Source organism: Anguilla anguilla, chromosome 1, assembly GCF_013347855.1.
Source record: "Anguilla anguilla isolate fAngAng1 chromosome 1, fAngAng1.pri, whole genome shotgun sequence".
NCBI lineage: Eukaryota > Metazoa > Chordata > Actinopteri > Anguilliformes > Anguillidae > Anguilla > Anguilla anguilla.
The window spans coordinates 47279639-47350904 of record NC_049201.1 but is presented as its reverse complement, the minus strand read 5'-3'; the positions used below and the strand labels follow the sequence as shown (position 1 = coordinate 47350904).

General features: G+C 41.0%; 4 protein-coding genes across 12 annotated transcripts in view; 2 read left to right on the top strand and 2 right to left on the bottom strand.

Moving 5' to 3' along the window:
- The first annotated feature begins 26971 nt into the window (after positions 1-26971).
- On the top strand, positions 26972-43620 carry kiaa0319 (KIAA0319 ortholog). Of its 2 annotated transcripts, XM_035412858.1 has the most exons (21): positions 26974-27278; positions 28751-28864; positions 29511-30250; positions 30967-31135; positions 31217-31315; positions 31662-31759; positions 31974-32061; positions 32160-32252; positions 32605-32737; positions 33894-34122; positions 35219-35342; positions 35764-35896; positions 36504-36652; positions 37095-37246; positions 37334-37472; positions 37860-38019; positions 38289-38425; positions 38690-38812; positions 40964-41054; positions 41461-41561; positions 41787-43620. In XM_035412858.1, exons 2-21 carry the CDS (start codon positions 28813-28815, stop codon positions 41957-41959), a joined length of 3183 nt encoding a protein of 1060 aa, XP_035268749.1. In that variant the 5' UTR covers positions 26974-27278; positions 28751-28812; the 3' UTR covers positions 41960-43620. The 2 variants fall into 2 exon arrangements, 1 of the variants encoding a protein (XP_035268749.1); XR_004764733.1 differs by lacking the exons at positions 40964-41054; positions 41461-41561; positions 41787-43620 and having other exon boundaries at positions 26972-27278; positions 37334-37462; positions 38690-38701.
- A 253-nt stretch (positions 43621-43873) lies between these two features.
- aldh5a1 (aldehyde dehydrogenase 5 family, member A1 (succinate-semialdehyde dehydrogenase)) lies at positions 43874-51192 on the bottom strand. Of its 3 annotated transcripts, none has more exons than XM_035412876.1 (11): positions 51045-51192; positions 50277-50519; positions 49967-50050; positions 49107-49277; positions 48889-49005; positions 48304-48447; positions 47317-47460; positions 46960-47118; positions 46218-46381; positions 45941-45999; positions 43874-45452 (listed from the first exon to the last, which is right to left on the bottom strand). In XM_035412876.1, the coding sequence occupies exons 1-11, from the start codon at positions 51186-51188 to the stop codon at positions 45241-45243; spliced, it is 1641 nt and encodes a 546-aa protein (XP_035268767.1). In that variant the 5' UTR covers positions 51189-51192; the 3' UTR covers positions 43874-45240. The 3 variants fall into 3 exon arrangements, with proteins under 3 accessions (XP_035268767.1, XP_035268784.1, XP_035268774.1); XM_035412893.1 differs by having other exon boundaries at positions 51062-51105; XM_035412883.1 differs by lacking the exon at positions 51045-51192 and adding an exon at positions 50906-51028.
- A 276-nt stretch (positions 51193-51468) lies between these two features.
- dek (DEK proto-oncogene) lies at positions 51469-60978 on the bottom strand. 4 transcript variants are annotated; one of them, XM_035412920.1, is made up of 11 exons: positions 60924-60978; positions 60184-60358; positions 59898-59996; positions 59148-59257; positions 58376-58470; positions 57471-57591; positions 56862-57140; positions 55602-55731; positions 55311-55459; positions 54078-54146; positions 51469-53545 (listed from the first exon to the last, which is right to left on the bottom strand). In XM_035412920.1, exons 2-11 carry the CDS (start codon positions 60329-60331, stop codon positions 53534-53536), a joined length of 1212 nt encoding a protein of 403 aa, XP_035268811.1. In that variant the 5' UTR covers positions 60332-60358; positions 60924-60978; the 3' UTR covers positions 51469-53533. The 4 variants fall into 4 exon arrangements, with proteins under 4 accessions (XP_035268811.1, XP_035268803.1, XP_035268822.1 ...); XM_035412912.1 differs by having other exon boundaries at positions 60184-60361; positions 60924-60977; XM_035412931.1 differs by having other exon boundaries at positions 60184-60361; positions 60770-60932.
- Positions 60979-66154: 5176 nt separating this feature from the next.
- kcnv1 (potassium voltage-gated channel modifier subfamily V member 1) overlaps positions 66155-71266 on the top strand; it is a 10841-nt gene continuing 5729 nt past the window's right edge. Inside the window, exons 1-2 of one of the 3 annotated variants that reach the window (XM_035411877.1) lie at positions 66155-66705; positions 69006-69973. In XM_035411877.1, the coding sequence (XP_035267768.1) occupies positions 69028-69973 (946 nt within the window). In that variant the 5' untranslated portion in view covers positions 66155-66705; positions 69006-69027. The other 2 variants (XM_035411887.1, XM_035411869.1) reach the window with 2 other exon arrangements.

Here is a 71266-nt window from a genome sequence, read left to right as displayed (position 1 = left end):
AGGCTTGCGCTGCTCTTCTGTGCTTTACCCCATTGGTTTCAGCACAAAGCTGGACATCGCTTTAGAGAAATCCCTATGTGAGCCATTATCTGGAGGGAGATGGTGCTATTTCAAAAATATCAAAGCACTGCTTTTGACAAGCAATCAATATGAAATCCAATGACTTGGCAAGCAAAATGGGGTCTGCCAGTTTGCCTGACTTTGAATGCTCTTGAAATAGTTTGTGGCAGCAATACACAACCCACACAAATGTTTTTGGATGCCGTGTTGGGGGATCCCATTTATCAAAACCCCAGAAATGAAACTGTTACAAAAAGGTGCAGATTTGAGGGACACATTACAGTGAAATGTTGTTGAGGAATGCACAGAGCATTCCACGTGCTGTGAATGATTGACACTTCCCCCACCTCTGTGCTGTCTCTTGTGGCGTTCATTTAAATCCCACTGCTGGTGATTCATCGAGTGACTTCAGTAGGAAAAGCTCTGGTTCAAACAGGTTCAAGAGAAACTTTATCTTATCTTGTCCAGGTATGTTGTTTTATAAGGCACTGCCAGTGCTGTCAATATTGTTCCATCAGCACAGGGCATTCTGCTCTCAGAAAAATAAAATTAATTGTTTGCACCACAAATCTCTCATACACATTAAAAAACTATTCATGTACAGCTTACTACAACTAGACTGAGGCATAAAAGATGGAATAGATCAACTTTCCTCAAAAAGGTTCTAGTGGCATTTCACAAATATGGAGATTAAATATGAAATTTGAGAATTAAAAAGAGCAGAGCCTTTGAACAAATGTGTTGAGAAAATTTGGTGCAGTCTGTTGATCTGGAAGAAACATAAGAGGGGGACATGTTACTCCAGGAGCATCTTCCCCCATCTTACCATATACATTATATAGACCGTATGTGGTATATTTGTTTTAGTCTAGTTGAATGACAAGAGAAACCATGTTTTTAAACATGGTTTCTCTTGTGTTAATGCTAATGAGAATAATTTTGTTGGCTACACCAAGAGGAAGGGTCGCACTGCAGGCACGGACTAGGCTACTGTTGACATGCCTGAACTACGGCTATTTAAGATTGGTAATTTCACTCCCACACTCGGGTCAAAATGTTAATCAATGTCGCCCCAATCAGAAACTCCAGCCTACTTATTTAATCAAGGGAAACCCCAGTGAAGGTCATCCCACAGGAAACGACTCCCCCCCCCTCCCCCAAAAGAAGCCTAACCTGCATGTCCTTGGATTGTGGGAAGAAACCCCCCCCGAACGAAACCCACGCAGACACGGGGAAACACCACACAGAAAGGCTCCATTCCGGATATTTGCTGGGATGTTATTAGACAATGTTCTTTCATCTGAATTATACATGTTTCTGTTCTTTACCTTAAAATTTCATTTCATTTAAATGGGAAACTCTTTAATTGGGACTTAATTTACTACTTTTTTAAAATCCTTTGACAACCCTAAGATTCGGGGCAAACAGCATTGTGATATCCGAAATGGATACCCTTGAATTATAATGGCGGTCGCTTCCTCTTCAGGTCCTGCCCTCATATTCAGATTAAGTTTAAATGAAAGACACAAAGTCAAATTGATTTCTGACCTGCACGCACAGCAGGGGTGAATGTTCTGATGTGTGCTGTATACCGGCAGGGTGTTTAAGAGAAGTTTTCATCCTGTCAGCAGTGTGCCTTAATTGAGCTCTCTGTGGTGTTAAAACCCACTTCCTATAATTTTATGCAGGGCCAATTATGAATCCTGCATGCCATTTTACTGATCCATCTCTGTGCATAGTGGGGGTTGCCAAGGTAGGAGCATGTGTTAAGGAGAGGTTGTTGTGTGATTAAAAAGTCTTCAATGCATACAATGCTGGATTTTCTACTTGAAAATATAATAAAATAACTATACTAAGGCATGATGCACTGGCAATCTCAGTCTTTACACACTTTAGCCAAATTTGTGCACCTTTTAGCTGTATTTGTTATTCTAAAATGTGTTCGGGATGTTTCAGGGAGTGGCGCTCTTTTGTGTGGCGAAGGTGGGCATGGTTTGGGATCAGATTCCAGCAAAATGTTTGTTGCTAGTCAGCTGCTGCAATGGCAGATGCTAAGACGGCTAGATACAGCAAAGCAAAAGGACAAGTCGACAGGGCTCCTTCAATACCTAGAATTGGAACTGCATTTCTTCCGTGGCATCAGCTGTCAGGATTTCGGGAGAATGGACCCAGATGCAGAGTGGGGAAAAAACTCATGAGGCGTCAGAAGGAAAATTCAAACAAAGACTTTACTTAAAAAACAAACAGGGAACAATCAAAAGGCCACGAGGGGCAAAATCACAAAATCACAACAATTCTTAAGAACAGAAAACACAAAGACCTCAAATCGCCAGGAAAAAAAAAAACAAGAAACACGCAGAACAGAACACGGGCGGGGCTGATCACGAGCAGGAACGCACACACAAACACAGGCAGAAACACAAGGAACCAGCACCCGAGTCAGGGAGACAGAGAACTTAAGGTAGGAGTTAGGGGTTAGGTGTCTTGCTCAAGGACACTTCGACATGCCCAGGGCGGGGTTTGAACCGGCAACCCTCCGACTGCCAGACAATCGGTCTTACCTCCTGAGCTATGTCGCCCCATAACTGAAGTGCCGCCATCTGGCAGTGCATAAAGGAAAGACAGAAACAGGGCCGAATCCTGACATCAGCTGAAGTTTGAAAAGTGAAACGGAGTTGGCCTGTTTTCTGTTGGACCTGTAGTAAAGTTTAATTTATGTTGTCTAAAAGATATAAATTCTAAAAACAAAACATAAGGAATATTTTTGTACGTTTTAAAATATATGTTATGTAAATATATGAATATATAAGAATATGAATATGTAGAGGCATATTAATTACTGTTACTATACAAATATATAAAATGGAGTAATAAAGAAATATATGCACAATAACATATTGTCATCTGTACTGCACATATTGGAAAATGTACTTGTTTTCCTTATTTTAAAAATACAATATTATAACTTTGGGTTTTTAAAATGTGCATTCTCACTTTTGAAGAAATTCTAGTTTTTTATGCACATCCAAGAGAAACAATAAAGAAAGTGATGCCATTTTCCTGTTTGCTTTTGGTGCAATAGAAAGACAGCAGCTGAAAATGAAGAATTGCAGTGCAATAAAATGGCCCCATCTTCATGGTATTTGCACAGTATCCCATAACAACAGAGAACTGTAAGACCAGTGACCATAAAAGAAACTATTGGATTTGTTCCAAAAGATAACTACTGTTGGTCAGTGCTGCAAAGCGTGCAACATTGACCTTTGTTTCATATGGGATTTCCACAGACAGCAAGCAGCCACACGTACAAACTGTCAGGAATGGCGAGGGAATGGACCCAAAAGCAGAGTAAAAACCCAAGAACTCCAAAAGGAAAATTCACACAAAGATTTTAATAACAGAAACCCAGGAACAAATGCAGGAAACCGAAAAATGCCTCACCGGGCAAGTCCCAAAAACTCAAAAGTTCTTCAAAAAAAAAAAAAAAAAAACAGAAAACAGAAAATCCAAAAATCCAAAAAGCCAAACAGAGGCAGGGCAGAAACAGGCGGACAAAAACAGGCTCGGTGAAACACAGGCAAACTCTCAGGCAGAAAACACAGATGCAGGGACACAGGCAGACATTCAGTGAGAACCACAAGCAGGAACACAAGGATCCAGCACCCAAGTCAGGGAAGAAAATAACTTAAATAGACAAGACACTAACGAGACACAGGAGGGCACAATGCACAATCAGGCCACAGAGCGGGAAGGGAAAACGAGACATAACCAAAAAACAATAATAGATACAACCATGACACAAACAAGCTGGTTTTGCGGCGCCAATTGCATTTAAGTTAAACACTGCTGCTAAACACTGCTGTGAGTCTAATGGGAGTATTTTATCTAAATAATATTGTATGTAGGCCATAGATATGATCAACTCTGTTTAAATTATCTCCAGTGACAAAAAGGTTGGTATTTATTATACTCGAGAATCATTACTGTAGGCGTTGATGATTTGTCATGGTGGAACAAAATTCAGTACCATGACAAAATAGGGCTTGTTCAAATAAAACACACAGCAATGCAAGATAGAAGTACAGTATTGTCAAGACATTTTTAAAACTGAAGGTTTTGTTCATGTCAGGTCAACCAGTTTTTTCCCCTTTTAAATTGAATGCCATTAATTCACAGATGTTCACTTTTTGAATACGCTTAAATAACCTTAATGTCTGTGTGGATTTTTCCACATTGTGGACATAATGTCCGAGGGAGTATTGGCAGAAATCTTTACTCTGTTAAATTTTGAGCATGATGTGAACATGTACTTGGGCATATGGACTGTACCATAACTCATTGAATAGGTTCAAGAGATCAGCAGGGGACTGAAAGGTTTCTATGTTTCATCATGATAGAATGTTGCTTTTTAACCTGCAGTTTAGACATCAACATGTCTTGTGCTTGCAGTGGGCCAAAATTGACCTAATTTACAAATGCATCATTGGATAGATACATTTGTAAGCACATGAATAAATATGAGAACAAATTAACATATTTCAGGAAAGTTGATGAATTGATAAATAGAGGCATAAATGCAAGAATAAATAAATCTTGAATAAATGCATCAAGCAATTAACAAAGGGGAAATAAATGGATTTTATCTATTTACCAATTAATTAAATTTATATTTTTTCCCATGTATTACATTTTTCATTTAGTTTGACTCCTACGTGTATTGCAATGTGTTTCTGCTGATTGTTTTTATTTGTGCTCTGCTACTGTGCAAATGAGTTTCTTCGATCAATACCCCAGTGGGTGGCACTTAACACCATTATCTCAAAACCAAGAACTCTTAATGCATTTGTATCTCATTTGGTTATCCTTGTGGAAAAAGTATAATTTGCATTCTTATTCTTTTAGTGTTGGCTCAGTTGCCTCAGTCCCTCCTATTTTTTTCAATAATAGCAACCATTTGACTGCAACAACTCTCATGTTTTATCACAAAAATGTACCTCTGATATTCTCACCTCCTGAGTCATGCTATGGCTTCCCTTGTAGTTGTAGTTGACTGATTAAATAAACACAGTAAATATATCCACAGTATAGACTGAGATTTGCCCTTCCCAAACTTGTGCTGATATGCACCTGGTTACGTATACCTCAAAGATGACATTGCTTGAAGGCTAACTGATAATCAGCTGAAATTTCCAATTCTCTCATGGTGGGTAGCAGTAAAAATCATGCACTGCCATGAATATAAATATCTCCACTGCTGCGATTTTTGTGACCAGGGTGAGCACTGCAGTTACCTATTTTCCTCAAGTGTGGAGTCAAACTGTTTAACCCAGTTAAATTTGAAATGCATTAGAGTAATGAAGTGTAATAGTGCTAACAGAAAGGATTGTATACTGGCAGACATTTTACTTCTGCTGTTTGCATTGCTCAATTCTAGTTACCAGTTAGTGTTCTATTATCCATTTTTTATATTGCAGTCACTGTTTGTGAATATTCATGACAAAAGAGTCATATTTAAGAAAAAACAGATATAAGAGGAACCGAATCACTCTGGATAAGAGCCTGCTAAAATAATTCTGCTAAATGCCTGCAACATAATGCAAGCAGTGTGATATTTCTGCCGGCAACAGTAACTGATGAGATGAAAGAAACTTAATTTCTAGAGTAAACACAGCTATGAGTGATTGCTTTCATTTGATGTAATTCCATAATGTTACCATTCTCAGTTGCGATGTGGTATGAATATCCAGAAAGTCCTTTCTATGTGATATGGTGGCCTTGACTCTTGGTGAGTTATGACCTTTCAGTATTTGGCACTGCGGTAAAATCTGTAAAATCCTTTACAGCGAGGAGCAGATGACAGGTTTGTTTCTGTGACCTCTGCTGCCGCATAATCCAGCTATAGCTGGAACTGTGGAAGCCGTGGGAGTTTCATTCCCAATGTCAGAGCGGATTATCGTCCCGTGAATGTCAACATGCCGGGAACTCTGTGTCAGCGAATCAAATGAAAGAGCCATGGCTGTCGGTTACACCCCCGCCATTATATGTGCCATTGTGTGCGCAGATACGCACACTGTAAAACCATGGAGGTGGTTCTCAGAGGCAATCATGTGCTTTGTGCCCTCCTGGGGAAAATGTTCCAGCATTGAACAGTAAATGACTATGGCGAACGTGAAGCGGAAGCCGGTTGGAAGAAAAATGAGTCAGTAATTACCTCCCCCCCCCCCCCCCCCCCTCCCCCCGGAACCAGCGGGAACCCTTTGGAGAGACGCAAATTATTTCAGCTCAACTTATACTTTCTTTAACCATTCATTGTTAAAGGTGTAACATGCCACACAATGTGGAATTTAATGAATATTGCAGAATCCTAACTGAATTCACAGAGAATTGGGCATTCACTGGGACCATTTATAATGGTGGAAATTAACTAATTTGGCAGGAATAGCTCTCTTAGTTGGACAATATGCAGCCCATACTCCATAAATGTTGGTATTTTTGGAACTTATGAATCAAGGTTAAACATTTATGAACTCGTAATTGCAGTTCTTATCATTGCTGTTTTGTACGGTCTGGGGGATATCTGTGTTTTGGCAGCCCACAGGGCCCGATGAGAGACATTATGTGCAGGCTGGATGACCGCACCCCTGGCACCAGTCTGCAGAAAGTGTGGAGTGGGAGCGGCGTGATTGGGGATTTTACTGGAGGATTTGCACGTCTCGTGGAAATGCCTGCCTCACCCCTACCACCTTGTCTGCGAGTTCAAACTCAAGGACCTGCTCAAACATGGAATTTTCATCAGGAAAAATGCAGGGTTAGGGTGGATGTGTAATTTTTGTTTAGTTTTGTTTTTCTTTAGTGGCCCACCCCCTAAAATATTCGGTGCTGCCTTCAGGCTGCTGAAGTGGTCTGCCCGTTTCCATTAGGCAGTACTTATTTCATATCTGATTTTGAGGATATGACTGTGATATCTGATTATCATCAAGGCTCGGATGATTGTGATTATTGAAGAGGTGCTCCACAACAGTGGCTAAACTGAATACTAAATCACAGAGCAAGAGCTCATTGCTTGTTTCAATACTTTTTTCAAACATTTTGTACTTTCCAGTTTCGTCTTGTCCAAAGACAAACCCCCTCCTTGCGGTTTGTTTTGGAATTCAAGGTTGTGACTGTAGACCCGTACCATTGCACCAGTGTCCTCCATCATTTTTGGGGTGGGCACGCACTTTCGCCTCCTGCTCTCATGCGTGGACCCATTCTCATGCATCTCACACATCCCTTTGCCTAGCAGTCAGTCCATTAACTGGCCTGTGGAGTTAATATGCCAGAGGACTCCCCCTGCTGCAGGTAGTGTGTGGATCAATTAACGCCTGTAATGAATGGAATTTTAAGCAGAAACTCATGGCAAAACTGAACTGAATGTTCTGTACAAAGAACTGAAAAAAACCCGGCCGATTTGGATCTTCTGTATCCAATATTCATGCATTATATAGACATAGAAATCAATCCAGTCAGTGGATACAGACTTTATCTTTTGCATTGCTATACCTCCATAAATTGCTGAATAAATGAATCAGTGGGATATTTTTTTTTTGTCTCATTTCAGCCCCCACCCTTCCCCCCGCATTTTACAACACCCAGAAAAATAGCCACGTCAGGAAACATAAATCTAGATCAGAGACAACCTGCGATTCTCAGTGTACACCCAACTCTTTACCTCTGTGGCTTTTGAATGGCTCAGACGGGGAGTGCGTCCCACTGAATTCATAAACAGAGCAGACCATGCATTTCCATTTTCTGCACAAAGGATCTCTATCAACAACAATGGACAACTCTAACATGCAACAGTATAATTATCAAAGCCATCAATAGAACAGCATCCATCATTAAACAACATGTTTTTGTCAGTTTGCATTTCATTTATAGAGAGCCACAAAAATTGGGCTGGATGGATAACAGCTGTCCAGAGGTAGCAGAATGAAGATGTCTGGCTGGTGAGTAAGATTTGATTATCTTCTGAAGATAAAACGTTTTCCCTTTAGCTTGCTAATAGGCTAGCGGCAAGGTTTTTAATTTGTTGCAAGCCAATATACTCTACATGGCCAAAAGTATGAAGACACCAGACATCCAACATCTTATCCAAAATTATGGGCATTAATATGGTCTACCATTTGCTGTTAAAACAACTTCCACTGTTCTGGGAATGCTTTAAACTAGATGTCAAAGCATTGCTGCAGGGATTTGCTTTCATTCAGCCAGAAGAGCAATAGTGAGATCAGGCACTGATTGGGCGATTAGTTGGCTTTTCCAATTGAGCCCAAAGATGTTGGATGGGTGCAGTATGCTTGGAGGCATTGTCATGCTGAAACAGGAAAGGGCCTTCCCCAAACTGTTGGAGAAGTACAAAATCATCTAGAATGGCATTGTATGCTGTAGCATTAAGATTTACCTTCCCTGAACTAAGGGGCCTAGCCCTAACCATGAAAAACAGCCCCAGACCAAGGGGTATCCAGATACTTTTGGTCATATAGTGTAGATAGCCAGTGGAGGCACATCTGAATGGGTGTTCTTTAAAGTTATTGTAAGCACTGTCACAGGAAGGAAACAGGGTTAAATGTTAGATGGCCTGTTCTTATGAATTTCGAAATTGTTTTTTTTCCCTTATATTTTTATGTATTGTTGTGTTGCTACAGTGTTTTGAACTGAAGCTTTATGCATGTATCTTGGGCAAGCTCCTCCTGAAAAAAAAGATTTTGATCCCAATAAGACTTTCTGTTTAAACCAGGAATAAATAAAAATAGCTGGCAACTTCACAGAAGAATATTTTCATTGTGAAAAATGAGTATGCACTTTATCTAAATAATGATTGATAGGCCCAAAATTCAGTTATGACGCAAGGGTTTTGAAACAATAGCCGGGTCATGTATTTAGCTGTAACCACTGATGTTATTCTTACTGAACACTTGCATTCACATCCTTACAGCATAAAGGCAGCAGTGTGTCATTTTGCACATTGTCAACGAACGTGTACCCTTTTCTTGAACCATAATTTTGTAAGATACCCAGGCTGTCGATGCTTAATGAATATAAATGCGTTTGTCATTGTCTGTAAAGAGTCATTTCGCAATGTGTGATTCTCAGTGGCGGTGAGTCTTATGTTTTTGTTTTTTTTCGGAGCCCTTGGGAACTGTTGTTACTTCTATTCTCTCCCTGTGTTAGGGCAGGTCCAGAGAGCCTCCTGCCTGCAGCATTCAAATGTCACTGGGACCGACCGCAGGAAAATCTATTACAGTGCTCTCAGCTCCTTTCCAGTGTCAAGGTCTGCATTTTGAATATAAATTACCGAGAGAATTTAAGGCTAAAGGGCAGAAGACATTTGTGTTCTGGCATTAGCGGAAAACAGAAATTGAGAGGGCCGTGGATGGGTAAGGGAATTCAATGGAGCAGAGAGAGTACAGTATAGCTCTGAGAGGAAGAAGAGGTTTCTGATTACATGCAGCAGCACACTGCCTATGGGCACAGAGCTAGTGATGTTCAGACAACGGCTGCATTTTAAGCTTTTCCAATAGCTCCAAAAATGCTAAGTCATTTAATAAGCAAATGGAGAATTGCAGGGAGAGTGCGGTTTCTCTGGCAATGATACAGAAAAAAACTAAATATGCCTTATTTCAGAAGGGTCTGGCATGCTTCCTCTAGCTGATTATTCAATATTTCACAAACAAAAGCAACTTTGCAAGTGATAAGTAATATGCACAAATCTGATATTGGTGGCTGAGTAGAGGTTCATAGTTAGACTGATCTGCATGCAGAAAATTGCCACTCTTCTATGTAAGTTGCAGGCGTTTTTTTGGCTATTTAGGTCATATTTAATGATATCAGGAAAGCAGATGGACAGGTGGGCATGCTGATGAAGAAAATGACAAAATTGAGAACTTAAATTTCAACAAATGAATTTAAACAGTATATGAAAGTCTAAATGTTATGGGGATTTAAAGGATTAATAATGATGGAGAAGTCCATGTGCATTCATTAATCAATGAACCTGCTAACTTATTATCTCAGGTTGTCAAAGGGGACTCACCACATCAATTATTTATCTGACAATACTAAAGATATTACGATGGTAGAAATAAGCTAGGTTGTGTTAAGTAACATTAGACAAATTCAAGAAATGAATGAACGATTTTTTGAACGAATTAACGATTCTTCATTTTCTTCTATCAATATATTTTTTAGCCAACAAGGTGGACAAGAATATTCTCCGAATCGCAGCACACCACAGCTCAAACAATAGACTCAATAGCCCCATCTTCATCTTGCATATTGTTCATGTGAGGACTGAAGCTGTTGATATCATTGTCAGGGCTGTCACATCACCCAAGGGCCCATGACAGGGTCCTGGGCCCAGCGGGTTATTGACAGTCGGGGACAGTCTTTCCCACACATGACGGGGCCTCGGGCGTCGTGCTTTATCTGAGGCTCTGTCATGAGTCACCTGACTATTGACAGGGGCTGAAGAGACCGTGAGAGGGAGGGGATCAATGGTGAGATTAAAGTGTAATCGCCCTCCCCCGAGACTCGAATGCTCTTCGCGCGTGTGCCGATTTACTCAGTGAAAGGGTCGTTGGAATCGCTGCCTCGCTCAGGAGAGATTGATCCGGAGAGAGAGAGAGAGAGAGAGAGAGAGAGAGCCCTTTCTCCATTGTTCCTTTGCGCTCGATATCTGTAATTGTGTGGCCCTGTTGTGTGAGAAGGATTATCACATCTCCCTGCTTCACTGATCCCTGAAACCTCCACTGTGGGGTTTAGGCAACACAATCTATACTATATGAAACAGGTGTTGGGAATTGTACAGTAGTCCTTTTCGATTCAGAAAATTACACATCTCTGTCGCTTCTTTTGAGTTACTGCAAACATGCAGACTTAGATTTTCTTCATGTGAAAACTTAATATTAATAAAATAATGCAACTGTTATAGTAATGTATCTAGAAGTACATACATACTAGGACAGTTGTTGTTACTCAGAGTCATACTGTAGCAACTAGCTGTATTAGCAGGATGAATGAACGAGGCTAGTAGTACTAATAATTCATATTATAGATCCTGTTCAGTCATTGTATTTCTGAAGTACAGCTAAATCATTTGCACTTATTTTCCAGGAAGTAGTAAACTATAGGTGGTCCTTCAAAAAGCCCAATAATCAAATCAATGTAATGTCTCTTCAGGGGTGTAATCACTGACACACGTCATCTAAATGCAATTTAACAGAGTTCTGGGGGTAGACGATTATAGACTGTGAGAAAAGATTGTGATAATGATGATAATAATAAAAAGGGAATGCATTCCACAGCTGGTTTCCAGAACTGCAGCAATGCCTGTTTTAATCTACCTTTCATTCTTGGTGCATGGGTCATAAATCACACTATTTTATTACCTTGGGAAAGAACGATTTTGAATCCACCAGTGAGGCTGTAGATGCATAAAAAGAGAGGATTGTGTGTGACTCTTCAAAAGGCTGTTATGGTTAAGTGATGACAATTCGTCTTGGAATATCAGTTATTCAAGAACCCCACACGTGGATTGAGGATAAATAGGGTGTAGCCCATATGTATATGCATTGGGTTGGAAATCCAATAGTAGCAACAGTATATTATTAATGTTTACAATTCTATAAATATCCCATTAATAAATAATGGGAAGCAGATGTGACGGTTAGCTTTCAGCTAAAAGCATTACATTTCAGTGCCATTGGCTTACAATTTGATATGTGTAACTAATACCCGTGTTTCTATTGTGATTTAAGCTACACAATCAATCAGGGAGGATTGTTATGTTTGTAAATATTCTTTGCATCGACAACCATTGATGCTTTTGCAAGCTGCATGTTCTTTTCAGGCTCTGACACTGCCAGTCTACCCCCTGCACTATGGAGAGGGCATCTGGTAAAGGCTCCGGTGAAACTGGCAGCCGGTGAAAGAGTCAACAGCCTTCCTAGGACTCCCGCTAAGGTTGCCAGGTATGTCAGACACCATGGAGATGGTGCTCATGGCAACCGAGACCAACGGAGACGGCTGCTGCCGAAGAATGTACTGCGTTTTGGACCCAGCAAATGAGGCATCACTACACAAACAGGGATTCTGTTTTATTAGAAATGAAATATACTCCACTATATATTTATACAAAGTGGCAATTTTCCTGTTGAAAGAAAACCTGTTTGTTCTCAGTCCTTTGATAATGATTTTTTTACATTTTGAAAACAATTTTAATTTAACATTTTTTGTCAAATAAATGGTATAGAAAATATACGGAACTGAACCAAACCAAAACTGTGAGTTCTGTGACCCATTGCACCTCTAATAATGTTCCCACAAGTATGAGTGGCATAAATAATGGAAATATGCAATTAAATATGCAATATTTATACAATGAGCCACTCTTCTCAATCAGGAGCCCACTTATCTGACTGTGTAACTTATAAAACACCATAAAATTCTAGTCTTCACTATGAAATTGATTAAATTAATTGGATGACTGGTCCTGAAACAGTAAATGCAGAGCCATTCTTTCTCACTCCTGCAAAAACAACCTTCAAAAGCAACCTTTAATGAAAAGCTGGCAGTAGTCATGTGACTGGTAATGGTCCAAGACAAACCATCCTATAAAGACCAATCCATGAAATGTATTTCCTTTCAGTAACCAGTACATTATTTGTTGAAAAAAACAAAAAACATTCAAATGCATAGAAATAAGGAACCTACAGGTGTTTGTGTATTTCCCAGCTCTGCATTACAGAGAGAAATTGAAGCCATACCTCGCTGGCCACTGGCATGCTTGTGGTGGACACAGTGTTGAGAAGCATCTTGGGGGCTCAGCCACTCACGTAAGGGCCCCAGGCCTGTGAGATTCTATGTGTGTGTTTGTGTGTGTGAGTGTATGTGTGCGTGTGTGCGCGCTTACGTGCAACGGCAATTTGACTGCTCTGGACTAATCATTCCATGGCCACACACTGGTGCAGTCATAAACATCACAGGCTGTGGAAGGCAGCTGGAAAGACAATATAAAGGCCACAGCGATCTTCAGGCTGTGGTACAGTCACTTGACCCTTTCACCCCAACAACACCTTGGAGGCATGAGAAACAGATGGCCAGGACTCAGGCCTGGTTGTCCAATACCCATGCTATGAACTGAAAGAGAGCATTGCATGTACAGTACATGTAAATAACTTGGGATGATATAATAAATGTGGTGGCCTGTGAATAATACCAACTGAAATGCAGGACTGAGCTTTTATGCGAAGGTATAGGGAGGTTATGATCCCAAATATGTATGGATGGGAAAGCAAACCCATATTCACACAGACATCCACATTACGGGCTTTGAAGTTAATGGAGTCAGATGAACTTGTTTTCCTCCCTGACATCAAATTTAAATCCTTAAACATGTGTACATACATACATACATTTCAAAGTTGCATAAACAAAATTAAAATAAAAAGTTAGATTCAAAATAAAAACGTTGGATTAAAAATACAAACCTCCCCCTTTGGCTACAGTTCAAATCCTCACTACGACACTTGATCCATGCTGTGATCCCATCTCTTTCTGCATTCCTCCTCTCAGAAGATAGTGGGAAAATACACAAGGAAGGAAGACTGTCCACTCTCCTTAACAAAAATAATTTTTTCATTTTAGCACGGGAGCTCAGTGTTTTTTTTTTCTTTCTTTCTTTTTGACATTACATTACAGGGTAACCCCCTACTTGTGTTCAACACTGGCAATTTGCATATATTCAATCTTCGGTACATTTGCATTCATTCTGACCTTGAATAGCTGCAAATTATGGCTTTAGGTACAGAGTGAAGTGGTTATCAATGCCTCCTGTACTTTGAATCAACTGATTGCTTTTTAAACATTACCAGTCAAAGGGTTTCCATTACCTCCACGTGACTGGACTGGTTATTTCTGAATGTAATTGCGTAGCTAATGTGTGGCTTGTCCTTTGTTCCATCTTTGTGGCAAATGTCTGATTAGTTCTGTCTCAGTGTGATGATCAAAATGTCAAGATCAAGGACAGACCTCATTCTCTGGCATACATTACATAAAAGAGGCAACAGGTGATGATGCTTTTAGGCAAATGCACTATGTTTATGCAAATCTGCGAGATGACTGCGGGCTGTTTATTTAAAACAGGGACACTGGTTGAGTCATGTCTCCCCCCAAAGATGAATCGCATGCAAGATGCTGCTCAGCTCCTCGTACAGTAGGTCATTCTGAGAAACTGTGTTCCTCGTCTCCTCTGTCCATGGTTCTGAAGCAGCTCCTCTGTTCTCTCAAATCTGCTTCATTGTACTTAATATCACCAGAAAGCACAACTGCCAGACTCCCTGTCCCTGTAGCTCAAATGAGTACAAGATAACATTTCAACACATTTTGCCTTAATATATCCTCGATTTACCACCCAATCCTGCAGTCTGTCCATTGAATGACTGCGGGTGTGTGGAGAAAATCAGGCTGCGCATTTAAAACTCAGACTGCAGTAAGTTAATGGAAAGGGAAAGTCTGGTAAGAGATTAACACATTTATTTATTCATTTATTTATCTATTTATTTATAGTTAGAAATGAAGCTTTCCCTAATACAAATATGAATGATAATTATGTACAGTGAGCTCCATAATGTTTGCAAGACTATTTTTATACATGCTGACGTGTACAGAAGCATCTTATCTGCTCAAGTTCAAGTTCAATGCCTCCAAACTCATTGGACAGTGAACAGCAGGACAATAATCCCAAACATATTGCCAAGTCATTCACCTGATCTGAATCCATCTGAACATGCATCTCATATGCTGAAGAGAAAACTTATGGCAGCTAGCCCCTGAAGCAAGCAGGAGCTGAAGATGGCTGCAGTAGAGGCCTGGCAGAGCATCATCAAAGAAGATGGTCAGTACCTGATGTTGTCTATGTGCCACCAGTTTCAGTTCTAAACGTGACTACTTTCATTTACATAACATTCAAAAGCTCAAAAGTCCCCAAATCTGCTATCTTGATCACATTTTATAGTGGATACTGCTGCAAGCCAGCCTAACTTGCTCACACCAAACTTCATCAAATACAGTATTTATGCTGAACTAAATCCTCCATATCTCAAAATTGAAATTTTCACATTGCCTTTATTAGTGAAAAGGTGAGTGTGGATCTTTTCTGAATTTCTTAAACCTATGCACCGCTTTCCATTTCAATTTATATAATATATATAATATATATGTCATTTTATACAGTAATTACCAACTTGAAAACACAGGCTCTGGTTGAAGTAACTGTCTAATTCGCTTCTACATCTGTGGTGACACTTGTTACAGCAATTTATAGAATCAACTGCCATCAACACATAATATCCTTTCATTCATTAAGACAATATTCTGAAACATATGAATATTTCAGCCACTAAGCACCAGGTTTTTAATTAATCCACAATTAATTGGAGATGTAACATTATCTCATAGCTGTATAATTATCAATTGCATACTTGAGTGTTGGAGTAGGAAATTGTTTTCCATTATTACCACTTATATACAGATATGTACTTCCTTTCAAATGACAAAAGTAATGCATACAGGTAGTCATCTAATGAAACCTCAGTTTAATGGATGCACAGCTTATTGCGTAAGCTTTCATTAAAGCTGATTACCATAATTTAAATTAAAAACCTATAGTGGCAACCTTTGCTTTCTCTTTATATTGTCAAATGTCTAACAGCTGAACCTAAAATGATTTAAAAGGAGATGCTTCTTGAAAACAAATAAAAAGCTCTCTTGATATTCAGGTGAAAGCTGAAATTACAGGTGTTTCAGCACATGCTCTTCTGTGATAGATGCCATTTTATTTTCCTTCGGTCGCTTATGTTTGGAAATATGTGGAATCAGAGTCATTTGTGTGTTTATCTGTGACTGAAAAGCCAGAATCAATATTTCAAATACAAACTTGGTGTTGGCTTTTTTGTTGGACTATAGAAATCCATAATCTGCTGCGTAAACAAAAAAAGTCACTCTGGGGGAAAGACCTGAACAGGAATGGATTGAGGCACATCCACAGCAGAACTGCTGCATACAGAAGGCTCGTAATGCACATTCAAACTGCAAAGTATAGTTCCCGCCTTCCCTCAAGACTAAAACAACAAATGCAAAACAATAAATTATGGAAGTGCATTTAGTTTCCATTGGTGCAGTGTACCTATTCAGACCTTGACAAACTGCCACTATTTGAATGACTGCTGACAGATAAATCATATCCAACAGCCTCAGATGGCCAGCACCACCTGTAAAAGGATCCCAGATAATTGTTTCCTGTGTCTGTCACAAGAAGTTGAAACTCGCTCATCGAATAATGCTGCCAAATTCATTCCCTAAATTTGCATCCGCCTGTCCAAATGTTCCATGATGAAAATTCTTTCAAATTGGAAATACATTTTTTTAACTGAACGATAAATGGGTTGAAACACTCTGGTGTTTTCCCCTGCTTTATTTTTAACCACATAAACATTTAAATGTTTCCTCACGTTTTAACAATAAAAAGGCTAGAGCCAATGCAATCAGGCATTTGGACTTTACAATGCATTTGGTTAAGCTCTGAATAGACTACAGGATGGCAAAATCACACAAGTGATTTGTTTTGTAACATAACGTTTCATGATCTCTATGAAATTAGGCCACTGTGGGTGCTGAAATCAATTCAATGCTGAATGATGGTTGGCGCTTGGCAGTTTAAGGTAGTAAAAAAAGCGACCCTTCTAATGTTAAACTTCCTCCATCTCTTGTTCTGACCTTACCCCTTTCTCAAATGTTATCTTGGTACCTCAGGCTTATACATATTGGCAGCTCCTACCTTATCAAATTCCAAATATGTCCACTGGAGGATAATAACCTGCTTTCAACAGCAGGGGTAATTATCTGCTGTGTTAATCTGCGTTTTGCCCAGGTGGGCCGGGTTGTGCCGTGCCATCAGTTAATCACCATGACAACAGGAAAGCAGACAGGCACACAACCGAGTGCACTGTGCGCTCGCGGGTGGTACTGACTGCCATCCTGTGCAGCCTCATCCCTGCACAATCTCAGAAAAAGCAGCATGACCCCATCCAGCACAACGTACAAGATGAAGACCTTCAATAAGGCGTTTATCAGTGAGATGATTGCAGAAACATTCCTCTCGGGGGAAAGCCACTGAGAGTTTAATGTGGCCTGCCATCCACACAACATCCATAACTAAGGGTGCAAGACTGAGATGCATTAAGACAAAGGACTAGAAATCAAATAAAGCTGAGCGTGTTGAAAAATGACATTGTTTTCCAGCACATCACTAAATTCACTGTGGCTTACTGACTTAATGTCCCAGAAAATCCATTCTCATTTCCAGCAGGTCTGTGTGTGTGTCTGTATCTGGCCAAGCAAAGGCAGGAAAAGACTTGGATACCCTCACAAAAAGATCACAGATGTGAATTTAACATTTGCACACATGAATGAAAATATTCACATGTGAAAATAATGTCCCATGAACCTGACATTTTCACATGTAATTGGCCTTTTCACGTGAGAATGAAAACTTCTACATGTGAAAAGAAAAGAAAAAATTGAAAAATTAGCATTTTCACATTTTCACAAAATTGTGAACTACAATTTCCACATAAAAACAAAACAGGTGACTTGAAATAGCATAAGTTACTGTTATGGTTGTGACCTACAAACTATCACATTCAACCTTACGGCCTTAGGTGGTCAAAGACACACAGCAGAGATGTGTTGCTTTGTTCGAAGCCATGCTTAGACTGATTTTATTGCAGCATGTACAACTGTACAACCATAAGAAACCCTAGCACCTACTAGTGTTCTAGTAGGCAATAGCAAAGATTGCACATGCATTAAGGTTTCCTTTTTCCACTCTCATCTTATAAGTGTTATTATTTCTATAGGTCACATGCCTACTCTTGTTGGGTGTTCACATATTTGAAAAAAATATGTTTTAGTATGGGTAATAAGAGAGGCAGAACCTTTTTAGTCATTCCAAGGAGAGAATTTTCTGGAACCCAGCTCAAACAGTGAGCCTGCACATGGTTTTGAGAGAAATTCAACACAAGGGTGTATATTTTCCATCATAGAGCATTGTCCAGTCATCTCAGCTATGAGTGCGGTCAACCACCGAAATCTCTGTGGGCTAGTCTCTATGTTTCTCCATTTCTTTTTTCCAAGGGGAAGATTTTTATCTCTGTTTGCTTTCAGCAAATGAGAGAGTTAGTCAGTATTCCCACCAGGATTACCACAAGAGACAAATATGGATGACCCTTGTTACATCAATGTTGCATCACATCACAGCTGGGATACTAAACAAACACAACCTCATGAAAATGTGACAAGATCATGCTGAAGGAGCTGAAGTACAGGTTGACAGATATGGATTTTTCAAGGCCAATATTAATGCTGATGTTTAACCCCTTCTGTGTTGTCCCCTTTTAAAACACAAGCCTGAAAATGACATTCCCCCCAAAAACATAGTTACTTTCCTTGAAGCCTTTTGACTACAGGCCTGGATTCTTCTGAAATGTAACAGGTGGGAATTTGTTTTCCTGAATTACTCTAAATATTTCTGAAATAATATAACTCAAACTCAAAGCTCAAACACAGTTTTTTCTCAGGTAAAACATAATATTTTTTTAAAGGAAATAGATAATTGTAGGAGTGCCTGGTGGGTTGGAGTCACAGCCACAACACTGGACAAATCTTGGCTCAAGTTTGATGACAATACCACCAAAAATCCCAACACCTTTGGGATCAACTGGAAAGTCAACTATGAGCCAGGCGTAATTGCTGAGTCTGTGCCAGACCTCACTAATGCTCTTCTGCCTGAATGGAAGGAAATACCTGCAGCAATGCTCCAACATCTAATATAAAGCCATCCCAGTAGAGCGTAGATTGCTATTGCAGTGAAAGGTGGACCAACTCCATATTAATGCCCATAATTTTGAATGAAATGTTGGATGCCAGGTGCCAACATACTTTTGGCCACGTAGTATGTTTAGGTGGGTTTCTAAAAAGGCCATTTGGAGACTCCAAAAGGACACTAAGTAGCCAAATGATATTTGTGGATGTCTAGGGGTGTAAAATACTATATTGTATACGACATACTAGCTGAAGATGTTTGCAGAAATTAGCTTGTTTCCCCCTGCCTGTTGCTCTCCCTATCCCCCCATCCCCACCTCCCTCTCCCCCCTTGCCACCTCTCACATTCGGTTTTGGTTTAATTTTCTATGCCAGAAAAGATGACATCAGTGAACATTAAAAGGAGAGAGCGTGTTGAGAGCTGTGTTAAACACTTGATTTTTGTAGCCTACAATAGAAAGTACTGTTGTTTTTGCTATTGTTTAATTACATGTATCACTTCTTCATTAATGTAATGACAAAGGATTTTTTTAAAATTGTGAAATAACCTGCTTTCAAAGTCTGCTTGCCTATTTCTAGTTCCCTTTTCTGCTGAGCAGTCAGTCCATGAGGCTCATATCCCTATTGTACTTGAGAAAACTGTGTCTTACAGCATAGTTAGATGAACATCGGTATAGGTACCGAACTGAAAACTCAGCTAAAACAAAATGTTATGGTAGGAATTGTAGTAAAGCATATAATAAATACAGAATGAAAAGTGTGAGGTGACCAGGTCTGTGGTCAAAAGTGGTGTCCCATTGTCGTATGGAAAGGTGCCTTGATTTAGAGAGCAGCCTCAACTCGAGACAGTCTTTCTCTAGATCAGGAGTATGCAACCATATTCCTGGTGTACCACTGATGTTTCTGGGTTTTGCTTCATACAAGTTTGGTTGCAAAAATTTTATGGATTAATATGAGCCTGAGGCTGAATATTCAGAGCCAAAATGGCGAAACTCTGCATACCCCCAGCACATGGCCACCTGCATTCATTAAGCCTGATAAATATTCAAATCATGCAGTTTTATGGAACAAACAGCTGGGACATATCTGGCCCTCCAGGGCCAGGGTTGCTTATCTGCTGCTCTAGATGTCAGGGGTCAAGACTGGAAGCACAAGACAATGAGGTTGCATCCAGCGCTATGCAAATTACATTATGAATATATCCATAAAAGCCCTTGGATTCCATAAGTCACAATGGCAATTACTGTAGCATAGCGATCCAGGGTGACATAGGTTTTGGTTTGGCATTATTCTTCTGAGTCACCCCGTTGCAGAAGTTCACCCGAGGGATGGAGAGCGTAACCTCTTCTTCGCCTTAATTTTCTAATTTCCACAGATCTAAGCACCCTGGAACAGGAGAGGGGGATTTCAAGATGGGGAAAAAAGTGCTTATGTTGTTGCAGAAAACTCCCCTCTGAAATAATCCACCCTGACGGGCTTGCCCTCACCTTTTCTGGAGGTTGCACCACAGAGGTGACCATTAAGCTGAAACTGCTGAGTCAGGGGCTTTATAAATAAACAGTGTTTGATGTGAATGTTTAGGAACTGCATTTACTGTAAGCCAAGAGATCGATTATGCAGCTGAAGCCAAAGAGAAAGACAACATTTAAATGAGAAGGATGGCAATGAAAAAGGATTTGGCCCCTCTGCCCAGTCTTACCACAATGTGCTTTGTTCTTATCAAGAAACTTTGATTATATCAAGAAAGCACTGCCAGACTTTTTTTTTTCTCCTGGGCCTTTCCCCCCTTACTGATATATCTTCCTTCACTGATTATTGTAATCCATAATGCTATGAAAGTAACTAAATAAGCAATGTATATAACATTTATTTATTTCATTCAGAAATGTAGCCTATTAACACAATTAAGGTTTACCTGTTCTGGATAACTTCTGAGACCAACGAAGACCAAGACTGCATCACAATTCCTTGTCCTGTATTTTGATGATAAGATTCACTTGTGTTGCTATAAATATTGCAAATTGCAATGCGCTCCTGAACACCATTACAAAATGACCTCGAATCATGTGAATATTTAAATAATGAAGCCTAATTGCACTTTATAGATTTTAATGTAATCAATTAAAACAAGAGTGCATGATAATTGATCTTTGTTTTAATTAGATTCACTGTTATATTTTGAAGAAGCTGAATCTAAGTGAGACTGAACTCTGATCCAATTGTTTAATTGCGTGTCATAAGGTATGATATATGGCAGTGTCATAACTGTTTTATTCAGTGATTACCAAATGCCCATTGTGTGTTGTTATATTTGCATGGTGCACACATTTAACCTTGAAAATGAATTTCACAGTAAACTGTAAACTTTCCTTAATTAGCTTTAATGATATTTGTTTAGAAAGTATTGTCACGTGCATAGTCCTCTTCCGCTTAATCATCATGTGATGTAAGGGACTTTTCACGGTTTCTGAGAGTTTTCTACATCGGTTCCACCCCCAAGGGTGTCATTATGGTGTTACAGACAGGTCTCATATATGACCGTAATGGATGAGATGCACGTTTGGATTAAATGTACTTGCTCTAACCCAAATTTGACGCCATGCCGATGACAAATAATTATTCTTGTCGACAGCACACAATCTCTCCTAATTTCCAGCTGCCTGTACTGGCACATTTTCATTTTGTTTAGATTAAAGAGCTGAGAAGACCTGCCTAAAATCAATTTTCCAAATACGAAAGTCTGGCCAGAGTGATATTCTCGCAGGGAAAAGATATTCCCATCCATCTAGTTATACAAGATTGCTCACTGTTCCTTCCTGTTCCTTTAGACAACTGAACCACCCAAGCCAGGGATGAACAGAACACATAAAGTCTGGTGAGAAATATGTGATCTGAAATCCAGATTAATGGTATACGCTATTTTACAGACAGGTAGCAAATGAGAAAAAAATCAAGGCCTGAATTAAGTTTGCCTCTCAGTTAGTGTTATCTTTGATGCATTGAGGCCCAACCCAAAAAAAAAATGAAATACAATTTCTGCATCATTTGATGTCGCGAGACAGGCCTGGTAAAAAGTTCCATGCGTTTACGTTATCACAGATGCTGTATTTCTGGAAGTAGGTATGTGAGGAAATCACTGAAAAGTAAGCTGTCACTGGTTGTCAGAAAATATGCACAGTTGTGACTTTATCAAGCAAGGCACATTTTTTATTTTTTATTTTTTGCTTTGCTCTCATATAGCACGGAGTGATGATGGTGGAGCCAACCCTGGGTGTGTTCAGAGCTCCCTCTAGCGAATGAAAAGGGAAACAAACAGGATAAGACATTGAAATAATAAGCATGAAAAAATACACGCATTGCAGCGGTGATCCCATCACCTTTCATGCTTTTGCGGACATATTTGTACTTCAATGTAGACCTAGCTGGATTGTATAGGACAGAAGCTCTTGTCAAGTTTTGTAAAGTTGAATTCTAAGCCATTTTTCATCTTTATGGTGGGCTCCTTCCTCTGCATTCATTTAATTTACCAAATATTTATGCTTTTCAGGCCAATTATTTAGGCCATCATCTTCAAGAAACAGTTTTGAGTTACAAGGCACTCTTTACCACTACCACATGCTCAAATATGGTTGTGTGTCTTTGAATGTTTGATGTTTGATGCTTCTCAAACTGAAAATTACATTCGGAAATTGTTGATTGCATCACAATGGAAAAAAGGCATCTCCCAATAGTGTCAGTCAGGAAGATTCACATAGCCTTTCATATAAATTGCCTTTACTGTAATCCGTGGGGAAATCCCAGATGGCATGCTGGCAGTGAGGCAAAGTAACATTTCAACCATAAGTGTATCAAGCATTTCAGTCATGTGGCACCTCTGGCAGCTGTTTTATAAAAAAAGATGAAGTAAGGTGTTTATTAGGGGAATGACACCTCTCATTTTCCTCTGGCCCATCATTTCCAGGAGGTAGCAGATGGATGTATGTTATATGATTGGACAGCTGGGACCAGAATGGGGGTAATCTCTCACACATCTTGCATTCATGGCTCAAGGTCAGATTTGTTCTCTTGGCTTTGCAGATAAAATGTTTAGGCTGTATTATGTATTTTTCCTGACCACCAGGGGTCAGTGTGGTCCCTTCTCTTCTGGTCAAAAGGACTATGGAACCTGCAAGACAGTTAAATTATTCATTTAATCACAGATCACAAATTTACAGGTTTTCTCCATACAACTGAGACCATTTGATAAGAAGGGAAAACATTATTTGCCCATATTTAATTTCTCTTGTTCAGGAAGGCCCTTCTTTTGACCTGACAGTGATGCAGTGGAGAGGGTGCAGAGGATAGACCAGTGATCATTGGTGTGCCACCCACTCTTCAGCATCACACACACACACATGCACACACACAGACCACACACACACACACACACATGCACACAAAGACAAAGCAATCACAATGATGAGTGAAAATGTCTTTATTGTTATTATTACTGTACAGCACATGCAATTTATTATTTTTTTTAAAATTTTATTTATGTATCAACATGTTCATAAAATTTGAGGCACATTTCCAGAGACTGCAATGGAATTAATTTTATACCACCAGTCTTAAACAGTTTCATCACAAATTGGCCATTTGCCAGCACCTGATGTTCAGTCTGTAATTTCTCATCAGAGGTGGATTATGTGTGGTTATATGTGAGAAGTTAAAGGTTTTGAGGCATTGTCATGTTTTTGCTTTTCCAGAGTAAAGTATATCGTAGCGGATATAGTAGCTTGGATGTAAATGTGCAAAGTTAATTCAGACATCCCAAGAATGCTCACATCTGTAATCTCTGCAAAAGGCTCATTTACAAAGTTTATTGACTCTAAGGATAATGGCAATAAATGGCAAATTATCTTCCAGGACAATGTTATTCTTGCCATTAAATAAAAATTGATGGCTAGGATAGCATTGTCCTGGAAGATACATATAAGTATAAGTGGTAGCAACACTTAATATGACGAAAGAGAAGATGAAATGAGATGTGGATAACAGTATAGCTGTCTCGTGAGTGGCACTCTAGTGGCACTTCCTTCTTTACATGTACTGCAGGGCTAGTTTACCTGGGTCATTATCCGATTTCCCCCACATTGCTGCAGTGGAGTAGTTCACTGTCTCCCTGCAAGAGTCACTGTACCCGTGACTTCCTCAACATCACTGAAGCAGACCAGTGAAGTAAACTTGACCTGGCCCTGTAATGACCAAGTAATACAGGAAATCATAAGAAATGCAAAAGCAACAGGGATGTATGGTTTAGAAGATTCAGATTTGAATATTTGTTATCCTCACTGTCTTTAAAAAAAACAAAGTTAGCTTTCAGTAAATTTATTTCAAACATAATTTCAGTTGAAGGTGCGCATATATATAAATAATGAAATAATATTCAGAGAATTATACAGTTATGTACATAAAAAAAGTATATAAAATTAGTATGTTAACAAAAACTATATGTTTAGAATGTAACCAAAAATCAGTTGCAAAATGTATAGGTATGACTTGTTTCTTCTAGAAAAATCATTGGATAATATTTCAGCAGCAAGATAAATTCCTGCATCAACACCATGCCTCTTCAGAGAAAAACAAGAAATAGGATTACAGTAGCAGTGTGTGTTTTTATACTTTAGGAATTCTTTAAAATAGTCTCTACGTATGTGAAACTATAATCATGTGCTTCGGTCACAACTTGCTTTCACTGTGAAACTAATTACAATATATAGGCTGACAGATTAAATTAATTTGACAACCTTGTACAAAGTACGAAGCCTGTTCAGTAAGCCTGGCCAAGTAAAAAATAGAGTTAGCTTGGCATTAGATGTTATTGCCTATAGAGCTGTATATAGCCTTGTTAAGAATAGCCATGATCCAGGTTGCACAGACAACTGACATTTGAAAGGAAAATCTCTTTGGACTTCAATAAATTGAAGTTCTTTTGTACTTATGACACATGTTCATGGCAGACAGCAATCAATTTTCATTTTAAATTAGAATCATTAATGAGGTTTGCTGTTTAAAAGCCCGTTAGTGCCACTGTATACATTGTGCAGTGTGATAGATAAAGATTGCCAATGTGATCTTTGATGCCCTCAAAGTCCAACCTGTCAATGTTCCAGGTCAGAAATTTCAGTCTGATTGTGTCCCTCTCCCGGTATCTCTATGTTCTTTGGTCCCTAGTGCTCCATATCACTCTCCTTCACCTTCCCCTTGTCCTGCTACTCCTCTTTCATCTCCGTCCCCTTTTGGGGCTGGGAGTCGGTTTTCAGCCTCCCCCCGCCTTCATTCGCCTTGCTTGGAGCATGCTTCTGGCGCCCCCTGCTGGGCCTGAGGTATTAACAATACAAGAGAAAAAGAATGGTATCATTAAGGTGATACTTGCAGTTACTTTCTGTGCTAACACCTTCTTGATTTTCAGTTTTTCCTGCATGTTCAACGTAAAGCTCAAATGCAATCAGTACCACAATGACACCCTTAAGTGGTGTGCTTACAGCATGGCATTAATGCCACTGTACTTTAAAATCTGGGCATGGTGATTAAAAAAATCATCATTTCACACCTCTGATTATTACCCAATTTTCATATGTGTCCTTTTAGCTTGCGTGTCCGTCTGCCTATGTGGGCTAATTTGGCTTCTGTTTCTTGCTGGTTTTTGGACTGTGATGTACTTTGAATGCATTGTTTGTAAAGTGAAATTATTACAGTTTATTATCATCATTTGATGACCAGACATTATGATAAATATTGTCATAATCCATGGCTGTATTTGCATGGTCATGTCCCTATCATTAAATTGTTGTTTTACAAGGCCACAAACAAAGGCACATTGATACATTGAATACTAAAAGAAAAAAAAAAAGAAAAAAAAAAAAACATTTTCTTGCTTGTGTAATTTTACAGCATTGTGTCCTTAGATGGGATTCAATTTTTAAATGAATACACACTACAGTTATACACACTACAATTACATTAATTAAATCTCTACATTTATAGGCTGTTGGATACCTGTTAGTGTAATTGACACAAAGGTCACTTCGAAGGATCTTGCTTCTTCATTTTCACTGGTGCTAATTTCCTGCGTGTTTTGAAATGGTTGTCTTCACAGATGAAAAGCAGGATGCCTGTCACAACAATACAATAAGCTGGTCCTATCATGAAATGTGGACTCCTCTGAAGATGTTACTCAATTTAGTGGTGTGTCCATCTCAGGTTTGCTAGCTTTTGTTCTACCCACAACTGTAATTCCAGAATTTTAAGCTGTTCATTTTTGTTATTTAGGAGATATTGCATGTTTATGCAAGTAAGTAAGTAAGTAAAATGCCATGAAGAATAAAAGTCCCATGTTCACATTGTGCTTATTGTGCTATATAGCCAACAATTACATAAAATATGGTGACAAAAGTATTTAACTGAACACATTAAAGATTTGGGTGAATCAACAGGCTCCTAACTGGTGAAACTGTGGATATGGCCACTAAAACGAACCATTTGGGAGTTAATGAAGCATTCAGAGACAAAGCTAATGATAATGAGCCAACCCTGTTTTGTGTTAAGGTAAGATTAAGGTTTAGTTTAAGGGAAAATGATGAAAGAACTTAAACAAGTGTTCAACAAAATACTTAGGAGCCTATCGATTCACTTCACTCTTTAATTTGATCAATTAGATAATTACAGCTATTTCTGACATAATATGCCTCAAGAGGGCAAAGAATCTCTCTGAACACGAAAAGCACTTAGGAAAAAATAACAGCTTGTTAAAATGCTTGGGTTGCTATTGTGGTTAAAACGAAAACCAGTTTACACAGGGGGGCCAAGACCAATTTTGAGAACCACTGGCCTACCGCGATAATCCTACGAGCGAAAAATAAACTGCGTTGTTTTTAAATTAAGATATCCAAATTGAAGCACGCACTCGAGTGCGCGCGCACGCACGCACAAGTTTTAGCTTGTTGTACGCCATCACCTCCTGTGCTCGATCCCGAGCGCCAGACGCTTAGCTCATCATCACTCACACCCTCGGTCGCGCATAGGCACTAGCGTAGCAACCAAGACCTCGCAGCCTCTTTTTAAGCATCACTGCGCACATCCCCTTCGGTATTCAAGCTTTGCATGCAGACACAACGTCCTGCGTCGTCACAGCAAATACAAAATACACCTAGGGTCCAAGTTCCGGAAAGAAGAAAAACTGAGCTCGTGTAAAGGATAAATAACGGGCGGATGGAAAGATGCTGATGTAGCTTTACAGGAGAGCTGGTACGATGAAGGTAGGTGTGTTTCAACGTCTAGTACAGATAGCGTTTCAATGTGCGATGCTTCCTACTGTGTTTCGTGGCACTGATTATTTCTGTCGAAGGGAAAAACAGGCCTGTGAATGTGTATGCGAAAACGAAGAATTAATTATCTTGTTGACAAATGCCGCCCGTTTCGGGGAGCGCATAAATATTCAATGAAAAACTCATTGCATCTTTATTATAACAAGTGTGACATGCTAGATGGTTACCGGTGACAAGGCTTTGAGTCAGAAATGTACCGGTCTCCCAATAAGATATTTTTGTCCTGCGCACCAGGCAGCTGTGTTCCTGTTGAAATAGGATTGCCTCCTGAGTGCATGGTTGCACCCTCACCTGTAATAAAACTCTTATTCCTTCAAGAGAGACCACTAGCTGGAAAATAAAACAAACTATCCTTTGCACTGTCCAAACAAATGGCACGGAAGCAGCCTTGGTGTGCTGTTTGTTTTTCATACACACAAGGGTTATTATGTGAGCTTGTGTGGCTAACTAGCCTTTTCCTTATGTAACCCCTTTCCTCAAAGATCCTGTTTTTGAAGTGCGGGTGTGCTACCTATTTGAGCTTAACAGGCCTAACTAAACTCCAAGCCATGTAAACGAGTCATTGTTGGGCACTGTTCGAGGTCAAATTCTGGACTCATGCCCAGGTGAAAATTACCTGTCAGAGAGCACCTTTAATGTAGGGTGTCCAATCACCTGCATGTACACTCCTGATGCATGTCATTAGACCCTTGAAACTCTTGTTGATTGGCCAGGCAATGTGTTGCATTCTCAGTCTGCAAACACCTTCACTACTCTCAACCTCTTCACCTGGTCCTGTTTGTTCACCTGTGTGCTAGATATTTTTCAAGAATGGAAGAGGAAGGATACAGGATACCTCCAGGATATCTGCCCTTCCACATAAAAAAATATCCAATTTTTTTGTTAGCCCTGATAGTTTAGACATGAGTTTTATAGCCAAGAAAAGGTGTCATAATGTTGTCCAAAACGATGGCTTCTTACCAGGCTGTTGGAATAGAGAAATAAAGTGCTATGACAAACAGTTGCCTATATGGCATTATGTCAGCCAGTGGTTGTGCAGTACCAGTCTGACCTCATGGCTATTTGTTATTCATTCATGTGTACAGTACTTCATGAGAGAATCAACAGATATGTGAGGAACAATTCAGTATATTTTGATCCAAGTCTGTTGCATATATTTCAATATTCATTCCTTCAATCTCTACAGGTCTGTCTTTTGTTATATATTAGATGAATATATATATATATATGTATATATATTCAGCTAATATAGATGCTAATCAATCAATTAATATAGTAACTGAAAGTTATCCTTTGTTCACACATTCAGTATTTTGGATCTGTTCACAGACCATGTATTCATGAATTAATTTGCTTTGTGCTGGATATGCATGGCTATAACACCCTTTTCTTGGTTGGTTCAGGCTTAGGTGGCCAATGCAGAAGGACTAAATCAAGCCACACCCCAAACTGATGCTCTGACATCATGAGAACTGCTCCTGTCCTGCTTTTTTGTGTTTTCCTGCTATGCACAAAAGGTAAGGCGGTTTTACGCACAAAACGTAAAATCACAGTACAACAATTGTGTAATTGGTCCTTGTTAGAATCTTTGAAGTTGTAGAATTAGTAGTAAGAAGTGTTCTAGTAGTATGAAGTATTTTGTTGTAATTTGGAAAAAAATGAAAATGTTTTGTTGTCGTAGCAATGTTTATTTAGTAGTGCTTGAACATAGCAAAAAACATTGCTCCTTTGCGTGAAGTATGTCAAAAAGAATTTAACTGTCACTGTCTCATATTGCATCCTTTGTTCATTATCATAGTTGAGACACATTCTAGTTAAAAGTCCAAGCACTACAGATGTTGCCTTTTAACAGACATTGATGAGCAACAAAAGCCTAGAAGGGCAACTACAGAAAAGTTCCTGAATAATTGATGGCATTTTTGTTTCTGGTTCCGGTAAACAATTGCAGCCATCTGTTTTGGGCATGACTTAGGATGAGAAATGCTGAATTGTCTGATACATATGAAGGAAACACTGTGAGCTGGTTTCAAACACTGAACAAAAAATATATATATTTGGATAATGATGGCTTGTGTAGTGGTCCTAGGGGTTTACCTGTGGTCCGGACTAAGCTATGCAGGTGTTTCACCCATCTCTCTTTCACCCTTCCCCCCTGCTCCACAGGTATAGTGGCAGAGCAGTGCTGGCAGGGGGCGACGTTCTCAAACACCATCATCTCGCCCAACCTGAAGAGCAGCAGCATCCTGCGCGTGCCGGACGTGTCGTCACTGGTGCACTGCGCCGAGGCCTGCTGCGACCTCCCGGGCTGCGACCTGGCCTGGTACTTCGAGCGCCGCTGCTACGTCCTCAGCTGCCAGCGCAAGGAGAACTGCCAGCCCAAGCAGCGGCCCGGCACCGACTCCTACGTGGCCTTCCTGCAGCGCGGCCCCGCCCAGACGCTGGTCCTGCAGTCCCTGGTGCGGGGGCAGCCCTACCCAGGCCGCTGGCGCCCGCTCCTCAGGCCCAAGGGGGCCGAAGCCCTCAAGGACCTGGGCCTGTTCGACGGAGCCCACGGCTTCGGCGACTCCGCCCTGGCGGATATCGACTACCCCGAGGGCTACCAGAACTCGGAGGACGGGGACGGGATCAGGGGCAGCAGCTTGGTGGGCTCCAAGGCAGAACTGAAGGAGAGCTCGGGGTACCTGGATTGGCCCTCGGTGCCAGGGAGGGAGGGTCTTAACCTGTCAGAGTCCGGGGGCAGCCGAGGGGAGAAGGATTCTCCTCAGGACTCTCTGCAGAACCCGACCAAGAGCAGCCTTTTTCTGCGTAGCTCCGCCCCCGGTAACCTAGATTCTGTTCCAGCTCCACCCACTGACTCTGGCCCTACCCTCATGTCCCCAGTTTCTGTACCAGAAGGCCTCAGTGTGAGTGTCTGCCAAATCTGTTCATCTAGTGACATCGATATGCCCACACAGCCTAGGGAGGGGCGATATGGGCATCTCTTTTTCATGCTGACATTACAGACATTGCTTTCATGTTTATCAATATTGTTTTAATAGGCTCATTTATGCTTTGAATGTGAAGTGGACACTCTGAAAACAAATAATTAAGGTGAAAAAAATACAAAATGGAGGGAGAAAAAGAAATGTTGTGCACGGTTCGTGTCTGGCATTTCAAGCACGGCTGTGTCATAACATGCTGAGAGGAAGGCTGAGTCTTAATCACTGAATGTGAAGCACATCCTGTTTGTTCCTGCTGCCTGCGTAAGTGCTGACTCAGTCTGTACAGCCTATCTTTATGTTGCCTTTGAGGCAAAAAAAAATAATCAATACGTCAAGGGTGTAATTTACAGGGGGATAGGGGGGTTACAACCCTGCCAATATTACAAAACAGGCTAAATACCCCCCCCCCCCAAAATAATAAAGCACGATGATGAGAAAAATAGCCCACTGATCAGTAAGGTTGGGTGTTTCCTCCATTTTAGAGGTTTTTGTGATGGTTGGTAACTGTCAACCTTAACATAGCCTATCAGTTGTTATTTGCATGCATTTTAACAATATCCTATTGCATGAAAGGCCATCAAAGAAAATGCTAATAAAATGTATGTGTTTCTTTCTGTTATGTATATTATCCTTTTTAGGATAGTGATATTTCGCAGAATGTATCCTACAGCAGTCTGGAGACCACACCCCAACTCCAAAACAGCAGTGCAGACTCCACCCCCCAGAGCCAAATGGGGACTTTCCCACCCACAGAAAACCTCCCACCTGTGTCCGATACTCCAGCTTCAACTGCCATCTCAAAACCAGGTATTGCTCTGTTCGAAAGTCATTTCCACTGAGGACCAAAAACAGCTTTCAGTCTCTCTCTTTCTCACTCTGCTGTCACAGGCAGGACCCTGCTAGTGTCCGTGGGAGAGCCTGTGGAAGTGTCACTGCCCAGGAACTCAGTGGAGCTGAACACATCAGTAATATCTGAGCCACAGTCCAGTATGTCGCTCTTTCACTTGTCCCTTGTGACACTGCCTCAGTGACCAAAAAGCATGAATACAAAGAGGATTGTGTTGCTTAGAGAAGGAGTACATTATCATTGTTGTTGTTGTTGTTGTTGTTGTGTGTGTGTGTCTGGTCAGGATGGCATCCATGCTATTGTTTTGGATTTGGTTCTCAAGTCACTAAGGTCTAAATCCCACCGCCCTGAATACACAAAGGGAATCAGAATGCTTGTACTAGATTAGATCTGTGCTTTTCATTGCATTGATGCATTGCATTGATTGTTCCTGGTGCTAATAAGGTTTGAATAAGCACCTGCTGCTTTCATGTTTTTTTTTCTCAGAGACCTCCTATGCTTACGAGTGGAGTTTAATCAGCTACCCAACTGGCCACCAGGGAGAGATGGAGGGCAAACACAGCGAGTCTGTCAGGCTGTCTGGAGTAAAGTCCTTTCTAACTTACCAGTAGCTCTAATCTATATGGCACATGATATCACAGTTTGTAATTAACAGTATTACTTGTTTCAATTTCCTGCCAGCCAATTTCCATTTTATTGCGAAACTCTTGTCTTAAATGACACCTGTGTTGTGTTGATATTAATTTAGATAACTTCGGTTGACCTTTGACCAGTAATTTGATTCGCTATTGCTGCCAGCTGTCCACAGGCCTGTATGCAGTGAAAGTGTGTGTGACCGGGGACGGCGCCTACGGAGAGGGCTTTGTGAACGTTACCGTTAAGGCCGGTACGTACGGTGCGGAATTCTCCAGCATTCTGTTCTGTTCCAGGATCAGTTGTGCTCCTGCATCTGATAAAGCGGATCCTGTGTTTCTCTCCCCACAGCGGCTCACGAGAACCAGCCCCCCAGAGCCATCGCCTCGCCTGAGAGCCAGGAGGTCACCCTCCCTGCTGGCTCTGTCTTCATCGATGGCAGCCGTACGTTCCTCTTTCCCCCTTATCGTGATGACATGAGAACACAGCACAGTTTATAAATGGATAACATTTACAAAAGAATCTTTTCCAAACTCAGAAACTCTTGCATTGTTTAAGTAAAATAAATGCGCAGAAAAATATAGTTAATTCTGAGATGTTGTTGTTAGGGGGCACTGCAATAAACATACTTGGATTTGCTTGTGACAGTAGAACAATTGTTGAGTTCTCATATTTAGCTGAAAAGACCCACAATGCCATTCTGTGTAGGAAATGGTCCACTAGATCCTCATGTCTGTGCTGCATGGGAGATGGATGGGAATTCCTCAGCTGTTGTGTCTTGGCTGGTTTCTCACAGGGAGCACTGACGATGACAGGGTAGCAAGCTACCATTGGGAGGAAGTGTCCAGCCCACCGCGGAAACTCAAAACCTCAGCAGACACCGCCATCCTTCGCCTGTCAGACCTGGAACCTGGGAACTACACATTCAGGTAATGTGCATCTCCCTGCCTTGGCCACACACTCCGCTACCACATATACACCTGACTATACTGTACCTCTTTTTACCGTGTATACACCTGGTTACACTTTCCGGTAGTTACTAGCTACGTCTTTCCCTTCAACACTTTCAATGATTATACTTGGTAGCTGACAACTTGAAGTCTTATCCAAAGGAGTTAATCTTTTACTGTTATTATTGGATTTTATATCCTTCCTAGTCAGATTTAACTCCAGTTTGTTGGGCAAATGATTAAAATTGTGGCCATATCAGCTCTTTATGTGTGCACCATAGCCAGGGTTGTTTATTGATGTGTAACAGCAGAATCTTGCATTTTTGGACTTAAAAAACTATTTGAAATATACATTCATAAAGGTGATATTACACTAGCATTCAGTCTATATGGATACGCTTTTTCTCAACAAAAGAACCTGTCATGATCTTCCATCATTAGTTGTTTACTGAAGCATATTTTTCTTTTGAATAATTAGAATCATCTATTACTGAATAAGGATGAAAAAATCACATCTGCAAGTTAATTTTTGAACTTGTTCAAGGTCAAGTTCCGCATTGTCAGGGCAAAAATTACTACAGTGCTGTGATAGCCTACCAACAACTTATTTTGCATATGCCCTTTCATTTTCTGTGATATTTTGTAGCGTGGGCACCTGCCACCAGCTGAATTGAAACTGAATGTCTTGTTAGTTATAGTGTATCCTGAGATTCACTTTAGCTGTGCGAAATTCTCCTCCTTCAGGCAGCTTCTCCATGCAGTTTTGACACGATTTAATTCCTTGCTTCATGCTGTAGGTTGACTTGGGGTGATGACAATAATAGGTTGCTGTGCCATTGTGTAAAATGTGAAAGTCATATTTGGAATTTTAAGAACCATTACTTATGCTCTATCTATTTATTTTGTTTACTTTTGTTTGTTTTTTTGTTTTAAAGAAGACTACATTTATTGGACTTTTTTTACCAGCCAAAAACCAGCAATTGCCAGCTAATGCAAACTCTTGTTGTCTTATAAGTCATTTTTATTTGTGTGTGGGGAAAGTTCAATGACAAATGAGCACCAGAAATTCTACTGAATGAAGAATCATTGTAAAAGGAGCACCTGGAGTAGCGCTTGTCATTTGTGTTGTCCACAGGCTGACGGTGGTTGATTCAGAAGGGGCGACTGACTCCACCCTGGCCACAGTGAGGGCCATCAGGCCAGTGGACCTCCCCCCGGTAGCCATTGCTGGCCCCAACCTAACCCTCACCCTGCCCCTCAACCACGTCACCCTGAGTGGCAGCGAGAGCAGCGATGACCACCCTATCGCTGCCTACTCCTGGACCCTCCTTTCCCACAGCCCCGGCAGAGACCCCACCATGGAGGTGAGGTCACCTGTAAACACACTGAAAATAACTCCAAAACAGATGGCAGGGACCCCCTTGGCTTTGAGCAGATTTGTATGTTGTGTGGTGTGTGCTGTTCTTGTACTCTGTCTCTACCTCTACATCTATTTATCTCAGTTCAATTTCAATATAAATGCCTCATTGGCATGACTTATTCAACAATACTGTCACGGTTCTGGGTGGTGTGGGTGGTGGAGGGCGTCCTTGTCAGTTCATTCCCCTGATTGAGCTAATTGGGTTCACCTGCTGTAGTTCCTATTTAAGCTCTTGCTGGCCTGCCGTCCGTGCTTTTGTGTCAACTCTTGTTACACATTAGCCGGTAATTCTGTCAGTGTGTTTTGTAACTTTTCAGTGCTGTAACAGTCTCTCTTCCTCCTTTGTGAAGAGATCTCTGCAGTACTGATATCATTGGTTTTTACCTTTACACTGTTACAGTTCTTTTTATGAGACAGCTTTATTATACTCCTTTTTCTGTTCGGTTTTGCCCTTTTCTCTGGGTATATTTTTGTTGGCTTACCGCCCATAGGAGTATATTACTCTATTCTGTCTAGTTTTATTACTCCTTTCCTTAGTTCCTACCTACTGTTGTACCTGTTTGACTGGGATAATCTCCCCTATGAGTTTTCTCTAGTTTTATAGACTCCTTGGCCTTAGTTCTTTTCACCCTTTCAGGGGTTAGTCTAACTTAGTACGGTATACCTAGGGATATTCTCCCTTGGGAGTATTTATTTTTCTGTTTGGTTACTTTGTCCCCTTCCTCTAGTCTTTTGAGACAGTGTGGTTACTCCACACCGAGTGGGTAGTTTTCAGATCCGATTCTCCGAACCCCCTCCCTTCCTCACAAAATAGCCAAAGTTTGTGTATTTGTCACAACTGTATTGTCAGGACAGTTAAATGTGTCATTGGCATGGCATATTTAAAAACACATATTAAGAGATATTACGATGCAATACAGGTCTCTCTTTCTCTCTCTCGTTGTAGCTCTCCCTGTCTCTGTTATGGGGGAAATGTAATAAATAGTCCAGTGTTGCGTATTGGTGGTGTGAGCCACTTTACTTTCTGGGTCTCTCTCCAGGGTGTGAGGACTCCCCTACTCCAGCTGTCAGACCTGCATGAGGGCGTGTACTCCTTCCAGCTGACCGTCACTGACTCGGCAGGCCAGCAAGCTTCCTCCAACGTTACGATCCTTGTGCAGCCTGGTGAGCTTGCCTCTTTTTCTCCTTTTTGAGCCATCTTTGTCTCTGTCCCCCTTATATGCTAGTCCACTGAACCTTGAAAAATGTACTCGTATCTGTGTGTGGAATGCTCGGCCAAATGATGTAGGTGCTTTTAAGTTAAGTGATGATCATCAGCCAACTGCTTTTGGGCGGCTCAGTCATCAGCCCAGTTAAATTAATAAGGTTCTCGTGATATCTAATCTTACCTTAAAATACCTCTTTTGTCTAAAATGTGATGTTTTTGAACTCAGGGAAACATAGTTCTAAGTCCCCACGAGGCAAATTTATAAATTCTTGATACACTCACCCACACACTTTCCTGAAAAGAACAGTGCTAATGAGTGCTTTGCTGTGTAAAGATAGTCCCTCAGCTGTAGTTCTGTTCTTTCATTGTGTGACCCAGAGGAGAACACGGGCCCTACCGCAGTGGTGGGGCCAGACAGGCAGCTGACCCTTCCAGTGAACAGCACCAGGCTGGTTGGCAGCGGCAGCACTGACGACCAGGGCATTGCCACCTTCCACTGGGAAGCCATCAGGTACTTACCTGAGACTGGCCACTCAGCCTACACTGCAGAATTTTCTCTTAAACAGGGGAAGAGAGGGAAGGAGGGAGAGGGGGAAGGGAGGGAGTAAAGAAAGAAGGGAAGAAGGAAGTGAGAGAGGAGAAGGACAGAAAGTGAGAGATGAATAGACGTAAGGAAGGAATGGGTGAAGGAAAGGAAGGAGAGAAGGGAAGAAGGAAGTGAGATAGGAAAAGAAAGGACAGAAAGTGAGAGATGAACAAAAGGAAGGAAAGCGTGAAAGAAAGGAAGGAGAGAAGGGAAGATAGAGTGGAGGGAGGAAATAAGAAAGGAAGGAAAGAAGAGAGGCTTTAATTCCACAGGTTGTTTTTAGGGCCTCAGTGGGCTCTGCTATGGCTAAACAAATTGAGATTGCTGTGAATTTGAAGGGTGGAGATTGTGTTGTTTATATTGTGAGTGAGACATTGGCTCATGAAATGTAACATCAAGCCTCACATGGAAACCATTTAGTGTTCCAGGGCTTCAGGAGTGATGTTGGCTGAGATTTAGCTTGGATGACATAGCTGGCACTGTTTGCTGTTATTGCACTGTTCCTCTGGTAATCCCTGTCATTGTCTTGAAGTGGTCCTCCTGAGATGAAGATAGAGGATGCTGACAAGGCAGTGGCCATGGCAACAGGTTTGGGGGCAGGCAGTTACATCTTCAGGCTGACAGTGACAGACCAGCAGGGGGCATCAGACAGCGCTTCCCTCACTGTTACTGTGACCGAAGGTGAGATTCAGGGCTGCCATTAATCCTTACAGCAGTCAGGTTTGAATAGGTCCTTGAAAGTGTGTTTGAGCTTGAGCTAGGATTCTGCACAGTGCTTGAAAAAAGACAAGGGTGATTTCAAAAATAAACACGTCGTTGTGGCATCATATTGGTCCTATCTTTCCTTTTGGTTGCTAAGAAACAGGGGCCCTCAATCTTATACAGAAAGGGCCAAGGTGGGTGCAGGCTTTTTCTTCCAACCAAGCTGTCATACGTCTGATTCTATGAATCAACCACTAGTCTTTGCTGAGAACCTAAATTAGTGGAATCACAATGTGTTGCCGCTGTGTTGAAACAGAAGCTTGCACCCACACTGGCCCTTTCTGGATGAGATTTATGATCCCTGGTTTAAGATATCAGTGTACGCTTAAGCACTAAGTGAGCTATGGCAATGTTCCCGCAGCCCAGGATCTTGCCCCTGTGGTCCATGCCGGGGGCAGCCACACCCTGATCCTGCCCAACAACTCCCTGGTGCTGAGGGGCTCGGTTTCCGGGGCTGACCCAGCCAACATGTCCTACCTGTGGGTGCGAGATGGCCAGAGCCCTGCCGCTGGGGTGAGTGGGGGCTCCCGCCACACTCCTCTGAGTTTCGGGTGCGCGAGAGGGGACCGGCTAATGGGGTTTTCTCCCCCCTGTGCGCAGGACGTCCTGTACGGGTCGGAACGGCAGGCCTTTCTTCGCCTGGCCAACCTGGTGGAGGGGACGTACCTGTTCCAGCTGTGCGTGACGGATTCCCAGAGACGCACCAGCATGGCCACCGCCACCGTGGAAGTGCGTCCTGGTAGGGCCTTTCTCCCTGCCTCCTTTCACCTCCTGCCTCACCTCCTCTTTCCCTGTTTCCCACCACTGCTCACCTCTCCCCACTCCCTCTGTCATCTCTCACCTCCTCCCTCATTCTCACCTCCTGTGAAAGGTCCCACCTCCTTTTCAAACATTTTCCCACTTCTTCTGAACCTCTCCACTCACCCTCATGTTATCATACTCACCTCCTCACCTGTCTCACCTCCTCTCTCACCCTCTCTAGTGCCACAAGTGGTTATAATGTGTATGACGTGAGGACCCTTTGCTCCAGACTCCCTGGTGGTTATAATGTGTATGACATGAGGACCCTTTGCTCCAGACCCCCTAGTGGCTAGAATGTGTATAACCTGAGGACCATTTGCTCCAGACCCCCACAGGAGGGACGAGGTGGAGCTGGAGCTGGCGGTGGCCGTGTCCCAGGTGTCCCAGCAGCAGAGGGACACAGTGGTCAGGCAGCTGGCCGCGCTTCTCCACGCGCTGGACTCTGACATCAGCGTGCGGGGGCTGCACGCGAAGTCTGACATCAGGTAACGCTTGCGCCCGGGCTGCCACCGCCACATACGTAGTGAACCCATCTGCAGGGTACTGCTGGGATGCTGAAACCACTTAAGGTTCCTTTTCTGTTTTAGCCTCTGTTAACCAGAATGACTTGTCCAGTTTTTCTCATACGTTACACTCCCATTGAAGGCCTCTAGCTGCTATAAGAAATAGCTGACAGGTGGATTGAGTTATCTTAAAGCTGAGCTTGTGTTCTGACATTGGCCCTAAAGTCTTGGGATGCTGTGTTTGTGTGCAGCACTGCGCTGAGGTTCTGTGTACGAGGACGGGACGGGCCGATGCCGGGCCCCCAGCTCACCCGCTTGCTGCGAAGCCTGCTGCTGAGGGGGAAGGCTGACTTCCTGCTCTTCAGGACCCTCAGGGTGGACACCACTAGTAAGACCCACAATGCACCGCAGGAGGGGTCCAATGATAAATCGCTGACCCTTTTCCAGGACAGACGCTCACTGTCCTGAAGTTTCTGTCAGAAGTAACTGTCTCAGTGTTTTTATATACAGTACCAGAAATTCACAGATGAATGTAATTCAAATGTCTGTCCTCTATGCTCACTTCACTTCATTCTTCACTGTGAGAATAGCCTGCATTTTCCAGCACGCTGAATTCTCCCCACCCTCCGCCTCTGTTCTGTGTGTGGTGCAGTGTGCCTGCTGCGCTGTTCGGGCCACGGCCAGTGTGACCCCTTCAGCAAGCGCTGTGCCTGTGAGCCCTTCTGGATGGAGAACCCTATTCGCCGTTTCCTTGGTGATGGAGTGAGCAACTGTGGTGAGCGCTTCTCAGCCAGGCAGTCTCTCTATACTGTATTTCCACCTGAATTCATGCCTGTATTATCCTCAACCTGACCGTGGTTTTCATCACTCTTACTGTGGAACTTGTATAGCCTTGCACAGGGATTTTGTAAATGTATGTTTTGCTTATACACATGTTTATATTTGGTCATATTTTTTCTTTTCAAATCAAATTTTATATTTGAGAAGGGCGTCCTACTCAGACCAGCGTTCTTTTTTGCAGACAATTTCAGACAAGCTGTGTACAAAGACCCTATGCATATGAAATGTCTCAACAGAATATACATGTGGGAGAAATATACATAGGAGAAGTATACAGAGTTTAACATTTAATGTATAGAAAAGTTTGTGCGTATGAACACACTTATACACAATACTATTTGTAAGGTAATACAGATGGATTGTACCAAGCAATTGCACACCAAGGCATCTAGTTTTAGTAACTCCTAAAATGTATTCTGCATGTAGTGCATATACTTTAAAAGCAATTCTTCCTAATTCTGTTGTGAATGGTAAATGGACTGCATTTATATGGAAAATTTTTTGGCAACTGCTGCACAAAGCGCTTTACAATGACTGCCGCTTATAAACCCATTTACACACTCGCACACCAACGGTGAAAGGTGCCAACCAGCTTGGAGGAAGCAATTGGACTTTCCTGTCTTTCTCAAGGACAATTTGACACATCCAGAAGGCCAGGGATCCAACTGACGATTCTCTGTTTACCAGACAACCGCTGTACCTCCTCAGCTACTGCTGCCCCATTTTTATGGTGTTTCTAGCAAAATCTAGAAAATCTAGAGCTTCTATAAGTTTTTAAAAGGGTGGTGATATAAAATGGAGTTTTGCCAGGAGGGCGTTCTATATAAATAAAATGCTGTACTGCTTTCTCCTTAGAACAAATGATTGCCATGATACTGCATGGTAAAGAAGGCAGTATGCAATAAAACATAATTCACCGCGATTGACTGTATCTAGGGGTTTATATAAATGTGGCTGTGGCATGCATTTATAATGCATCCCCAAGTCCCTTCAGCCAAGAACTGGTAAAATTGTGGCTTGCCAATGCTTTTGCGGTTCTCAAATGTGAAGCAAGACTTGTTTCTGTATAGGAATGCAATTTTGGTATTGTTTTTTTTTTGTTAAATTCATAATATGCATTTTTGAGGAGAACATTTTGTCAATCCAAATACTCAAGTAGTTATATAGTGCAAGACTCACTCAATTTGATCACTGTTTAAAATGCAAAAGTGTGTATCTATTCATTATGAGTTCAGTGCCTATGAGAGTGTGTATTTAGTTTTCCCAGCATTTAGAACCAGTTTAAGGTTTCCCTGACCATTCTGTATGAGTTAAACCTCCACACAACCTTTGATAATATTGTGATCATTGTCATTTTTAAATATTTATACACCATAGGTCCAGGTCTCAGACGTACATTATATTTAGAAATACTAAATACTTCTATATGACACATGCAATGAGCTTGTACCTCTATTGGGTATTAGATAAATGTGTGAAGAGCAGTGGCATCACTAGGGTTGGTGACACCCGGTGCGGTCGACTGTTGGTGTCACCCGATGTTCTGGACGGGGGGGTGGGGGAGGAGGGGTGGTGCTGGCGGGTGTGGGCACAAGGAATTGCGTGTTATGCATTCAAACGGCAAAGCGCTTCTCATCACATTAATACCACTAATTAAATCAACGGCAGTAAACCGCATCGGAGAAATTGAAGAAGCTGTTTCAACCCGGTGCTACACAAAACACTGCACAAAAAATGTATTGCCAGTCATTTTGGTGTCACCCCCCTCTGATGGTGTCACCCGGTGTGGTCTGCACATACCCCCCACCCCCCACCCCCTAGCTACACCTCTGGTGAAAAGGTAACCAATTAAATAGTTAGTCCTCTGCCACAGGGTGGTGATATTAGGGGGTCTTGCCTGCCAGGAAACGTAGTAGAGGCAGAAACTCTTGATATGGTGTTAGATACTATCTAGACTGTAGGTAATCAGGGCACTAGGTACAATTTAGTCAGGAAACTGGCGAGCATCGTTGGGCTGATGGACCTGTTCTCGTCTGTGTTATGTTATGCTCATGCTCCGCCTGTCCTTCTGTCCCTCTGTTGCCAGACTGGAGCCTCCTCTACGTTGTCCTGTCCTGTTTCATGGGCGTCATCCTCATCATGTCAGTCACCTGGGCCTGCGTGTGCTGCTGTAAAAGGTATTGCCTCTGTCGCCTTTCCATCGTACAGGAAATGACATCACATTGAGTGGCTTAGAACATGGGGCTAAGCAGTGAATTTGATAGATAAATGTGAGCTTTAAGGAGAACTTGGGTAAAAATAAGAAAAAAAAATGTCTTGTGATAGCTATCAAATGCATGCATTTGAGTATGGAACACATCCCTTTACATCCATTCAGTTACACAAGCCAGATTTGCTAATTGACAGTCAAAAGCCACACACTAAAAAGCTACACACTAAAGCCATTATGGTGTTGTTTTACACAGTTCTTTGTCTTTAAACAACTAAAGTGTTTTGCATTCCCTGTTCACCTTCTGCATGTTATTTTTATGTGTTCTTCAGCTGGATGATTAACATTTCACACTGTTTTATGCACTTTTGTAGAATTTCAAGGAGAAGGCGAACGAAAGTGAGGAAGAAAACAAAGTACACCATTTTAGACAACATGGATGACCAGGAGAGGATGGAGCTGAGGCCAAAATACAGTCTGTCACTTCTTCTTGTTGTTTCCACACACACACACACACGCACACACACAGTGCACAGTGCTTTTGCCATAGCATGAGCTGAGTTGTGCGGTGTTTATAACATTGTTTAAAGATTACAGGTTAAAAGTTATGGCTTACACATTAAGGCTCAGACTGTGTCTGCCCCCCCCCCCCCCCCCACCCCCACCCCCACCCCCCCCACCCCCGCCTCCTCCATCACAGACCTCAAGCACAGGAGCACAGAGCACAACTCCAGCCTGATGATGTCAGAGTCAGAGTTTGACAGCGAGCAGGACACCATCTTCACCCGCGAGAGGCAGGACAAGGGAAAGGGCTACTCCAACGGCACCGCCAAAAACGGGGACGCCTTCAGCTACCACCCCGTGGACGGGTAGGCCTCCCGGAGCGAGCCTTCAAGGGTATGAGTGCTGCTTCCCAGCGGCCCCAAAAGGGCTGCTGACAGGTTGGAAGAACTGTACACAGAGCCCTGTAAACCTGGCGAGACTTTACAGACTGCCTGGAAATACAGACTGATGAATGTAGATGTAATTATTTGAAATCCCCTCTCACCCCCGACCCTTAAAACTGTTTCTCCTTGACTGTTTTTATGCTTTTAATAACTTTATTTTCGGTTTAAAAAATGTTATTTCTTCAGGTGGCTTTCCGCGACACACAAATCCTCTTCCTCAGAGGATATGGGTTGTATGGTGTATGGGGAATGCTTCAACGATGTAATGATGCAAAAAATTTTATTCTTCATGTAAAAGGTTAAAGGTGTGTCTAGGGCTGTTTAATTCACCAGTTCACCTCATTGTAGTCATTTTAAAATTGTATCCACTAGAAAATTGAATTTCATTAGGTATTTTGTGGAAAAGGTAGTAGTGGTTTTCAGATGGGCATACCAAGGACACACCAAGTGAAAAAGCTTTTACATCACTGATTCATACAGTAAATGACCAAAACAACCAACCAAAGAGTTGCCCTGAATCTGACTTTCTCACAGAAATCCCAGGTCCCTTCAAGGCATTTATATTACAGAACTAAAATATGAAACTCAAGCTGCCTAAAAAACTACATTTTGAGGCTGAACACGGAATGTCTAGAATAGGACTATGCTTTCCAGATTCAGACGCACCTGATCAATGCATATTATCTGTTAACCAGCCTGATTTCCAGATTTGTTTCCAGAATGCTACTCAGTGTACACTACAGTATAATCCTCCCAATAAAGAACAAGGAACTGATATGAAAACAAAATATATATACAGATTTCAATATGTTCAAAAAATATTTGTAAAATGACATGGCACATACAGAAATATCCACTATTCCACTTCAATATATGCAACAGGGCATATATTTAATTGTGCAATGTATTCCACAGAATGCGCGTACAATAACGAGACAATAATTGACTCATTTTATAATTTGTGCTTTAAGTTTTAACTCTAAAATGTTTTATACGTCTGGAACATGTTGGGTAACACATACCTTTTTCTCAAAGGAATATCTGGTTATATAGCTTTGATGAAGAGACAAACACTGCTCAGAAAAGCCATGGGGGTTGGGAGGGGAGGTGTTCAGACTAGCCCAGTCACAGGGTGAGAACTTGCTAATGGGTAACAACCAAGAACCAGGTTAATCTAAAGTGTGTAAAGACGTTTCTAAGGGACACATTTAGCACACACATACAAAATGATGTGCAGAAGCAGTCCTCTGTGAGAGCCATGAGCTGGTGCTGTACAAGCAGGAGAATGACAGAGACCGTACAGGTACAGGAGTCGATGGGAGAAATGAATGATCATGGAGGCAACCAAAATTTACACTAAAGACATCGTAGTTTCATCAAACAAAAAACTTCCCTCTCTGAACACATTGAGTGAAATATCACCATTGATAATTACTTTTGCCATTGTGTAAACAGTCACTGGACTGGTGAACTGATTGTACTATTATACTATATTCTTGCAATAGTACCAGTTGCTCTTTTATTCAGTGTGAACTGATTGTGTTCTCATGTTCTATAAACTTAAAAATGGCACTTTCACAAATCTTACGCATTTGTTTTCACTCTTTTGAACTGACGATGTTTGTTTTCAGCATACAAGCATATACTCCCCTCTGATAAGTCTGAACTTCAAATGCTCATGTAGATCAACCAATCAGGCAAGTGCGTCATGTGGAGAGTTTTCTAACATTTTAAGTACTCAAAAACCTTCAACAAGCACTAGTACAGATCTAAAGTAAATTAATTAAAGTGCAGTGTATCTGTCATGCAACAGCTTCCAAGCCCAAGAATGAACAGTAGGAAAACATTATAATCTTTTTATTCACATTATTCCATTAACATTTACAGTCATTAGAAATACCCTTGACTACTTTGTACAATAAAAATTCACATGAGATTCTTTAACTAATTAGAATGGCACTTATGGACAGGAAAAGATTTGGCAGCACAAAAACCTAGTCATACACATTTCCGATGAGAATGCTTGAGGTTTTGGATGATCATTATGAGGTATAATGGGTATAGGGTACGGTACGTCTATGAATCAATTTCTGTTTATTTAAACAAATCAGGCTAAAACAAGTTAGATCAGACATTACAACATGACATGATAAAAACAGCTGCAATTAAGAACCATTTTAACATCAGTAAGCTATCTGCCTGGCTGGTAAACAATGTTTGTTTATTAATATAAAGGAAAATATTTAACTATAACAATTACACAACTTATCAAGCCTGCAGAATACATATTTGAGCATTTAGTTATATTTTCATCCATGGGCAAGTGAGGCTTCACTAACTGCTAATACTTGTGATTAGCTGTAATCAGGCACTGACACTTGCTCATGATTGCCTAATGTTTCACTTTTTCAAATAAAACAAAATACATTTTCATTGTCATATGAAGAATATTTTCATATGCATCTTTAAACCTTGTTAAAATAGTGTCTTTTACTGGTTTCACAAACTCAAACATTAAACTCAAAATGTGCTTGATACAGGGCCCCACCACAGTAGCTGCCCTTGACAGTACCCTCAGTGAAGTATGGGCATATAGATTCCATCTTAATGTCACAAAATTCTCCCATTGCTGTTCCACAGTACCACTGTTTTCCCCCAATATACAGCTAGTCACAGAAGTGTTTTTATATCAATGTGACACATAAGGATCGAAGACCAGTCAAAGGAAAGTCTACATTTGTGCAAAGAGGAGGACAATGTGCTATATTCTTCCTTGATTGAAAATGTTAAGACCATGTCATCCTGGCCATGATCGCTAACAGACAAAACAACACTGACTGCTAAAGTATGAATTCTACTGGTGATATACAGTATTTATTGCCTGGACGCAAGAACCGCCAGTGATAAGACTGGTGTCTTCTCGTGTATTTTAATAAATTTGATGGCAGGATTGTAGCCAATGCAAATTTAGCTTTCACAGATGATTACATTGATAACAACTGCAAGAACTTAATTTCAGGCTTGTGTTTAGGATTGGAAGCGTGCGATGAATTCAATGTGTAGATTGTCTTGGTTAGAGGAGCTGTGCTTTTAAAATGGCCTGACGTCTCACTGCAAACCTCAGTCCAAGGTGTGTGTGGTGTGTGTGTGTGTGTGTGTGGTGTGTGTGTGTGTGTGTGGGGGGGGCGGGGGGGAGGTGAGAGGTGGTCAGGGTGTCAGGCCTCCGAAGCACATGTACTTGATTTCCAGGTACTCAGCCATGCCATATTTGGAGCCTTCCCTGCCCAGGCCAGACTGCTTGACCCCCCCAAAAGGGGCCACTGCGGTGGATAAGAGCCCCTCGTTCACTCCCACCATGCCCACCTCCAGCTGCTCCGCGACCCGCCAGATCTGACTCACATCCTGGGAGAAAAAGTACCCTGTCGACAGAGACAAAATTTTAAATGCACTTTGAAAGTCCTCGTCCTGCTCTACATAATGTAAATGTTTCATACCTAGCTAACAAAGTTCAATACCCCACAATGATGGTATAATTACATTTTTTGGGCGTGAGGTTTTTGTGCAACAATGAAGATATGCATTTAAGTTGAAGATACAGACATTATAACATAAGGTTAACGTTATGGGGGATGGATAAAGTGACGCATTAGACAGATTAGGCCTACTGTTCCTATGGAGCAAATTCACAGAGCAAAAGCCAAAGGGAGTGACATACAGTTATACAGTTGTGCATAACATACAACACCAGGAACAGGCACGTACACATCATCAGGTACTTGCAGGCATAAAAAGAATTTGGGAAATGAATTCAAACCAAAAAGACAGAAACGCAAGGAAAATTATGGAACATCAATGACAACACTAAAACCAGGGCGCTCTCATGCAGGAACATGCAGGTTCAGCTTACCTGACAAGCCCACGTGTGATGAGTTAGCGATCGTTAGTGCTTCCTTCTCTGTGTTAAACCTGTCCAAAAGCAGGACAATGCATCACCTCAGGCACAGAAAACATTCACCTATATCAGTCCCCATGTAGAGAAACAGTGCTTTCTACCATGATATACTTCTCAGATACTTCAAGCACTTCACGTACAGTAATGCTTAACTGGGGATTTAGTAAAGTCTGCAGGTGCACACAGGGGACCGCAGGCCACATCCCACAGTGCTCGGCGGGGGCGTGCTCACTTGATGACGGGGGCCAGGGGTCCGAAGGTCTCCTCCTGAGTGCAGAGCATGTCGGTGGTGACATTGGTCAGCAGGGTGGGCTGCATGAAGGAGCCCTCTAGACGCTTCCCCCCCCTCAGCAAAGTGGCACCCTGAGACACAGCGTCCGCAATCTGATGCTCCACCTGCCATCGAAAACATCACCCACGTCAGTTTTTCTCCACGAGGCTAAAATGGCTAGGAGGTCTGTGCAAGCGTTGAATCTCCCTGAGGAGTCCATCTTGACCAATGAGAATGGGAACATCCTGCTCAGCCCTTTCTCTGGCCCAGATCCAGCCCTTTCTCCTCAGGTGACAGCAGGTCCAATTATTATTAGTAGCATTTTATGTGGCAGGGACAATGCACATGAATAACATTTTTGTAAATGTGCCAGAGTAAGCCAGAAAAGCAAATTTTCATCTGTAGTCCCTGGACTACAGTGAGAGGAAACAGGAGCACCTAGAGGAAGAACATGCTAACTCCACGTAGAGAGGATCTGGGCCAGCCAGGACTTGAATCCAGAACCACCTTCTTGCACCGGCTATAGTGCCGGATTGGGCAGCATTAGATCACACAGTGCATGACTGCACCAGAACCACCCCCTTAGCTGGCTACGACACCCAGGTCTCCTTGGCAACCGATCCCCCCAGTGGAACCTGTAAAGCCACGCTACGGACAGGAGGGAGGTCGCGTTAATGACGGGTTGACCTTGACGCTGGGGTACCTTCTCGGCAGCCCGGACGTTTATGAGGGGGCCCTGTGTGGTTGTGGGCTCGGACCCATGTCCCAGACGCAGCTCCGCATCCATCGCCTTCCCCAGCTTCTCCACAAACTGGTCGTGGATCCCGCTCTGCACCAGGAAGCGGTTGGAGCATACGCACGTCTGGGGTAGGCGGAGACAAGGAACACGCAACAGGAAGTTATGAAATCAGGGTTTCTGTGCGTTTGTAACACATGTATCTCATGAAAATTTAGGAAACGTATTTATAATATATAATATATAAACTACAAACACAGAAATAAGTCCAGTGGATTCAAAATATACTGATGGTTGTTTACTGGTTTATTGATGGTCTTTTACCTGACCAGAGTTCCTGAACTTTGAACCCATGGCTCCAGCTACAGCCCTGTCCACGTCTGCACTGTCAAAGACAATGAAGGGGGCGTTTCCGCCCAGCTCCATGGAAACACGCTTCACCGTTTCAGCAGCATGCTTGAGCAGAATCTACAGAGGGAAGCAGGACAACAGGGAGAGGAGCAGGAACGTGAAAATCGTCCAAAGTGGAACACAGGTGAAAGTTTATGCACAACCTTCAGGGTTTCCACCAGGAAAATATATAGTGGAGGGGGAAATGCCACACAGCATAAGCAGTGGTGGTGTGAAGCAGGGAGCCATGGTATTCACATGCTACAGTCTACACCTGACCTGCTGATAACATGACTACATGATGCCAATTTTGTTAAATAGCGCCAACATGCCTTTTTTCCTCCCTTCCATGGAGTTCCGAGTCTGAGGTTTTATTGATTTTTCTCTGATATTTGTGGAGGTGCTTGTGATTCCAGTGGAGGCACAAGGCCACCGCTAATAATACCTGGGGGAAGCCATTACCTTCATAGCAATTAGAATGTCACTGTCAATTCAACTTGGATTGCTAAAAACATTGCTTCTGAGGGCAGAAGACTCACTCAGACAGTTGCCTACAACAGTATTTTTGTTGTTGAAACTGGCATGTGATTTCAGCGAGACCCATGGCTTGCGGTCAAGGATGATGACAAATGAAAATGGTTGATTTTATAAATGTAATGCTAAATTGTCAGGTCAATTTTATCGAAATTGCAATGGTTTCAATTTACATTAATGCACATTCAGAACTTAGCACAGCATGAGGCCTTGTACTTTCATAAAGTCAACCAGCTTTCTTTTTAATGTGCACAACGTAAGATTCCATTAGGCAAGCTGCGCCAAACGTGGAATGGACGTTCTAAAATTACACAAATATACACCAATTGAAAGAACTGGAGAGCTGTAATATGGCCCTACCACCCTCGCCCTTTGCCCTTGATGTACCTTGCCAGTAGCTGTAGAGCCAGTGAAGGAGATCTTTCCCACCATGGGGTCCGTGCAGAGGATCTCCCCAACGGCAGGGGTGCGCTCTCTGGAGCAGGGGACCACGTTGAACACACCTGCGGGGATCCCAGCCTGCCCAGCCAGCTGCAGGGAACAGGTAAGGTCAGGTGACCCTTCCCAGCCTCCACACTACAACTGACAACACTCCGCTGAGCATTATTCACTTATCACTGATAGAGGGTCACCGCCAATTTTAGAGGGTAATACAGCAGGTTATCCAGCTTTAATAACAGTAACACTGTGCTTGGGGAGGAATGCTGTAACCCTTATTAAAAGTGGAGGTTTTTCATCACGTTTTTGTGTACACATGTACAGTATGTACATTGTAATTAAAGACTTACAGACCATGCTTTGTATGCGTGAGTAACTTGGTATTTTTGTATATTGAAAATATGTTTTTCTTGAGAATTGATATACAGGAAAAAAGCCTGTATATATATATATATATATATATATATATATATATGTGTGTGTGTGTGTATACACACACACACGTTCCAGCATTCTGGAAATAAAGACACTGACCTCAGCTAGTGCCAGGGCAGAGAGGGGCGTGTCCTCAGCCGGCTTCACCACGACCGTACAGCCTGCTGCCAGAGCTGCGCCCACTTTCCGGGTGATCATGGCGCTGGGGAAATTCCACTGCGGAAGAGGGGTAATGGTCAGAGACGCCCGGTGATATCTGGTGATCCGGCAGGCTATTACAATGAGGCCGTTTGCTCCACATTTTAACAACTACTCACAGGAGTGATGATGGAGGCCACGCCCACTGGCTGCTTGAGCAGGATGATCTTGCGGTCCTTGGCGTTTGAGGACACTACATCTCCATCGACGCGGTTAGCCTCCTCAGAAAACCACTCCAGGAAGGAGGCGGAGTACGCAATCTCCCCCAGGGACTCCTTCATGGGCTTTCCCTGGAACGCACCGGGAAACGACATCAGACTGGGATCAGGACCGCGAACATGATAGACTCTAAGGCCGGGATCCGATCAACATGTGTTCTTAACTTTGACCAAAACTTGAAAGCAAGAATTATTTCCTTCTTCATATACGCAGTTTAGGTAGTTCATCAATAATTAAAATTCACCAAACGTAGTTTATGAAGAAATAGTGTTCTGTTTGCTAGTAAAAGTTATGGGTAAATGTTCACTGAATACAGGCCTTAGTCTGGCCTAAAATGTGCCACAACCTCACAAACATAAAGAGATAATTATATAGAACAGGTTCAAAATAGCCTCAAAGGGGGGTGGGAGTAATTACTTCCTTTATAATATTTATTATATTACACTTTTTAATTCAAGATAATACATAATTCATGAAGTGAAAAATTTTCAGAAGTTATGCAAGGTGCAATGGCCAACTGGGGATGCTTTGGAAATAGCTCACTCTACTGGTGATCTATGATAAATATGATAAACTGAATACTGAAGAAAAAATGCAGTATATTACTTTTATTTTTCAAGCAAGGTCTCACTATTTAGGAATAACAATATGGTACATTACCCCTTCAAATATATAAGCTGAAACATGCAGAAATGTATATTCAAACCTCAGTATTCTACAATATACTTTAAAGTATGAACACGATTAAAACGCCACTCACACACTCCGCAGTGATAAGCTTAGCAAGGTCCTCCTTATGTTGTATTAGAAGATTAAACCACTTTCGCAGAAGATCGCTTCTTTCCTAACATTTAGAATAGGACAATAATGAAATCAGAAGATGTCACATTACGAGCAATGAAACAAAGCCAAAAAATGTTGTTCAAACGTGTTACAAGTAAAATTTAAAACATTTAGTTCATATTTTCAAGCAATCTTCAATTCTCTTGGGTGGATATAGTTTCTCCCCTTTCTTGTTTTTAACGGAGAACCAGTAAAATGTGCCCATTACAGAGACGGGTACACTTCACCTTAGCCGTCTGTTCTTTCCAGGAGTAGAAAGCAGTGTACGCTGCACTGACAGCGTCTCGGGCTTCCTGTGGACCACAATCAGACACATTCGCGATTTTCTTGCCCGTTGCGGGGTCCAGTACAGGGAAGGCTGAAGGTGTAGACACCCATTTACCGCCGATAAAACTCTCCGTTCGCAGCAGGTCCGCGGAAAGGTTGAGGCTGTATTGCCTGCGCAGCATTGTGGGCAGACCGTGTGGAGCCTGGCGGAGAACATAGCAACTCCGTAAAAGACAGAAACTGCCCATTGCAAAGGAAAGGTCGTGTGAGAAAGAGCAGAAAGGCGGTGTTTTGTTTGGCAAAACTGCCACAAAAAGGCCCTGTGTAGCAACTGCACCGGTTTGCCTCTGCTAAGTCGAGTTAAAACCGGACATTAACGCAGTCGCTTCAGGACTCACGTGACCAACTACAGAAATGTGTATGTACAATCGGTGAACGTTTCAGTATCATTAGCTTGTAACAGTTAGCCTACTAGCTAGGTAGCAGATAACCGATTATTGGTTCTGTATTTTTACCTACAGTGCAGAGCGGTAACGGTCAGAAAATGAAAATATATTTTGCATGTGATGTTGCACATAACAGGGCTAACCTCAGCAAAAATCGATTAACATTTATGCGATGTAAGTTAGCTACGTAGCAATGTACTCCAAGCACGCGGAGCAAATGCTCGTCTAACAGTTCAAATCGATAAAACAGTTTTCTCGAATAAAAGGGGTAATTAACGTTACATTATTTTTTTGTTCACCGTCGTCCATTGATCCTTGATCAGACTGAGGAACTAGAAAGCACAATGGTACAGCTAGAATGAACTGGATATGGTTTTGATTGGTCAAGGTATGTTCATTGGGCGGGTTCCGTCCGAATCCCTTCATACCCCTCTCTGCTTCATACACATTTCGAGTATGTGAATTAAAGGTATACAATTTTGTCTGAACCTTTACAATAGCTTAGTGTTTCCCACAGACATCCTGTATTTTGAGTAACTATTATATATACTTAGGGTCTTAGGTCTCAAACAAAAGCAATCAAATTAGAAAATGTGATGTTCATGCTATTCATGTTATTTATTGTGGATTTATGGAATTACTGAATTAATTTTTTTTTTTTTTTTTTTAGCAAAAACAGATTCAAATTCAGAGAAGACAGACAGCCTTTAACAGAGATGGCAAAGCCTTAAAAAACTTTAATAAAAAGATTTTACAACTGTTAAACAAAAATATCATACATATATAAAAGAAAACAGCAGATAATTTCATATTAACATTTTGACTTCTGGATTGGCTGCACTTGACATGATATCCCATGTCTTCATTCATTCCCCTTGAGATGATGGGAGAAGCATATTCACCATTACTTGTCCATCACCTAACTCAGGGGGGTCCAATCTTATCTGAAAAGGGTCGGTGTGGGTGCAGGATTTTGCTTTAGCCCATAACTACGGCACCCAATTCAACTGATTAACGAATCTTGGTCTTCAATCAAACCAAACAAGACCAGGTCAAAACCTAGTATATGGCTGGACCGGCGACCAATGGTGTAACTTCATAACTCGGCCGACCGATGGTGTAACTTCATCACTCAGTAACTCAGTCACAGACGTTTGCGTTTGTAGGGCTGGTCCCGCTGTTGCGGTCCAGCCAAAAACCTGCTCCCGCACCGGCTTTTTGGATAAGATTGGACATCCCTGATCTAACTCCTGGCAATCAAACTGGACTCAGTGGTCGTTATCACCCAAAAAGACAATATACTGGTGCCCAAGTCAATGGGTGATGCTTTAAAAGTTTAAAAGTACCTTAAAAGTTCACCACTGAGAGGACTGAAAATCAATACGAACATGTTCACTTCTACAAAAATGAGTAAATACATGCAACGTGTTATTTTTTAAACAAAATATACAAATCAAATAACTTATAATCCAGGAGCAACACATTACACAAAGGTGGTCTGGGGGAGAAACAAACATGCAACAATATTTAGCAAACAAAGCTAATTATTTTCAGCCATGGTGTATTAAAGGTAGGAATTTTAATTCGATAGGACATCTTTCATAAAATCTGAGCGAAACAGCTGCTCTACCCCAGGTTCACAAGCTTGCAATGAAAAAATGTGCATTAAAACAGCAATGCATAACTCAATGCTCGCCTTCACTTCATTTTAAGGTTTGGGGGGGGGGGGGGGATAGGAGATAGGCCAGATAGAATACTATGCCATAGTCACAATGGAGTCATGAGAGTCACAAACTCATTTGCTAGTAATTTTACCTTTAAAGAAAGTAATAAATGCAATCAAAACAAAACTGGGAAGATACATTTTGTTTCAACATAAAACACAGTGATTTATTGACAGCCAAAGCAACTTGTATATACAATTTTACTTTTGTTTAAAATAAAGACGAGGCCCGGTACAGACATGGCATAGCCGTCTGCATTATTGCCCGTTCCGTATTTGACAATGCCGTGCACAACAACACAGATGACTGTATCTCCTTAACCTGCATTTTATATTGTCACAAAAAAAATAAAATGGCCTTAACTAGCAGTTATCTTTCTACATATTACTTAGCAACAAGTTATAGCTTGTTGCTTCATATTTGGGACCCCCCTAGTTGAATGCTGCTGTCTAATGATGGTCTATGTTTTTTTTACGTGGTGTTTAATTTTAATTTGTCTGATTAATGTATGGTCGATTCATATAAACCATATGTTTAACACCGTGAGGTCAGTTGTTTCTGTATTTACAACAATGAACACAAATTTTATGCTTACGTGACACATGAATGAATTCAATTCAAACACAGCTTAATTGGCCTCAGTGAAATGAAAGCTGCACCCTCTATGGGATTCAGTGTAAAACTGTAAATACAAGCAGGCATGCCCTCAGGAAAAATACATTTAAGGAAATATATTTATAACAAAGTAAAAAAAAAACAATAAATTTGCTGTATGCATGAAAATGTATACATTTTTGTGTGTGCATGCAAGTACGTATATATATGCGCAACACACACACGTATACATACACGCATAAAAACAATCCCAGAAAACTATACACAAACACTTTTTAAGACAAGTACTGAAAGGAGATTGAATTGTAAAATCTGTAAAATACACAGGCGGTAATGCAGATACATTCTCGTTTCCTTTGACCCCACACTCTTCAGCTAATCTCCACAAAAAGATCCAGAGGCTTTCGCTTCCTGTGGTTTCCGTCATCTTCTTTAGGATATTAACTGTGACACAGGAAAACATCAATTTGGACCAAAAACTCAAATGGGAACTACAATTCTGGAAAATGCTGGCATGCAAACAAGGAGCCCAAATGTTTAGTTCCATACAGTATGCACACATCAACTGCTCCAAAAGGACCGATTTAAAAAAGGTTTTTGCCCAATATTGTTGAATCAACTGTATGGTCTACATACTGCTGGATGTTACTTGCCCTTTTGGCCTGAAAAATGTCTCATTTTGTGCAACATGAAAAAGTGGATTAGAACAACTGCTGGTCAAAATTAAAAGTATTAGACCAAAAGGCTGCCCGGTCTCCCAAAGTGAAACCGCGAGTTGACTTTAAATAGGGCTACATTTCTAACAATACCCACACAAGTTTTTTTCTGAGCAACAGGGAACAAGGATTAAATTGTGTACACCCCCACAGGGGTAGCAGTTATTAATTTGGAATTCAGTAACAAATGACCGGTTCTCATTTTCACCTTGATGAAAAGGTGTCAACTACTAGAATGCGATATATGTGGAGGCACTTACCTGCTTCACGGTTTGCTTGATGTAGTCCTTCCTGCTGGACAGGTCATGGTCTGGGTATGTGTCAAAAACCTGAAAATGGTTCAGTATTATGACTGCAGCTGACACAGTTTCAAGTATGACTGCAACACAGGCACATTGCTTCCTGGACACAAATTTTTCCCCAGTCTTCCTTGGGCACTCAAAAACATTTTGAAGGTCTATTTCCTTGCACTATCAATATGTTAAGTTGGAGAATGGATACTCATAGCTTTTACCCACATGATATTTCCCAATATGTTCAGAGGTATCCATTAGAGTATATAAGAGTATAAACACATTTAAATGTTCAGTACACTATTCTGAAGTAAAAGTACTAGGGAATTGTGATCCCTGTCTGATCCCAGAGCTTTTGTTTTCTCCAAAGGATACAGCTGTGGCATCACATCTGCAAGGCACCTCTAATGTATAGGTCCTCACATTAATACGTCAGATGGCTACAAATCTGGGGAGGAAAATCACCAAGCCCCTGTCCTGGATTGTTCAAAGGCCTCCTTCCAATCTATTAAATTAATACAGCCTCAGCGCAACCTTTTGTACACACTATTTGAGATGCCACGTTCAAATTGCAAGGCTGTTAATCGCAGCTGCAGTATCATTTTTCAGTTTGGGAGGGAGGACAGGCACATGTGCATTCTAAAGGGCATGTTGCCAGCTGCCATTTTTCTCTCTGGCAAAGGGGCTGTGCAGTCAGTGGAGAACTGTACTTCCTGTGCAGGTAGACCGCAGACTCGCCATCAACTGGAGTCTGCAGACCGAAACCACCCCTTCCCGGGCAATACTGTGGCTGATTATGCACAGGCCTGAAACAGTCCGGAGTTCACACCAGGCCGTAGGGGGTGTCCCAGCACAAAATCCCAGTGAGCAGAGCAAGTAACCCATAACACAGGAATGTCATATCTGATACAAAAAGCCTGATGCTGCAGCAGTTTGTAATCTAAAGAAATCTCCATAATTATTGCAAAGCAACACAAGGAGTGTTTTTTACACTGTGTGCTTCTTTCTTACAGATGTCTGAGTGCAAATGAGGACACAAAGACCTTTCATTTTAAACCACTCCACTCCTCACCTCTTAAGACCAGAAATCACCTCCTGCCAAATGCTCACTCTGAGTGTTAGCATCGAGGGAAGCGCGTGCAATTTAGCATGCTGGAAAGGGACCTATGAGAGAAGCCTCAGTTGCTCAAACATACGTACTTGCTTGCAGATCTGCTTCATGGTGACCTCCTCCAGATTTGCTCCCTTCAGTAACTTCTTCACCGTCTCCTTCAGCTGCTCGTCCGTCAGTGGCTTCCTCACCATCTTGGCCAAAGGCTCGTCGTCCGAGCTGTCATCCAGGTCCGATCCTGTGAAAGACAGCGATGTGAAACGCGTCAAAAACGGAGCCTTTGCATGAAGCGCCCAGTGTGGCGAATGGGCACAATGGCCTGGTAAACGGGCACAGAGGCCAGGTAAACGGGCACAGAGCCCACGTAAACGCTGCCCCACCTGCGCTGGTGTTGTTGGCTTTTTTCCGGCGCCCGCTGCTGCTGTCGGCCTTCTTGGTTTTGGGAGCCGGCTTCACCGGTGCTGGCTTTGCCCGAGCCGGCTTCTTCTTTGGAGCAGGTTTTTTCACCACCTGCATACACGTGACAAGTCAGGCTGTCAGGAATTTTCCTTTATGCAATTCAGTCAGAAAAAAAATTAAATAATGAAACACTGTATCATGCAATCAACAAATGCCACTTGATGCATCTGCAGAATTGGGGGGTGTGTCATTCTCTGGTACACGCTTAAATGTGTTCCTAGAACTATTCTCTGGAAAAGCGAAAAAGCTAAGTGGCTTTGCTATGCAGGGTGGAAGTAGCAAAAATTGTGATAAAATGGAGTTGATGAAAGTGCAAGTGAATTGAAAATTTGCAAATAATGAAAAGTGACATAAAAACAAGAATGATTTGAATACAACAGGCTTAATGCATAGGCTTAATACTCAGACCCTCCTTTTTATCATTCACCACCACTGTTCTGCACATATCCTTTCAAGTGCACACTGCCAGACCATTTATCATTGCATTAAGTGTGCATTATGCCTGTCAATCAGAGCCACACCTACCAAATTTGATCAAAGTTTTCTTCTGCAGATTGCTAAGCTTCAGTAGGCAAATCATTGAAACAATAGTTTTTATCAGAACACTTGCACGTCTATCATCTCATTTTTAACACTTAACAGCAAATGTATCAATTCACTTGCACTTTCATCAACTCCACTTCCATTTTTTTTTTTTTTTTTTTACTTCCATTTTATTTATTTTTCCCATACTTGGTCACCTCATGATCATAATTTAATATCCATCAAATCAGGAGCTTGAAACTGTTTTCAACAAACAAACAAATAAAAATTATTTTCAAATGTCAAATAATAAACAACCTAGGGTAACGCCAATTACATATTAACTACATTCTGTGACCTGAACACTGCTAGCTTGAAACCCAGTTAAAGATTTGCACGCTGATTTGTCTCACCGTGACTTAATCCTTTTACATTGTGTTCTGACTTTTCATTCTGCTGATTGCACTTACATTTTGAGTTATTGGATTTTTCTCATATCCATTAAAATTTATCTTCACTAAAACTTTTCTTTTGCCACCATGTACATGAAATTTCAGATATGTAAAATGAAACCCAATGCAGACATGATCACAAAAACAGAGGCTGCTCTGCTCATTCCCAGCTCATATTCTACAGCCCAAATAAGAAGTGTCTCTCACCTTGGGTTGTTTAACTTCCTCATCTGTATCCTTGTCGACGACATCATCAGACGAGTCGTCTTCATCGTCACTTATCGTCTCTCGGCTCTTGGGTTCCGGGGCGGACTTCTCGGTTACGTTCGCGTCTCCCTGGCTGTCCTGCTCGTTGTCGTCCTCGTCATCGGTGCTGGAATCCGTGACGATCGCCCGGGACTTGCTGTCTTCCTGCACGTTTTTCCTGTTTGACCTTTGTGCTTTTCTTTTTGAGTCTTTGGTTTTCCGTTTCTTCTTTGGTAAAGTCTGAGCATGACAAAACACAGAGGGAGCATGAAAAAGCATTAATTTTCAAGACTGGTAACAGTTCTGTAAGAAAATTCCATTGCTTTATACGCTCAAATTTTTATGTGTGGCTTTTGGTATGTTTTCATGCCTATGCCTATTCTGAATGGTTCAAGTGATCCATTTATAGTAACATTCAAACAAGCTCAGACAAACTGACACTTTTCATGGGAAAACTAAACTGTACAATAATATTTAAAATGCTGTTCAAATATAACTACTTTGATGGGCCTGCTGAAAATGTATGTTGTTCTAATGACCAGAAAGTGAAAATGTTGGTCCAATGCTCACCCTTCCTGATGTCTTTGGGTCTAAGAGAAAAGTAATAATCCGTTCGATTTTGGCATCATGAGTTCCACTCCTCTCAAGGTCCAGGACATAGCACATATTCTTTAGCACAGCGTTCGTAAACCTAGATGAAGAGGGAAAAATGCTCATTTGTACCATAAGTCTCATAATGCGCCGTACATTTTTGGGATGGTGATTTCAATTATTTCAGATTGAGAGATCGCATAATGTACTCTATTGCAAATCGATTCCTAGCATGGGGAGGAATCTATTTTTAGAACGCACCTTGACCAGGTGGCACCACATAAACCCATAAAAACCCACATCAGTACCAAGGCTTTTGTTTGCCAGAATACTTAAGTAGGCTGTTGTTTCCTTTGCAATGGAATCGCATATTTTGAAAAGCAGGTTTTCATTTCAATTGACGATCGGACATTAGCCTGCTTGTACAACGGCTTAACAACAAAAACAACATAATTGTAAACAAAACATGCATTTGAGAAAGATTTGAGTAGGCACGTATCCAATGAGAAATCGATCAATCATTACTTGCAGCATATGCATTTTCAGGTGGAGTCAGGCAGTGTCAACAGCTGCCCAAAGAACTTTTGGTTTCTCCACTCCAAATGAACACAGCTACACTGACAATCAAATACTCTGTTCTAGTCATAACAAAGAAGCCTATAAATCGAAACATTATTTGCGTAAATAACATTTTTCACAGGAGCATCACAGTAGTCTGTGTACTTCATTTCTGTGTTTGTAGTAAATTGGTCCTGTATTTGTCACAATTTAGATGTTTTTAATTTATCAAAAATATTAAAAAATTAAAAGATTAGTCTGTAAACTCGCCATTCTCTTGCTTTCAACCCAAAATGGCGAATCCTTCAGAATCACAACATACATACTTTTTCATCCTCTCCTTCTTTTTCAAGTAGGGCTGGCTGTCTGCTTCGAATGGGAAACCACTGAACTGCCGGATGTTCTTCTTCACAGTTGACGCCTGGAGAGAGAAAGGAGGCAGAATGGATCGTGGACCTCCAGCAGTTACTGCCAGCATTCTGGTCTTTGGCAAAAACAAACTTTGGTACACTGTGATCCAGAATGTCTCACTACGAGGTACAGGCGCATCAGTACTGGGTTTACAATCTGTACACAGCTTTTGAAAGCTGCCACTTTGATGATATTTCACTAAATTATTTTACTCCAACAAACCAATACAAACAAATATACTGTCAAGCGTTTGAAAAACACCTTTGTATTCCACACCATTATAGATGCTAATATAAGACTGCTAATCTGAATGAGTGAAATGTAACACGAGGAGATATAGATTTAAAATTTCTCATAGTAAGGCAAATAAAATCAGCCAAGTTATTAGCTTTTCGAGTTATAATTTTATTCTGCACCATAGCATGTTATTAAGGCCAATCCTCATCTTTATTGATGTCTAACATTAGTTCTATAAGGACACATCAGAAACAAGTATAATGGCTACAAAAATATACATTAAACAATTTACAACAACAATGCCCAACAAAATACAATCTTGTTTCAAGGCCAGACTGACCACCCAAGTGTTTCACAAAGAAGCAACTCTTTCCAGGTTAATTTGGACACAGACACACACACACTTTCAAAATAGAAAGAAAGAGTTGTAATGAAGGCTTGACAACTTACTGCTCCTGGACGATCAAATATGACCTTGTGAAGAGGCTTCAAGTCCTCCACTTTCATTTTCCCGATGAAATACGCCACACGTATGATGTCTCCCAGTTTGTCTCCTCTTCCTGAAGAAATTAAAATGAAAGACAAGGACCACACAAGGTCACAAAATCTGATCATCTCCAATGAACATACAAAATTTGGATAATTATTTCCTGCCAGTATTAAAGTAACCTTTTGAAAACCGAACATAGTTTCATGATCGAGGTGTTACATGCTTGACATGTGCGAGAATCAATAAGGGTATGCACTGCGTGTGTACTTTGGATACAAGGATTGGAACCTGAGAATGCTCCCAGGCCAACTTTCCATCATCCATGTCCTTGGTTGAAAGCATCATCTGGGAGGTAGGTAGCTGTTTTGAACGGTCCATTATAGTTCACTGTGCAGCTACTACCAATAGTCAACTACAGCTACCATTCATAGGTGCAGGACCATACTCAAGCAAGTGGTTTTGCTACCTGCTTCTAGCAGGACTAACTGGTTTACTTGTGGCTCTTTCCCAGAATCATACATGTGTGAGAACTTGACAGCATTAAGCACTAAAGAACACTTTCAAAAGTTTTTAGTATTAGGGTGAATGTAACCACTGTCTCACATGTAAAACCATTTCTATTTCAGTCAACTCGGATGGGCCCATATGCTAAAACAAACACAATGAATGCAACTACAGCAATGTCCAGTGTATAATAATACATTACTTACCCTGCTCAATCTTAACGCGCTCTTTTGGTTTGGCGACACTGGAGTCGAGTCTCTGCACAGTCTTCTTCAGCCTTTTTCCTTCAATAATTTCACCTGTGTCTTGAGAGGAATGAGCAAAGTCAATGCAGCTTACGTTTTTAAGAATATAACCACACACTGATAGTTTTGAGTGCTACAAGACAGCCAGCTGCACAGCACATCAGCCCTACTGAGTGGTCATCATGGACTTGATTTTAAAAAGTTGCTGAAATAACACGTCAAGTTAAAGTGTATGGCGTTAACTTACTTATTCGTTTGCGAGGTGTAGAGCTACTTTCTTCCTTTTTCTCGAGTTTTTCAGCCTCTTCGTCATCGCCCAACTCTTCAGTCAAAGCACGTTTCTGTGGCTGGCTCTTTTTTGTGGGCTTCAGGTCCCCCACCTCCTCCATGTTCATGCTTGTTACGGTCACTTCACCCGATGGCTGCTAGTTTGACAAGAATGTGAACAGTCAAATCATGCCAGGTGGCTGTGCACTGCATTTGCACAGCGCAGCCAAAGTCATCGAAGAACTGGGTTGATCACATTAACTTTAGCCAACCAGCCAGCTAGCTGGCTAACTAACGTTTAAAAAATCGGCGCGATTTTACACGTCATAAAGATTCAAAATTTGGCACCACGAATAAAGCGAACTAGCACGCGAGATTCATCGAAGAACAATCATAAGTGTGCCAAAATTATAACGAAAAGCCACACAATATAAAAAAGAAAACAGTAACAATTCACACTTTTTGTTCCCGTCCTATTATTTGCCGTAGTTTGCAACGTATTTTGAACTGCGTGTACTAGCAATAGCTTAATAGCTAGCCAAGTCCCGCCCACAAACAATGTTTACCTCGAATTACATCTAACTTAGCTGTCTAAATGTAGACAAAATGTGACGATAATAAAAATTACGAGTTACTGGTCACATCCTACATCGCAAATAGTTTGCTATACACTTCAGAGATCAGTCGCAGTAAAATGCTAACAGCGACAACATACTACACCTTACTATCCACGGCTACTGGAACTCAATATAATTTCAGACAGTTTCAAAATGGCGGTTTGGAAAGTGGGCGGGAAGTTATCGACCTATTCGCGAGGGCGGAAAATGACAGGTCAAAACCTTCACGAAAGAGACCAATCACATTCTTGAATCGTCTTCGGTAAAGCGAGTTCGGCATTGTCATTGGCCCGAGACATACGATACATAAAGAACAATCTAACTTGGGCTCGCCCGCCAGTGTGCAGCTTGATGGTTTACCAAATTCCTACTAGGATATGAAGTAAAAACGAATTTGGTGACATTAGCTTCTGACTAGTACAAGTTTCTTTTTTCAAATTCAGACCCCTAATTATTTTAAATGTAAACACATACGATTATAATAAACAAAGAACAAAAAAATCAATAATTTACACCATAGACTTGTGAACGTCTGCGTAGTTACCAGCTACCGATGCTACGCTATATTTGTATATCCTGCCATTGTATTTTCTGTTTGTAATAGTCTGTAAGACTTTGTTATAACTTAAATTCTCGAAATTTAATCTCTTTAAACATAAGTTACACGGGGACAGGATGCCGTAAAGAATTCAGTATGGTTCCAGAACAATGGTAGGTTTGCAGAGGTTGACACCTTGAAAGTAAATGGGGTCCCATAGTTCAGAAAAAAATAAAATAACCTTAAGAGTTCACACGCCTATTCCATGGTAAATAAACGTAATTATATATGTATTTTTATATATGTAAGCCTATATAGGCCTAATAAAACTAATCACAACTGACACCACAATTCGTGCAGAAAACAGTGTCCACCAAAGTTCTTCATTTAGCATAAAAACATAAATACAAGTAGGCTAGCCTACATTTAATGATGTTTCGCCTACTCAATGTAACATATGGGGCTTTGTGGGACACCTTAGCTGTTGGAAGAGCAGTTAATGGTCATAGACAGTGTCTAGCTTGTTGGATTGTACCTTGGACATTATACCTTCAAAGTTACAGAGAATGTGTAAGCGATCTGTAAAAAGAAGAAAATAGCTCCATGCAGCCTAAAAAGTTCTTCTAAAGGACGTTATCATTATTGATAATATAGTTTCCCGCTGAAACCGAGATTGTGGGTCCGTGAAATGTGTACACAACAAAACATCAATTCATATGAACAGCAGATGGAGCCACACAACAAATAAAGAAAATACATGTCCATTGAAGGTCTGAGTAGGTCATTATAATAAAACTATTTTATTACTGCTGGTAAAACACCTTGTGTCAAAAAAAAAATGTACATAATTATCACACACAATATGCACACTGGAAATGCACCGCATGTTGTTTCTTTTTATGTTGCTATACAGAAGCATTGATCAACATTTTCAGTTTTGCTTGATTACTAACACCAACTGCTGACTATAAAATTTATAAAAATATCTCTGAAGTAAAAATGAAAAATTCAGGTATTAACCACACAATATGCAGTGCTCTTAGCACTCATGAGGTTGCTTTTCAGCAGGGGGGACTAGGAAGCTTACCATCAAGAGCAAATGGATGGAGTCAAATTCATGCAAATCCTTAAGTACCTGTTTCAGAATGTAAGAGATCCAACAGGACAACAACCCAAAGCATGTGGGAAAAAAGAGAAATGGATTAAAAACAAAACAAGACATTCAGTATTTTGGAATGGTCCAACCAAAGCCCAGACTTAAATACACATTGAAAATCTTGTATGACCTGAAAATCGCTTTCCACTAACACTCTGTCTAACTTGTTATTGACAGTACATACCGTTGGAAATGAAAAAAAATTGTAAGGGTTTCAGTAAAAAAAAAAAATTAAAAAAACATATTTTTGCATCATGTATTGAATTTGTTGCATTGGCGTGGTGCAGGGGGGGAAATATTGCATTACAATTTTTAGGTGTAACAGGACAAGATGTGAAAAAGTAAAAGGGGAGAATGCTGTCGGTGGTGTGTGTGTCCCAAATAAACTAAAGTGGAAGGTGAGATAGAAACTACAGAATTAACAAGTGAGACTGTTGAGACTGTTCTGCCTAGTTGGCTTTGCAGAGGTTAGGTCTAAATAGTGTTCACTGTGTGAACTAAACTGTGTTCTTGGCTAGAAATAGCTGTACAAAATAAGTATTGTACCCTACTGAACCTGTGTTTAGCAGTTGTCTATGACCATGAAATGCACTTTTTGTACGTCGCTTTGGATAAAAGCGTCTGCCAAATAAATGTAATGCTGATTAACAATTACAATTACCTGCTGTCAGAACTGTGATAGGTTCATTTGGGTCTTTCCATCTACTGGCCTATATGTATCACTACCTTTGACCATCACATCTTTACCATCCTAATTTGGTAACCTGGTGAAATCATGAATAATTGAAGTTAATATAATCAGCTATTGAAGTGAAATAGGCAAGTGATTAGTGGTACAGTAGATGCATTCACAGTGCCGATGTGCCAGAATAATTACCTTTAGGAGCAAAAAAATGTTCCCTGAGGTCAAAGGAATGTCTAGCTGTAACAAGGAATTGCCAGACTCAGATTCAGATCCCCTTAACATGTGGCCTGAATATGTTTAAATATAGAGAACTATATTTAGAAGAGGGGAATCTCCCAAGAGGAGTTATTCTTATTTCTCTCTCAGTAGCTACAGTGAAAGCTGATTTAAATGAAGCATTTTGTCTTGCACAGTTGCCCATTGTGTGTCTGTTTTAAACACCACTGCTGGGAGTCTTTCCAGTGCCATTGCACACACAACCAGCAAATATTTTCTAAGTTATAGTTCATATAAAACCTACAATAAACCACATCATCTTTTTTTAAATTAACTACCTGTAGTTCATCATAAGGTTAGCCGTTTTTAATCTGCTCAGATGAAATCCCAATTTGAATTTCAACTTTAACAAACACAAAATTGTATTTCGAGGGTAAAGACAACACTGAATTATTTCAAATGAAGTATCATTGCTTTATATCCTTTTAGGTATGCCAAATGCATGGTCTGTAATTGAGATTCAGTTATCACAATTTGTCACGATTTGGCTTACCATTTCTTTCCAATAAGCCTTTTGGTAAGCAATCTATTCAGCATATGGTGTTGTTTAAAATGCATATCAAGCTTTTAATTACACAAAACATAAATGTAAACAAGGGTGGCACAATGGTGCAGTGGGAAAAACGGAAATAAACCACGCAAATGGTGAGACTCATCCAACTGCAGCACAATAATGTCAGCAGTTCTAGGCTAGCAGCAGTTGTAGAGCATCTGCAGTTCCAGATCGTGCATGTGTAACATGTAACAACACCTGTTGTACATTAAATATCTGTTACATCAACACTGAGCTATCTAAGCAGTTTGGTGTAAATATGCACCATATTTATTCAATCTATAAAGTGTCATCACAAGTGTTCAACTCAATGAAGACATTCGCAATGGTTTTGCTACAGCAGTTTTGCTATGGCAGTGTAGCTGAAAACATACTGCAAGACCATTTTGACCCAAGATCAAATTGAATTTTACCAAGTTATGCGATTGATGGGGAAGCTAGCGTAATCCTGGCTCGATACTTGGCTAGAACGAGAGAGACTAGAATGAGTGTCTGGTTGCTTGGTAGTAGGCTATCTATGGTTTTGTCTATTTGCTGGAAATCGTGAAGTAACCTTTCCATATTTAGATTTTTTTTAAATTAGATAAAATACTGATACTTGGTGCCATTGTATCAATACTGTATCTCAGGAGAAAGTATCACAATGTTGTATCGATTTTCCCCAAGCCTTAGTGTTCATTTACATTGACAGACGTGATAGGCCAATGTTGAGGCCTTTAGATGTAGCTCATTTTGGCTCTGTGTTTCATTACAGGTGATGGCAAGTTCTTAACATATCACTGTTGTCTATGATGCTGTGGGGTGGGCATCGCTGGCACTATGGAGGAAGCGGCATAGTAGGCTATTTTATTTATTTACAAGGCTCTCCTTGTGAAACGTCCTTATTATCTCACCATAATTCTGTCCTATAAAACTTCTAATTGCTGCACACAATCCCAGGAATGCATTAGATTAGACACACCCTGAGTAGCCTACAGACCTGGGTAGAACTACACCATACATATGGATATAAACTCCAGGGCTCACTGAGGCTGAACTAGCCTACTTGATACTGCTCAGGCAGTTTGAAGCTCTGGTGGCTGGTCTGATTGCAGGGGAGAGCATATGCACCTACTCAGTATAACCCCTCACATTAATATTTACTTGCCTTACTGATCTTCTCTGTTCAATTAGTTTGTCTGTTTGTTTTTGCTTTTTTTTTTACATTCATACATTTATATACATTCAATTTGTATATCAGAATGCCGTATATTGTTAAATGTTACTTTTTATATTATTAGGCTACTTTTTATTTTTGGCCATGCAAATTGAGAAAAACTGTTGCAACATACACCACTGTGAAAGAAACCTTGGTGTCAGTTGGTCTATCCCTTCATAAACAAAATAAAAAGAAACTAATCTCTGATTGTAGTCGATGTATTATGTCTTACTGAAACATGGCTGAAAGTGATTGAAATGAGTCCATGAGCTAAATGAGTCCTCTCCTTAAATACTGCTTATAGTTAAAACTCCTGTCTGTCCACGAGGAGGAGGTGTTGCCATTATTTACAATTCCTCTATTCAAACAACCCCCGAAAAAAGTATCAATTTGATTTTTGAAAATGTAACCAAGAAGTCATGAACCTTACACAGGCAGACGTTGGTTGGACTCATATAAAAACTCTGTTACAGCTTTTACTGTGTAAGTACTAACAAAATCATTCAGCCCCATATTCAGCTGTTACTAGCGTACTGGATAAACCCGCATCTTATTTATTTAATCTTATCCCACGCGTTATGGTATGACTCTGAACATCACAGAGATCTAAGCAGTTGTGTTACAGTTATAATAATCCATTTGGGGCAAATAACGGTACCTTTACTGGAAGGCAAGGGTAACTAATTCCATTGATAAGCTACCACTGATTTTAGACTACGCATGGTCGACAAGTCATATTCAGTTAGTGGGTAATTTACTGAAGCTTCCAAGAGACTTGATTTTTAAATGATTGCATCTGCAATAGCACAAATAAATCAAATGAGCAATAAAAATTGCTGCTAATTCTGTTCTTCGTTCAGGAAGAGGAATTCATTTACCACGTCCACGTGACGAATATTTCACTCGTCACCAAAAGGAGGAATAAAACTTTTCTGTAAAGACCACGCTTCAAAAGCATTCAAAAGGATAATCGCACTAAAACATTACTGACACAAAGGGAAATCAATAAACCGCAGAACCAAAGCGGATTGATTTTCAGAAAACTAGAACGCACCTAAATTTCACTTGGTTGTATTCAGAAAGAGGAGTTTGTTGCCTAGCAGCGGGAGTTGTCCTCTCATTCGCCCGTGGGATCCGCTCACTGAACATTTTTAAAACAGTGCTGCAAGTAGCCTACCTGCGCCAGCAGAACCAAGAGAACATTGCTTTGCAGCGGGTAAAGTTGGAACGTTTCAGGATGTGCATTTGCTTAGCAAGGCTTATGTAGCACATGGGCCAAATCATTTTAATTATGAACATCGTCGGTACCTAATTTGTTTTTGTAATTAAATTTTTTTTATTTTTACGGATGGCCGTGGTAATATCCAGTTTTCCGTTTCATATAGGCTACATGTGAGTCGAAAACGCATTGCTGGAAGTGGAAGATGACCATCCTTAATTCTTTTCAAATTTAAAATGACAACAACTTTCAGTATATAGGTACGAGGTTTTTGTTTTGTTTGTTTGCATGGGATGACTGCGAATTATTGTGGCACACTTGGTGTGTTTGAAATAGAAGCTGAAGTTAACTGGAAATTTCAGTTCTTTTAAAAACGTGATGACGGGATTGTCATTATTTCATAAGGTAGCCTACTCTAACTTATCTGCCTATATGTTTTCGCAAATGCGTAGGTCACTTTTTATTGATAGGCTGTTGATTGCTTTGAAGTAGACATTTTGAAGACATGATGACATTTATTGCCATAAAGCAACAACATCGTCCGGGAGTAATACCATAAAGCAGTAATACATGGTTGTAAAGGGAATCATTTTGGATTGCTTTTTATATCTTTAATATTCTGAAGAAAAAATATTTATTGAACCGTGAAATGTTAATATGTTTGAACATTTTCCAATTTGTATTTAATTCATTAATCCGGTTTCCTGTGATCTAAAATGGTCATTTTCCTTTCAAGTGGGATAGATGCATTTCACTAATTAGGAAAGTTATAGCCCAATATTTTGTGCGAAGTAATGTTTAAATATTTGAATATTTGAATTAAAAATAGAAAGTGGATAGTTATCTCCTATCCTGATGGTATATAGTTATATTTTCTATGTTTCTAACATTTCCTCATCTTGTCAAGTACTCCTTGAACAATCATTCCATTAATTGCAGTTTATTTGTGAAATTGTTGATTTATGGGAAATGTGTGATATCATAGAACATGCAATTGCTCACACAATCTTTTAAAGTTTTTTTGTTCAAGGTAAAATTATAGGCTAACTATTGACTTCTGTCAACTGCTTCAGGACTAGAACCACAGTGTACACTCCTTTGCCTGGGGCTATGTCATGCTACCATCATCAGCAGTAGCAGCCTCTTGTGGTTCCCAATCTTTTAATTTGTGAGAATGGGATGATGTCACTTTGTCTTAAGAACACTCTGCTAGGTGATGAAACTGAGGAAAAAATATGGTTGGACCTACAAAGCTTTGAAAAAATCAGTCTTGGAAGGCCTCACAAATTGGTGTGTCTGGTATGTGCTACTAAATGCATTTCTATGGGTGAATTTCTCATTTTCCTGAATACTTTGAGCTAATTTCTGTCACAATGTGATATTGATAGTTTCATACATGTGAGTCAAATTATTTTGTAGTGGAGGTGATATGTCAGATATTCATTAGCGTGTCTTTGTATATTTGCAGTGACTGGAAAAAATAATATAACTTATAACTTATTATTATGTGCAATGGTAGATTTGTTAAATATCAGCTGTACAAATTACATAATTGCTTGAACCATGTTTTTTTTTTTAATATTTGATATTATTACTGGGTATCCCAATGGTTCATCACCTTTTGTGGATCAGACATTAAGTCAATGCAGGTCTTACATCACTTATGAAAAATGTTGTGTAGCTGAGTCTTTCAGTGATCACAGACAAGACAGGTGGTGTAGTCTATATTGCATTACACACAGAGAAGAAAAAAATTACAGCTACCAGATACCTCAAAAAAGGCAAAGAGTATTAAAACCATGTCCCCAAATATGGCTCCTCTTCTTTTCTTCACTTTCAGTCTTGGCTCTTGGCATCAATCTTATCTTGTACTCACTGAATTTATTAAATATGCAGGCCTCAAAATTACTACCATGACAATGTTATATAGAGTGACTTACCAAAGAGGAATTAATGATTACAAGAATAGCACCACTAGTTCTATTAATTAGGTAGACCAGCTAAAATATTTAAATCTGAAAGAGGAGGTCTGGAGAACTAGGACACTGCCACGGGCTCCTCATTTCCCCCAGCGTCTGATTTTTGATGAACCAATCTGAGCAGATTCTGCAGATTCATTCAGGGAATGATTCTTTTTGCTTTGGGAGTTTTTATTCAAGAAAAGGGTAAGAACTAAGGATGACTTCTCAAAAGCAGAGTTGCATCTGTTCAGCATTTGACACGGGCAACACGTGGGACGATATGGAACACCGATGTTCTTCATAACATTCAAGACAAAAATGGTAGTTGCCAGATAAAATGTCTGTTGTTGCCAAACTCTTTGTTCTGTCAGCCAATCTGCTTTTTCTTTTTGGTTTTAAAAGATGCAGGCAAAAATATGTGTGCTTATTGTTTCCAAAAACTGTCATCATTTCCTGGGGGGATACTGGTGGGGTGACATGATGTTTTCCTTGCTGATTAATGTTCCTGTGCTTGGTTTAAGTTTATTGTTTCTTTACAACTATTGTTGTTGATGGCTAATTGTGCATTATTTTTTTTTTTGCTCCTACTCATCACCCAGGTCCCCTGTAGGAATCCTCATCATGACCAGTCATTCCTCCAGCCCCATGGAGGTCTTTGGGGACTGTGGCTCCCTGCTATCTCTGGAGTCCAGCGTGTTCTACAGCGAGCCCCTGCTGCCCAGTGAGGACTCGCTCGACTTCTTTATCATCAATGTGGGCGGCAGCCGCTATGTGTTGTCCCAGAAGTTGCTGTCATCATATCCAGAGACGCGCCTGGGCAAGTTGGCCCTCTCCCCCACCCGTGACTCTGTCCTGGACCTCTGCGACGACGTCAACCTCCTGGAGAACGAGTTCTTCTTCGACCGCAACGCCCAGGCCTTCCGCTACATCATGAACTACTACAAGACGGGCCACCTGCACGTGATGGAGGAGCTCTGCGCTGTGTCCTTCCTGCAGGAGATTGAGTATTGGGGCATTGACGAGCTGAGCATCGATGCCTGCTGCCGCGAGAGGTACTACCGGAGGAAGGAGATGAAGGAGTCACTGGACATCCGCCAGGAGGCTGAGACGACAGGCGGGGAAGAGGAGGACTTCTCTGGCGTGGTCTGTGAGGGCCTCCGGCAGCGGCTGTGGGAGGTTATGGAGAAGCCAGACTCCTCGCCGGTGGCCAAGACCTTCGGCACGCTGTCCATGTTCTTCGTGGTGATCTCCATCATCAACATGGCGCTGATCTCGCTGGACTTCGGAACGCTGGGCCCACCGTTCCTGGATGCCCTCGAGTATGTGTGCATTGTGTGGTTCACGACAGAGCTGGCCCTCAGGTTTGCCTGTGTCAAGGATAAGTGCAAGTTCAGCAGGAGCGTCGTCAACATCATCGACCTGCTCGCCATCCTGCCCTTCTATGTGACGCTGGTGGTAGAGAGCCTCCATGGCGGGTCCTCGGAGCTGGAGAACGTGGGGCGCGTGGTGCAGGTGCTCCGTCTTATGAGGTCGCTTCGAATGCTGAAATTGGGGAGACACTCCACAGGTATTCCATATCTCCACCCCTACCTCCACCCTGTTATATGTTTCCTGCTTGTTGCACTGTGGATATCATAGCTATATTACACAAAACATCTTCACTCTGTTTCTTTCCAACCCCAATGACTGACTCCTTAAAGGTACCGAAGGCCATTTCAGTGGTTTGCATTACGGTCATACACATCTAATTGGAGATTATGACCTGCCATCAACAGTTTTACTTAACATTATTTGCTTAACAAGTAAATGCAAGCATTACACCTTTGAGTGAGGTTTACTAATTATTGATCGCGCCAAAAAATAAAAAAGTCACGCTTTTAATTTTTAGTTAAGAACAAGGGAAAATGTTAAATGAATACTTCCCTATATTTTGTTTTACCAGGAAGAAAGTATGCACTTGCGAATGAACTGCAGGCATTTTTATCAGTTCTGTCAGACCATTATTGCATTGAACCCTCGGCTGAAGAGTGGCACTCACAGAGCTGAAAAAGCTGTCTTCATCCAATCAAACACTTTCCCTTGGGTTTTATTTGCTAATGGAAAATGATACAGGGGCTTGAGGCCTGATAGAGGGGCCTCACAGGCACTTTTAAAAAAAGGGCCCTCTCCCTCTATTTCATATTTGAAAAGTAAACATTACTTTGATATGAAATTCTTTTGAGTGAAGAGCAAATTTGAATTATAAACTATTCTGATAAACTTTTCTGTGTGTATACAGCAGTATAATAACAATGTTCTTGAAAAATGCATCATTAAAAAAATTGGACAAGTTGAGGAATGAATAGTATAAACAAGGATTAAACAATATGATTACAATGTTTGACCAAACTAGGATAAGAATTTCTGTACTTCATAAAGGACACAACAGGGAGGAGTGAAAAACACTTCATAATCAAAGGCATACTTGCATTTTTTTTTGCAATGGAGATGTTGGTCCCGGGTTGGGGGGTTTGCTACAAGCCAAGGGCTCTTCTGAGGGTTTTGAGCCAGGATAGGCAGAATACCTTTCATCATTCACTTTTTAAAACTTGCCAACCCACTGACAAAAAGCTACCAAGTCTCATACGGCTGACTTTGATCTGAATTTTGGAAAGGGAGGAGAAGCCAGTTTCCAGATGCAGAAGTCTTGAATAATTGAAGGCGAGTGATGTCACACAGCCAGTTGGAGTGATTCATATTAAATTGCTTCTGCAAGTAAACTGGTCTGGAGAGAGCTTCCACTTTAGGAGTGACAAGTCATTACACTGTAAAAAGCAAGAAGAGATTAAAAACATGAAATGTTCCTGTGCATAAAGATGCT

Bases quoted from the DNA above. Each gene is read 5' to 3' on its own strand.
- kiaa0319 (XM_035412858.1), top strand. From the start codon at position 28,813: ATGAGAACTGCTCCTGTCCTGCTTTTTTGTGTTTTCCTGCTATGCACA. The intron at 34,123-35,218 runs GTGAGGTCACCT...GTCTCTCTCCAG, and splicing joins GCAGAGACCCCACCATGGAG to GGTGTGAGGACTCCCCTACT. The intron at 37,247-37,333 runs GTGAGTGGGGGC...CCCTGTGCGCAG, and splicing joins GCCAGAGCCCTGCCGCTGGG to GACGTCCTGTACGGGTCGGA.
- aldh5a1 (XM_035412876.1), bottom strand. From the start codon at position 51,188: ATGAAGGGATTCGGACGGAACCCGCCCAATGAACATACCTTGACCAAT. The intron at 46,382-46,959 runs GTACCCCAGCGT...TTTCGATGGCAG, and splicing joins ACGTCCGGGCTGCCGAGAAG to GTGGAGCATCAGATTGCGGA. The intron at 46,000-46,217 runs GTGAGCACGCCC...GCTTTTGGACAG, and splicing joins CCCCTGGCCCCCGTCATCAA to GTTTAACACAGAGAAGGAAG.
- dek (XM_035412920.1), bottom strand. From the start codon at position 60,331: ATGAACATGGAGGAGGTGGGGGACCTGAAGCCCACAAAAAAGAGCCAG. The intron at 58,471-59,147 runs GTAAGTTGTCAA...TTCTCTCTCCAG, and splicing joins TATTTGATCGTCCAGGAGCA to GCGTCAACTGTGAAGAAGAA. The intron at 57,141-57,470 runs GTGAGCATTGGA...TGTCATGCTCAG, and splicing joins ACCCAAAGACATCAGGAAGG to ACTTTACCAAAGAAGAAACG.